Source organism: Dipodomys spectabilis, unplaced genomic scaffold, assembly GCF_019054845.1.
Source record: "Dipodomys spectabilis isolate Male_0828 unplaced genomic scaffold, ASM1905484v1 ptg000174l, whole genome shotgun sequence".
Lineage (NCBI taxonomy): Eukaryota > Metazoa > Chordata > Mammalia > Rodentia > Heteromyidae > Dipodomys > Dipodomys spectabilis.
In genome coordinates this window covers 9,955,916-10,028,004 of record NW_024870851.1, presented here as the reverse complement: position 1 = coordinate 10,028,004, position 72,089 = coordinate 9,955,916, and the positions used below count along the sequence as shown (strand labels likewise).

General features: G+C 36.7%; 1 protein-coding gene across 2 annotated transcripts; it reads right to left on the bottom strand.

The window, feature by feature from the left end:
• Positions 1-23,363: 23,363 nt before the first annotated feature.
• Slc38a11 (solute carrier family 38 member 11) lies at positions 23,364-69,288 on the bottom strand. 2 transcript variants are annotated; one of them, XM_042694188.1, is made up of 12 exons: positions 69,250-69,288; positions 68,633-68,747; positions 66,939-67,013; positions 60,117-60,251; positions 58,698-58,763; positions 57,574-57,680; positions 55,342-55,421; positions 40,257-40,327; positions 39,214-39,375; positions 35,939-36,051; positions 32,717-32,848; positions 23,364-23,661 (listed from the first exon to the last, which is right to left on the bottom strand). In XM_042694188.1, exons 1-12 carry the CDS (start codon positions 69,286-69,288, stop codon positions 23,368-23,370), a joined length of 1,389 nt encoding a protein of 462 aa, XP_042550122.1. In that variant the 3' UTR covers positions 23,364-23,367. The 2 variants fall into 2 exon arrangements, with proteins under 2 accessions (XP_042550122.1, XP_042550123.1); XM_042694189.1 differs by lacking the exons at positions 58,698-58,763; positions 68,633-68,747; positions 69,250-69,288 and having other exon boundaries at positions 66,939-66,999.
• Between the last annotated feature and the right edge of the window lie 2,801 nt (positions 69,289-72,089).

Genomic DNA, 72,089 nt, shown 5'->3' with positions numbered 1-72,089 from the left:
TCCTGCACAGTTCTAAGTGTCTGGCACTAAGAATGACAAGCAAGCAACTTTATCAATTGTCTTTTATATTCTTTATTCTATTCTGTGCAAAGCAACAGTGTCTTGATTCCAGCAGTGATTCCCCAGTCTGCTTTAGTATTGGATTTCCATTGTGACCAGCAACAGCTGAAACTGAGCCCAGTGTACTTGTTTAACCAATCTGAAATCTACAAGAGACACGTAAGGTAAATTATCACATCTCTCTGTTTCTAGAAAGGGTAAAGTCTGATCAACTATTTTCAGAAGAATAGCTCTGCTTTCTAACCAGAGGAGAAAAAAAATGAACAAATAACAAGGAGAGGGAATTTTCTTCAGAAATGCATTTGCATGCTTCCAACTATTTCTATGCTAAAATGCAATTGCAACAGCAAGCAATGTTCATGGGAGTTTGGATGGGGCTTCAAGCACAGCCAAATTGAGAGTGAGATTATGCATTTGGGCATTATAGATTCATCAATTTGCCTTGAGAAAATTCTTTTCATTAGATAAAATTCTTTTCATTAGATAAAATTCTTTTCATGGAATAAATACTTGCATAGGAGAGAAGAATTATGGTACACCTTATCTTCCATTAAGAAATGTTTCTATTCTCAGTACTTCCCCATCTCCAGGTCCTTTTATCTCCTGGATTGTTCTCTATCCACCCTGGGCATACCGAACTAAACTAAAATTTAACTCCTTACCATGGCCTCACCTTGTTCTGATGTTTATTCCCTGCATGCCAAATTCTGCTACTGACACTTCAGAAATGACCTCTGAACCAGTCTCATCTATTCAGTTGCTCCCGACATACTTTGAATATAAATCAGCCCATACTTCTCTTCTGGCTTTGATCTCCCTCTAGCTCCCAAGAATAGCTCACATGATGTGTTCTTGAGATACAGCACAGATCAGACTTAACCTTGAATCAAACACTAAATAGACAAGATATATTGGTTCACACTAGATCCCAGCTCTCAAGGACTGGAGGAAAAGGATGAGTTTGAGGATAACATGGGAGGCCTTGAGTTTGGACTTACAAGGGTTTGTGATATACAGCAAGAACATATATGTGTGTGTGTATGTATGTATATATATATATATATATATATATATATATATATATATACATATCACTAAAATAAAACAAAGCAAAATCTTTTTGATGGCTCCATACTATCTTCAAACTGGCTCCCCAAATCATTGACATGGCTCTCTTTCATCTGCCAAAACACATTGACTCATCCGATTCCAAGCTGTCACATGAATAAGAGCTCTGCAAAAACTATACAAAATTTCTCAAACATTGGATTTCCTGATATAGTTATTCTTAATTCTTTGTCTTTGAAATACTATTTTCCTCATGTAAATTTATTCTTGCAGTAATTAGCGAAATCTAACTTCTTCAATTCCTAATCAGCCAGTCAATATGTTACCCAACCTAACAAGAGCAAGAATTCAACTTGCTGCGCATTCCCGACATGCAAGTACCCCACTGATCCCTTGAGCATATCATCTTGAATCCTTACCCAAGGACCCATAGGAAGATACCATTATTGGGGCTGTGGGTTTAGCCCAGCGGAAGGGCGCCCGCCCGGCGCGGGCAAGGCCCTGGGTTCGGTCCTCAGCCCTGGAAAACAAAAACAAAAACAAAAAAAACAAGGAAGATACCATTATTCCCATTTTATGGGTGGCTTAACAGATACTTGGGGACACTAGTGACTCTTACCTTAGGATGTATAGATTAGAAGCATTATATGACATATTTCCTTGCCTGCCTGCCTGCCTGCCTGCCTTCCTTCCCTCCCTCTCTCTCTTTCTCTTTCTCTCTTTCTATCTCTTTTTTTTTTTCCTTGCATTGTAGGAAATAGCAGCGAGCATAAGTGTTGGGGATCAAATCTAGGGCCTGGCACATATTAATTCTAAGCTACTTTTTTTTGTTTTGTGTTTTGTGTTTTTTGTCGGTCATGGGGCTTGAAGTCTAGGCCTGGGCACTGTCCCTCAGCTCTTCAGCTCAAGGCAAGCACTCTACCATTTGAGCCACAGCACCACTTCTGGTTTTCTGGTGATAAGAGTCTCATGGACTTTCCTGCCCAAGCTGCTTTGAACTGTTATCCTTTGATCTCAGCCTCTTAAGTAGCTAGGATTGCAGGTGTGCGCCACCGGCACCCAGCTAGGCTATTTTTTAAAATTTTATTTTGCATTTTTTTTCTGTATTGTTGTTGCAAAGGTGATACACAGAAGGGTTAGAGTTACATAAGTCAGGTAATCAGTACATTTCTTTTTTGAACATTGTTACCCCCTCCCTCCCTTTCTCCAACTTTTTCCCTCCAGACTGCCCCACAAGTTGTATTATTCATTTTTAACAGTGTCTACTGAGCCATTTTGTCCCACCATTTCTGTATCCCTCTTTGCCCTCTCCAAAACAGATAAATTTGCATACAAGACAAAGGTACAGAGAACAAAAACAGTAACAAAGGAGAAAAAGAAAAACAAAACCCAAAATAACAAAAAATTTCTTGATACGATTTCTTGGAGTCTATTTCAATATGTTTCATTTTATATGATCATGTGCATATAGCTATTGAACCTTCACGATCCTTTCCTAAGAATATCATTCTTTGGTCTCACTATCTGAATGTCTAGAGTCTGGTATAATTTATCCTGTCCAAATCTATTTTTTGTTTTTGTTTTTGTTGTCTTTTAACATCCAGTGTGTTTATTTGTAGATTTATAGGCACATTCTAGGTACAACAAGTGAGGGAAACCATGCAACCTATGTTTTTTGTGTCTAGTGTACTTCACTTAAGATAATTTTTTTCCAAGTCTTTCATTTCCTTACAAATGGGGAAGTACCATTCTTTCTGATGGAAGCGCAGAACTCCATTGTGTATATCTATACACCACATTTTCTTGATTGATTTGTCTGTGAGGGGCATCTGGGTTGATTCCATCTTGGCTATGGTAAACAATGTTGGAGTGAACATGGTTGTGCTCTTGAACATTGTTTCATAATCTATCTGTAGCATCATTTTTTGTATGTTTTTTATTGTAAAAATGCTGTACAGAGGGGTTACAGTTACATGAGCAAGGTAATGGGTATATTTCCTATTGAGCATTGTTGCCTCCTCCTTTGTTTTCCTCTACCATCCCTTCCCTCCCACCTCCACAACTAGACCCCCCCCAACCCCCACAAAGTTGTAAAGTTTGTTTTCAACATAGTGTTTTGTATATCTCATTGTTACAATGGGTCAACCTATATCCTTATTTAAGCATTTTGTTTTTTTCCCCTTCCCCTCCCTGAATTAGAGAAGTGTATATACAAGATGCAGGGCCCGACATCAAATATAGTAAAAACAGGGTTTATACCTGGGGGAGGAACATACAAAGAAACAAAAAAATCACATGGTACATTATAAATATATTAGAAACAATAGCTTAATTTAAATTAATTTAATTTAAGCTAAATTAATAGCTTAATTTAAAATTTCGCTTAACATCATCTTATATGGTCATATGTACATAGCTTTTGACATTTTCCAGCTAGGCTATTTTTAAGGTCCTTAAAACTTCTTCTTACTTGGACATTTTAGTGTCAGTTGTAAATTCCTTAAGAACATAGGTTGTAGCTCTTTTGTTTCTATGCTAATAAAAAAATTTCAAATGGCTTTGCCCATCATTGTAGATAGTCCCTTCCACTCTACCCAGCCTGACTTTCCCCTCTGCTTGTCCCTGAGTTGCCACCAGAGTTGCTGCTCTACATGTGGCCATGGCTGTGAATCCATGCCACGTCTGAGAAATGGCATGCCATCCTCACAACCCTTTTATTCTTATGGAGACACTGACCTTTATCCAATTACTCATGATCAACTGAGACCAGATTTTAATATTAAAGAAAGCAGGGAAATAGTAGGGAATGTTGCAATGGAAGGAAAATACACAACATACTCACCACTACCATAGTCCCTGATTCTCTGAACTTCCAACTTTTCCTTTACTAGCAATGCCTGACCAGAGCTATTCACTCTTACCATCCAAAATTCCATCGCTTTCTTTTTTTTAAAAAATTGTGAAAATACTGTACAGTGGGGTTACATGGGCAAGGTAATGCATACATTTCTTATCAAGCATTGTTACCTCCTCCTTTGTTTCCCCTTCCCATCCCTTCCCATCTCCCCTCTTCCCCCCCCCCCCCTTTCTCCTCCTCCAGGCCAAAGTTGTAAAGACAGTGCCCCATTTGTTAGGAAATGGAAAGACTTTGAAAAAATTATATTAAGTGAAGTAAGCCAGGCCCAAGAAACATAGGTCCCATGGTTTCCCTTATTTGCAATAACTAGTATATGTATGAGACAAGCAGAAACGGTCAGATAAGTTGATGTTAGGTGAAATGAACCCCAAGATAAGTATTTGAATGCTTTTTCTTTCATGTGATTGTTTCTAACATATTTATAAGATGATTTCTTTGTTGCTTTGTATGTCCCTCCCCCACGGTATAACTGCTGCTTTCACTGTATTTGATGTTGGTATAATTTGTGGAGGGGAAGGGAAAAAAACAAATAATTGAAATATGGATACAGGTGGACCCATTGCAACAATGAGACGTACAATTTGTTATGTCGAAAATTCCATAGCTTTCTAAAGCAGAGTTTAAAATAAATCATCCATTTGTTTTCCCTTTCATCATGGGAAAGAGTCCCTCCTTGGGTTTTATTTCTCCATTTATTGTGATTAACATAAAAATATACATTTTTCTTAGAGAAGCCACAGGCCTTACTCACACATAGTGAATTTATATCCCTTATTAGCTCAAATTTGATTTGAATCATTCTGATAATTCATTCATTCTGATAATTCATAGACACTTTGCTAATTGATTGTGAGCATGATTTATCATCAGAATCTAGAGGATAGATTGTATTTCATGTTGATTTCCAGTAGTTATTGTTTTAAATAGTTCCATAACTTATTACTGCCAATTTTGTCACCAGTTCTCGCAACAAATTCAAATACATAAAATGTTTGGGCAGGGAACGTTTTTGTTCTTCCAAGAGCAATTTTGATAATGTAGCATCATTTGAAGGCCATATCAAATTATCAATACAAACAGACAAGTCATGAGGAACCAACAAATTGCATATGTATCTGTCCTCATGAGTATTTCAAATCCTTATGTAGCCCAAAGGCTAGCATTACCCACTCCTGTGGTGTTTTATGGAGAAGGAAAAAAGAGAAAGCAAGGTATCTGAACTGAAATTGGAAGGTGAGGGAGTACTAAGCACCAGGTTTTGCTAAATTAGGAAGCATGAGGAAGAAGGAAAAGAAGGAAAAAGAAGAAAACTAAGATGGAAAGGAGGAAAAAGAAAGATAAAAATAGAAAGCTCTATTCAGGAAAGAATGAGATTTGCTGTAAGCCATTTCATACTCAGTGAAGATACTGTACTCTGTTCTCATGGAAGAACATGAGCCAACTTCTTATGAGAAGTTCTTTTGGATGTAGCTGGACAGTACCAAAATTCAAAAATATTTTCAGACACATGAAAATAAGGAAACCAAGTTCTTTTATACATTGCCAATATTCCATGCCTTACATATTTTCTCACGTGTTTATCAATTGATTTATAATTTTAACTATTTGCTGCTTTATTATTAACTTCAAATAGGAATAACCTTTTTATAAAAAACAAAGTCTGGTTATTCAATATTTTATAGTAGAAATTATAAAACCTATCACTTTTAACCTTTTCTAAGGTGCATCTCGCCACGTGCCCTCCGCAGGAACTGAGGCTTTGCAACTGGAAGCTACGGAATTGTTTGTCATTGGAATTTAGCCAGTGAAGCTACCACCTTTCTTTTACCCATTGGCTGACTTTGCTTCACTCTTCTTTGGCTTCCAGTACAGAGGCAGGGTATCTGTAATCTTTGTTAATGTGAGAGTGGTTCTTTTCTTTGAGACCAAGGCTTCCATTTGATCCTTTCCTGGAATGTCCAGGTGATAGAACAGATAAAACACCGACTACCAAGAAAGCTAGAAGTGAAAAGAAACAGAGGAATTCATTGTAACTAATTGGTTAATTCACTAATATTCTAAGTATATTGTGTGGGTTAGTCTTGGATTCCTGCCCTCAAATAATCCTCTGCCTCAGCTTCTCTAGTAGCTGAGATTAAAGGAGTATGCTGCTGTGTCCAGATAGGTATATGTTTAAGATGATTTTCATAGGTGGTTTCCTAATGATTATTGGTTAGTATATAAACTGGGCTGTCTAAATGATAGATGTGACAAAATCTTTAAATTGTTTCCAAGTCAAGAAGTGTTTCTACATTTTGAGGTAAGTTATTTAATTACCTCATTCTTAAATATTAATTTTATAATTTTGAAATATTTTAAAGGCATCAAATACCATAAAAAGTATCATTGCTTTTATAAGATTTAAATAGTCATATAAGTGATACCCTGATGTTTTCATAAGCAATGTATAACCCATACTGTGTTTTAAGATGTGTCTTTAAAGATGAAATTTTAGTATTTCAGATATTCACTCTGCCTCTCGAAGGAAACATCTTTCCCTTTCCTTCTATCCTTGTTCCATGCAATAGAAAGTCCCCAGATTACAGAGCTTGCTTGTTCTTGTTTAGTAACTATTCTTGCCAGTTGATGAATAGACCCTCACAGCCCCTTACCATCTCTCTTGGGCTCTGCTGTCATAAAATTACTGTTAAGTTGGTATCTACATGATCTTTCAGGCCTTGAGTTTAACAAGCTGAAATCTAGTGAATCTCGATGTAATTACTACAGCCTCCTCCTAGTCCCTAACAATATTGCACAGCACAATATCAGAATATAGAATATGTACATTAATATACATTAACAGAAATATTTTACTAAAATAATAAGCTAATACATTTCAACAAAATTTAAGCCTCATTTAAAATTATTTGCAAAATAATGACCGTTAACAGCGCACCAAAGTTTTCTTGCCTCCAAATATTTATACAATGTTCTTTAACTGCTGAGCCCTGATCTTTACTACTATGTTTGACTTCCTATGCTTTGTAAATATTAACAACAACATAAATATCATCATGAATGTCATTCAGCATGAAGTCAGGATAACAGAAGTCACTCTTAAGCTTCCACAAATCAGGGATCATTAAATACAAGATAAATTACCTGTTTCACTCAGATAAAGATAAGCAGAGTAGGTAAGTAGGCAGCTCAGAGCTCTAATTCCTCTTGGATCAGAAAGACACCCAGTGAATGAGGAAACTAGAAACTGGAACCACATGGCAGCTGGCACTATGGTGGAGTAAAGCAGTGAGTGCTTGCTGGGAGAAGGCTGAGGGGTGGGGGCACTCCATGTCCCAGGAGACATGGGTGCTCTTAGAGTTTCCTTAAGACACAGGTGATGAGGCAAGGGATGCTCTTACTTCTCCCTCTAAGGCAAAATCTGTTTAAATAACAGAATCCTGTGTGTATCTTTTAAAGCCTCTCTGTGTTTTGACTCTGTGGGCAGACATCAGCCAGGAGCTAAACTGAATTTTGTTGAATTTGTTGAATGAATTGAGACATTCATGGTACTGTTAGAGTGGAGTCCGTCAGGACAGACTAATCTGAGGTAATGTTTACCAACGGGGTAAAGCACGGGTACATTGGTCTTTTTTCCTGGAAAATTTTGAAGATTATCATATGCATACTTCTATTTGTCATTCTGTAACATCAGAGGCTAGAAAGCAAATAGTAGTAGCTGACAAGTATTCAGATTCTGTGTGTAAGACTTTCTTCTAAGAGCTTTATACACTTATTGCTTAAAAAAAAAAAAAAAAATCTCAGAACCACCCCAGGTGCGACCACTAACCTATTTTAAGGAAGAGAAAGTTGAAGCTAAAAGCACATTGTTATATACAGATGAGTTAGTTGTATTTTGGGGTACTAAAAACAGTCTTAATAACTAGCCTTGCTATGTGATTATTGCCAGAAACAAGGTCTTCAGATAAATACTTTTTAAATGAAACAGTATTTTCTTGTAGATATATTCCACCTACCACTACCCCAAACCAGAGTCTTCTTTACCAGTACACTCTGGCCTCAGACCATCATTGCCAGTCTGTTTTATTTATAGTAGCCAGAGTAACTTCTTCAAAATTCCTGATAGTTTTCCACTGATAGTGAAGTACTATATTATCAGAAATATTGTACTGTGGGATTTTAGTGGATAGGAATAGGTTAGTGTGTTTGAAGTGCAATTGGCTTCCTGATTTAGCTAAGCAGTCATTCATTTATCTACCCATCTCATTTGGGGGGAACCTTATCTTTACCTCTCTTAGAGACCATGGGAAAGCTCCAAAGATGAGTCAGGAAAGCCATCCTGAAATTACCCTGCTCCTTGGGCTAGGAGAAAAGCATTGGTCCTCAGGCAACAGAGAGCTCCAGTGAGTCTAAGGCTCATTTGTTGACTCACCTCTCCTCTGAAAGGCTCCAGAGGGTTTTTGAGTCTGCTGGACCTCCTGGCAAAGTGACACTCATTACAAAATGTCCGTCGGTGGCACTATTTATTTTGGCCTTTCCCAAGTAAATTTGGTGGGTAGCCTGGTTAACAAAGGGTACTCCTCAGACTAGAGATGGAAAAGCAGCTGGAGTGAATCTCTAGTAGTAGAGAGGAAGCAGGGCAAAGGAAACTGGCCAAGTACACATATTAATTAAATGTAACAAATTACGTGTTTATATTTTTAAAAAAACCAGCTAAAGCTAAAAGAGCACTGCAACAGTCCTTAACTTGCTGAAAAAAGGTTGCAGCTATGCTCTGTGCAAGGATTTCAACCAAAGTGCTGCTCTCAACAAAGAAAATTATCTTAGGTATTTCACATGTGTGATAATATACAAGTGCAGAACAGGGTGAAAATCCTGATGCTGTTCTCATATTTCTGAGAAATGAAAAAGAAAAGATTCATTGTCTAAAAACAGAAGGATTATCTATCAACTGATCAACACACAATAAAATACCTTAGGAAAAAAACTTATATTCTCCTCAACTTAGGTATGCCCAATCAAAAATGACTACAATAGTTCAAGAAAAATGTTTTTTTTTTTAGAATTTTTTTTACTGTTTCATAAAATTGGCAAAGGGAGGCTTCACATATATATATCGGTAATATATATACATATATCTTTAAACTGATATTATATAGCTACACACACATATTATGCTAGTACTGAGGCTTGAACTCAGAGCCTGGGTACACCAGGCTACTGCTTTACCACTTGAGCCACAGCCCCACTTCCAGGTTTGTTTCATGGTTAGTTGGAGGTAAGAGCCTCTCAGACCTTTTCTGCTAGCGCTGCCTTTCAAACAGCAATCCTCAGATCTCAGATCTCAGCTTTCTTAGTAGCTAGGATTAAAGGTGTGAGCCAACAGAGCCTGACACTAGTTTTTACATTTTAATCTGAATTGTGTGCTATAAATTTTTTCAAGGCTACTGAATGTTAGTTGTAGTGATTCATAGCATTCATTGTTTTAGATTTTACAGAGAGAAAATAATTAGTGAATGCATTTCAACCTGCCCTCCCTTTTTTTGGTTCAAAGGTGACTGTTACTGAATATTCTTGCTTTGACTTCATGAAAGATATCATTCATTATGTATGCAATTAAGACGCTAATTCTCCCTTCAAGTACCTCATTGTAGGTGTATGCTTTTAATAATGTAGTGTTTCTCTTCATCAGTTGAAAACGCCTCAAAAATGAAAAAAAATCATTTTTGTCATTGCATTTTGCAGTACAAGGTATAATCTAGCACCTCATAAATACTTTTCCTCCTGAAGTTGTTGCTTTGAAAATTCAAAAAGCACAAGTTACAGAGGTCAAATTTTATAGATGATACAAAAGACCTTTCTTTCATGAACTTCCATGTTTATGTGGTTGCAAGGGTCTTCAAGCAATGACAGTGTACAATCTGAATCTAGAAGGGTCTGCCACAGACTGACAGTTAATCTTCTGTCCAGACCCCAAGACACAGAATATTTATAGCGTCTTGCTGTAGTCATCAATATCATATCTCATATTAAGGTATGTTTTTGTCCTATGAAGTTTTAGCTGATGTCTACTTTCTGTTGCTTAGTTTATGCTGATGCTTCATATGGTTTTGCTCTTAACAGACAAAGACCAGCTGTCCAACAAAAACTACTATGACAGTGATTAACAAATAAAAGTGAGAGAGAAAGAAAATGTTTGATGATATTTTTGCTACTTTAGGTGTCTTATAGTGTTTTTGAGCATTGATACAGAGATGTCACATAATTAATTTTTTAAAAAAACTATAAAGGAGACATTGTCAAAAAATGTTTTTCTACAGGTGATTAATACACAACTCTTTTTTTCTTAGTAGAAGTGCTCTACTTCTGAAATGAGCTCCCCCCAATTTATAGGTGTTTATTTCAATGAATTGAGACAAATTCAGATTTGAAGTATGAGGAATTTGAAATTGAAGTCAGATACTGAGCTTCCTGCAAAACATCTTTTATTTATTTATTTTTTTAGTCTTTCGTGGGGCTTGAACTCTGGGCCTGGGTGCTGTCCCTCAGCTCTTCAGCTCAAGGCTAGTGCTCTACCACTTGAGCCACAACTACACTTCCAGTTTTCTGGTGGTTAATTGGAGATAAGAGTCTTATAGACTTTCCTTGCCTGAGCTGGCTGTGAACCGTGATTCTCAGATCTCAGCCTCCTGAGGATTACAGGTGTGAGCCACTGGCACCCAGCTGTAAAACATCTTTTTGATCAAAAACTCTCATTTACAGTTGTGTCCAAATAGGAAAAACAAGAACAGATTGTGATGATAAATGTAAATCTCAAACATAAATCACTCATGAATTGATGTTTTTATTTAGGCCAACAAAATATTGAATGCTTATACCTTCTGTTTAATCTTGAGTAGCTTATATGAGCTGATATTCCTTTCTCCTTACTGGATTTTATGTTCTATATTGAATTTGGATTCAATATAAATTTCTAGTAAATCTTCTGCTGAGATAGGGATCCCTGGGGACTCATGAGACACCACAAGCATTCACTATACTTGGCCATCACAAATGTATGTGCGAGTTTCCATTTATGATTGGCCCAGTGTTGCTGGGTCAAAGGACCTAGAAGTGTTCCGTTTTGAGGGAGAGTTTCTCCATCTGAGGGTGTATTCAGAGATTCAGCATTTTCGAAGAAACTGTAATTACCAAGGGGCGGTGGGGAATCATCAAGTACACATTACTAGAAGTATTTCTAAAAGAAAGATAGTATAAATTCTGTCAGCTTCTTTTTTCTGCCCTCACTTGGCATTTTCTGCTTAGAGTTAGTGTTCTACCACCTGAGCCAGGTCTACAGTTCTGGCTTTTTGTTGGTTTACTTAGAGATGAAGGTCTTGAGGATTCGTCTGCTCAGTTTGGATGCAAATGGTGATCCTCAGGTCTCAGCCTCCTAACTAAGCATTATATACACGAGCCACTGGTACCCTGCTGATGTTTCATCAAGCTGGTAAGCACAAGGAAAATAAAAAGAAAAAAATACAAATATCAGAAATACAGAACATATGTACTATAAAGAAATGCTTAGCTCAGGTAAATCATGTTGTTGACCAAGTTCTTGAGGAAATCTGGTCAGAAAACTCTCAGCTCACATTTGGAGTTACTAGAACAGCCTCCAGTTGAGCTCAGTGAACTTGACCTGAACCGCAGGCTGAAAAGGGTTCTGGCAGTCTTAGGGTAAAGGAGAGGTGTAGAAATAAAATTCAGAGGAAGCTTGGAATGATGGTAGACCTAGCAAGAAAGGACAATGACCCTGGGTGAAGGCCAAAGGAGAGGCCAGCTGCCTCCAAGGGAAATAGAAGTAAAGCTGTCCAAGAACAGATTGTTTAAAGCTTTAAATCGGTGCCAAGATTATTGAGGAATGTAAGAATGTGCTGGTGCAAATTACTTCAGCACTATAAAATTTGTACTCTCTAATTTTTCTCACACTCTAATACAGAGTTAGAACCTTTTCAACTCTTTTAACTGGTGAATCTGCAACCCTCAACAAGTTGTGTATGGTACTGTATCTTGAGGATAGTGTGTTGTGAACAGCCTCAGTGTTGGGTGTTGCTGAGAAGAAAAATAAAGGGAAAAAAGCAAAAGACAATAATCCTCCCTGTGTGAGCTTGGTTGGAGCAACCTTGCTGCTCAAATTGTGAAGAAACATCCAAAATAAGAGTCATAGGGGGACCTTTCTATTAATTCCTTGATTTTGAGTATTCTACTTGAACATTGTATGCCTTAGTTACATCTGTATGCTGACTAACTTAGTTATACAAAAAAGAATTCATAACAATAATAATTGTAAGTCTTCAACAGGGATGCATGGTAACTTTGCTTTGCCCATATTCTAGAAGATTTTATTTTTAGCATTAGAGAAGGAAATAATAGACAGCTAAGAAAAGAGAACACTGGATGGTATTATTTTCACTTCTTTTTTTCTTTAATAAAACTTAATTTATCGGGAGACAGTTTTAGAGTCATAGTAAAATTAAAGGGAAAGTACAGAGATATCTTATACATCCCCTACTTCCACACATGAAGTCTTCTCCACATCTAAATCTCTACACAATGTTATAACAGACACATCTGTTATAACTGATGAGCCTACATAAATATCATGACCACCCATGGACCATCGTTTATCTTAGAGTTCCTTTTACTCATCATTGCAAAAACTTGGAAGCAAGGAAGGTGTCCTTCAATGGGTAAATGGATTCACAAACTATGGCACATCTACTTTTATTAGAAACGAAATTATGGTACCAAATATTATTCAATGTTAAAAAAGAATTGAGTATCAAGCCATGGAAATACATGGAAGACCCAACCTTACATTCACATTCTTCAGTGAAAGTAGCAAATCTGAAAATATGACATATCGTGTGATTGCAATATTATGACACTTCCAAGAGGTCCATTAAATTTACAGTTCAGTGATAGTTAAGACTATCACTATAATTTACTTATGAAAACATTTTGATTATGTTTAAATAATTATTGATAGAGTCAATTGAAACACATGCTAAGCTTAGTAAATATAATGTGATCTAAGGACCAAAATACAAATTTTTGAGATAGATTATCTGATGACATGAGTAAGCTGATTAAATTTTCATTTGCAATTACAGCATGGTCTGGCAACAAACAAATACTGAATTATAATATCCATCATTTAAAAATTCTTATCTTTGAGAATAATATCCATCAGAGAAATAATACTTCTTTAATCAAAATATAAAAAATTGACATTTGTTTTAAAACATGTAATTTCCAAACTGTTATATGAAACAAAAATGAAAACTTTTTGAAGAAAAAATTCATAGTTATTAAGTTGGAGAAAGTCTGTTTTTAAGTCAGAATTATTCAGCAGAGATATTGACATACCAACTGTATTTTAAGAATAACCTATAAAGCTATTAAAAATAAGGAAGTATACAAATTGTTTATGCCTTTGTCTTAACAAGTGAAACAAATTTCACATCTTAAGTTATTTCTGAAGCTACAGTCTTATAATTATAAAGATAATTCAAACAACTTTTTAAGTATATTTCTAATATACTTTGAAATGAAGACCCGAGCAAACAAAAACCAACAGATTTTCCATATTTAATACTGGATTTTTATATTTAAAATGTCAAGTTATTTAAATAGCAAAGGATTTGAATTAAGTTTAATATGAAGCATTTGTGATTACTTTCCCCAAAATAATAGTATTTTTTCTTGTGCTTAAGAAATAGTCAAGGGGTAATGTAATGAAAGGCCCTGTGTTCAACCTCAGGGCTTAAAAAATATTAAAAAGTAAATGTACAATGTAATAGCAATTGAAAATTATCATAAATACACTAAAATTAGATTTTCAAATGTAATTGATAAATTTTAGGGAAAATTCCTTATAGCAGGTTGTGAAATGGATATGTACATTTCAATACTCTGTAATTCTCAGATTTTTCTTTCAGAAACTGGAAACAGAAGTGCTTTAGTGTAAAATCTCACATTTTGAAATGAATGCATTCAGGAACCCAATAAGGGCAATTTGGGGACTTGAGATTTTTACACTTGATTATAAACCAAGACCTTGGGGCTGGGAAGGTGGCTCAGTGGTAGAGCACTTGCCTTGCAATATTATGACATTTTCAAGGCCATAGATGGAGAAGAATCAGTGTTTGCCAAGGAAATGGGGAGGGATTGCTGAATATGTGGAGGTCTGAGGATGCTACAGTGTCGGCACATTATTAGAATTGGAGGTAGGTCATTATGCTATTGCACTCATGTGTGGACCTGAAGGGGGCTGAAAATGTATGAAAGTAGGAAGGAAGTGGGGCTGGGAAGGTGGCTCAATGGTAGAGTGCTTGCCTTGAATGCATGAGGCCCTCGGTTCTATCCCTCAGCGTCACATAAGCAGAAAAAGCTGAAGTGGGGCTGAGGCTCAAGTGGTAGACTGCTAGTCTACAGATGAAAAGCTGAGGGACAGTGCCCAGGCCCTGAGTTCAGACCCCACGACAGACCTGAAAAAAAAAAAAGAAAGAAAGTAGGAAGGAAGGATGGGGAAAAGCAAAAGAAAATATAGATAGACTCTAGAGATTCTTTAGAGACCTTCCAGAACTTTAAAGAACTTTAAAATAAATTTAAAGTTCTTTAAATTTACTACTTATATAGCACATGAATGGATACTAGCACATTGGGAACAATTACAAACTTGTTTAAGTTACTTCATGTACAGAATTTTTACTAAATTCTAGTGTATTTCATGCCAATATTGGTCAGCTATAAGGTTGGAAAGTTCTTATTTATTTTGGAATGTTACTTGTGCTGTCAGATACATATAGCCCCATAGTTACAAGGGAAAATAGTGTCTACAGGAAAAGGGTCAGGGAGACCTTTTAAAGTAAGAGGTATTTGCAGTATTTTCATATTTTGCAGTATTTGATCTTACAATTTACTGGAATTTATGGGGGTAGGGAATGATAGAGAGTTCAGCACCTACAGTCTCTTAGACTGACACCTATTATTAATAGATATGATTATTAAGTGGAAGCTTTTAAGCCAAAATTATTATTCCTTATGAATCTCTGCAATTTTGTCTATGGTGTAGGGCCTACACATGCTAGACAAATGATCTATCACTAAGCCATATCTCCAGCCCAGATGTCTCTGTTTCTTCTTGTTGTTGTTGTTTGTTTGTTTTTTGTCTTGCCAGTCCTGGGGTTTGAACTCAGGGCCTGCGTACTGTTCCTGAGCTTCTTTTGCTCAAGGCTAATACTCTACCACTCGAGCCACAGTGCCACTTCCTACTTTTTCTGTATATGTGGTACTGAGGAATCAAACCCAGGGCTTCATGCATACTAGGCAAGCACTCTACTGCTAATCCACATTCTCAGCCCAATGTCTATGTTTTTAACATGATAAAAGATCAACAGCATGTCAGATATTTTAACACCACTCTGTATTTGAAACTAGACAAAATTAGTAGCTTTGAAAAAATTCCTCTAATCTGTAAAGCAGGTGATTAATCCTACTCACTACTGCTCTAATCTGATTCAGAAAGGCAAGAAAGCATGGAGACACAGCTGTTGTGTGCATAACACAGCCATGTTTGGAAAACTACAATGGCTGAAGAAAAGCCTGTGAGGCTTATAGAATTTAGTTTCAGCTCTGTGGGTTCACTATGTTGGGAAACCACAGAATCAACTATTCAATCTGTTTCACCCATCTGGATGGGAAAGTTCCTGTGTACAGCATGAATAAGTTACAGTTTAAAGGAAAGCAGTAGTTTGAAAAAAAGTTAATGAGACTCAAAATATAAAGGACAGAGAGCCTATATGTCAGGAAATGGAAAGAAAATCAGATGAATTTGATAGTTTCTATTTAAAGGTTTCTTAGGAAGAGAATAGCATTTGTGTCAGAAAAAAAAATGGCAAATGTACGGCAGAGAGAGAGAAAAAGAGAAAGAGAGAGAGAGAGATAGGAAGGGAGGAAGAGGGAGAAAGGAATAGAATAGATACAAGATATGTGTGCATGTGTAGGAATTCTAGACATCCAGAAGTATTGGAAGTGAAAAGGGAAGAAGGAATTATTTTTTCATTATTTCAGGAGCTGCAATATGAAGAATTGAGGTGTGGATGGTGAAGTCTGCACAGAGAAGCTCCTTGCAACTACTTTAAATCTTCAAAAAAAAGCAATAGTAACAAGAAATAACTTAGACACTGCATGGCATGAGTGATAAAGGACTATGTTTTACATCCAGAGTATTGTGGGGGTTTATAGATGCAAAGCAAAAGATCCCTGGTCATTGGCAGAATAGACAAGTGTGAAAAAGAAAGTGAGGAGGATTTGCAGAAGTCGTAATAGCTCCTCTCAACTGTGAAATATGTTTAAGATCAAGTTTAACCACATCACCTGAGGACAAGGAAGGGATCTTCTGCTGAGATTGAGCTCACACATATAAAATTATTTATTACACTGTTGGTGGGAGTGTAAACTTGTTCAATCACTCTGGAAAGCAGTATGGGGGTTCCTCAAAAGACTAAACATAGAGCTTCCCTATGACCCAGCAATCTCACTCCTGAGTATATACCCAAATGACCACAAACAAGGCCACGCCAAAGCTACCAGCACAACCATGTTCATTGTGGCTTTAACCATAGCTAAAATGTGGAACCAGCCCAGATGCCCTCAGTAGATGAATGGATCAAGAAAATATGGCGCGCACACACACCACACACACACACACACACACACACCAATGGAATTCTATTCTTCCTCAGAAAAAATGACATCACTCCATAAGGAAATGGAAAGACTTGGGAAACAATCATATTCAGTGAAGTAAGCCAAACCCAGAGAAACATAGACTCTATGGTTTCCCTCATTTATAGTAATAATTATAATAAGTATATGTCACTAGGATAGTCCTAGCAGAGGATCACAATAACTCAATAGCTATGTACATATGACCATATAAAATTATGCTAATCAAAATGAACTCCAAGATAAGGAAATGAGGTTTTTCTTTGTTGTTGTTTTTAATGTACTGTGTGAAGTTGTTTCTTTTTTCTTTTACTTTTCCCCCCTTTTGTTTATCCCCTGTTGTCACTGTATTTGATTTTGGTACCCTGTGTCATATATATGCTCTTTTGATTTGGGGAAGGGACAGGGAACAATAAAATTGTGAGACAGAGGACAAAGAGTTAGCCAATGCAACAGTGATACTCATAAACTATGTTGGAAATGAACATTACAACTTGAGGGGTAGTCAGGGTGGGGAGGGAAAGTGGGAGAAAAATGAGGGAGAGGGTAACAATGTTAGACAAGAAATGTACTCATTACCTTATGTATGTAACTGTAACCCCTCTATAAGATTAAATTAAAAAAGAGAAAAAATTATTTGTTCCTAGGAAATTTTCTATCTTAACCAAACATTACTTAATTGTTTATCTCTTCTTTCAAAACCCTACTTTGACAGGTTAGGCTGTCTTCTAGAGCTAGAACCTAGAACATCTCCCAATGAACATCTCCATAATTAACTAAACCCACCAGACAAAGACTAAGAGTTTTCTAGGCCCAATTTTTTATTTATATTTAAACTTATACTCCACTTGTCATTTCTTATAGCTTATTTTTAAATCTAATTGCATTTTAAATACCTTGAAATAAAAAAGTACATGGAACCCAAGGACAGATCATTCCATTTCTAGTCTTAGAGCAAAACAGGGTCATTAGAAGGTGTAGCTTAGAAAATTATTTTTAAGACTTAAGGAACATGCACCAATTATGTAAAAAATTAAGCCTGAAATTATCTAAAAATCTGCTTTCCTGGGAAAATACATTTTGTATCTTCTTAGAAGATACTTTAATGTTTTATTTTGCAGAACTTAAAGAATTAGAGCATTTTCAGGTGTTGGTGGTTCATGCCTATAATACTAGGGAGTGGGGGTGAGGATCTGAGAAACATGGTTTGAAACCAGCTCAGTCAGGAAAGTCCGTAAGACTCCTCTCTTAACCACCAAAAAGCCAGGAGAGCACCTAGACCCTGAGTTTATGAATGGAAGTACAACCAAAACAATAGAAAATTAGAGATGAGAGTTGACTCAAGTCTCACTGGATTCCTTTTTCAGGAACTGGTCTTTTTCTCTAGCAAAACAAAATTCATAAAATGATAAAATACTTAGCAGCTACTGTGCCTTGGGAATAAAAATTTCCAATATTTTAAAGATTAAATTGCAAAGGAGGTATCACTTGAGATATTTTTCTTTTTTTTTTTTTTTGAGATATTTTTCTTGAATTGTTATCTGCTGGTTCCTAAACAACACCTGTTTTCTTCATTGCTATGTCATATTACTGAACTGTCTGTCCCAACACCTTAAACACAGTTTTTAAAGGATACAGGTAGCTCATGCCTATAATCCTAGCTACTTAGGAGGCTGAGATCTGAGGATCATGGTTCAAGGCCAGCCCGGCAGGAAAGTCCATGAGACTCTTATCTCCAATAAACCACTCAGAAAACCGGAAGTGGAGCTGCAGCTCAGGTAGTAGAGCACTCGCCTTGAGCTGAGGAGCTGAGGGACAGCACCAAGGTCCAGAGTTCAAGCCCCACAACCAAAAACCAAAAAAAAAATAGATACAAATTTTTCTGATTGGATATAAATTTAAACACAGATTTAGATAAATGCAGGCTGTTGCTCATTCAAGCAAGATATATAAATATTCACTGACAAAAATAAAACTAAGAAAAACATGCCTTAGGTGTCAAGAGGCTTATGATAAAGAAAAATATAAGCCATATTCACTTAGAATATAAACAAGTAAAATGATAAGTCCTGATAAGTGTGTACTTGAGTTATTTTAAGAGTGTGCCCTATAAATTCTCCAATGGTTCCATAATAAAGCAACTGCCCTGCCACCTAAATAAAACTAATTTTATGTAAACCACCTTGTTGTATAAATTTCGTATTAATTTGCTACCTAACTCAGTGTCTACATTATAGCTCCAACAATCCAATAAACTATTTTTGTATGGGTACAACTAATCAGTTTATCCTTTATATCATAAATCTCATGTCAGATACTTAGGTGTTGACTATATTTCAAGTTACCATGCCATAGGCTATCAAGAATGAAAAGAACACAATTGAAGCATATTCTGTGTTCTCAAGGACTATTTAGTAGGGTTGCCTAAGCAAGGTTCCTTCATGTAACATAGCTACTAGACTCACACAGTTACAGAGAAGGAGCAAGCTCATAGTTAGGGTTGTCAAAGATGATACATAAAAAAAAAAAAAAAAAACTGAAGGTAGATGACATTTTGATGGAGAGTTTGGTAACTTCAGAAAAGGACATTCCAAAAATGCAGGGACAAAGCAGGAATGTCCACAGAGTAGTGTTAGTGTAAAGAAATATTCTAGTTATGGTGGAAGAAATGCTGCTATCTTTCCATCACAGCAAGTATGACAAATCATTGTGTTGAGACCATGTTATGAAAGATTTGACTTACAGGCTTGAGCGTTTCTACTTTATCCAACCAGCACAAGGTCTCATGGAAAGGTTTTGAGCAGGAAAGGAATATTAGGAATATTACCAAAACATTGGTTTAATACTATGAGTTTTAGATTGATACACAAATTATTTTGGAGGAAAAAGATAGCCTAAAGGTAGAATACTTCGGTTATGCATTTGCTCAGGTGGGAATTAGTAAGAACCCAAATTAAGTAAGATTCAAGGACAGAGTAAACCCAGTGAAGTACAGAGTAAACCCAGTGTTTGCCAGTTTGTTTTTGTTTTAATGGACCAATTACATTTCCATATAAATGAATATAATGGGAATACCAACGCTAATCTTCATTGTCAAGGAGCAAACATGAACGGAATGATAGTGTCCTACAGAAGACAGAAGCATGAATTCTTTATCTGTACAATACTAGCAAGAACATTGTACATGTCCCACTTTTTAACCTGTTTTCCATTGAGAATTGAGTCCTTGGAATAGTGGGTGTACTTTTGAGTAACTATTGTGTTTCTGGCTTCTCATAAGGATGTAAAGCTGAGGCCAACTTCCCTCAGTGTTGGCAGGCTTGGAAGCAGACTTGAGCTGAACCACCACAGCTGTGTTGACTTTAGGCTGTAATCTCTGTTTTCCCCTTTGTTCTTAATTCTCCTGACCCTCCCTTCCTGCGTCTTGCTTTTATTTTGTCCAAGCTTCTACGCAGATGTCCCCTTCTCCTACTTTCTTATGACTAACCTCCAGCTTTACTAAAGTGGCCTTGAATCAACTGTGTCAGCATCTCTTGGGAACCTTTAAAAAATGCAAATTCTCAGACTCCACGCTGGAGCACTGAACCAGAGTGAAGCTTGGCAGCATGTGTTTGTTTCAATTCCTCCAGATGACTGTGACACACATATTAGTTTGAAAACCACTGTCAAGATGATAATAACTGCATTCTTTTTCTTTCTCACCTCATCTATGTGTTTTCTTGCTCATAGTATCTCTGGTCCACTCATAGTTATTTTGTTATACCAGGTAAATTCTTCATTCACTTTTTTAGAGTGCATGTACATTCTGAAAGGAGCATATCCATTTGTTGTGGCTATTACCACCCATGAAGTAGTTATAGGTACCCTATCTCATGGCCACTCACTGGTCTATGCGGGAGTGCACAGCACTTGGACTACATGTCCATACCTGTTCCAATCAGTGGCCACTCCTCCCTTTCTGACCAGATGAAGCTGCTTTCTTACCTGAGGCTGCAGCAGATAAACCAGAAGGAAGCCTGTTCCTAAGAAATGTGTCCCTAACTAGGTAAATATGTACATTACGACTTCAGCAGATAGTTGGGATTTACTTAGTTGGATAACCTGGATTCAGGAAAGACAGGAGGCAACAAAAGCATCACTTGACATTACTGGAAATAATCCAGAGACAAGGCCATTTACTCTCTCAGAATTTTGGATATCATTCTAGGGAGGACTGAAATCAAAGGTTGTAGGTGAAGTGGACAAGGATCTCATTCCTAAATTACATAGATGGCATCCAATAGAAGCCAATGCAGCCTAAATGATTGCATTATGGTATGAAGACACTGTTGCTTTCTATCACCATCCATTTTAAATGACAAAATACTTTGGAAGTTTCAGTGCACTGACAGCCTCAAACACAAGCTGCATACCTGACAGTTATCTTGTTAGGGACAGGGAAGTGATGGGTTTCTATGGAAATTTACTGAACTAGGGCAGAAAACAGAAGGAAATGATGCTTTACTTTGTCATGGTGCTTTGTTTTCTTTCAAAGTAGATATAAGTTCCTAGGATTCATTCAAACATAGTAATTCTTGTACTTACTGAGGCTAAGGAATTCATGTTGTGCCATTGATTGATGATAAACAAGTAGTCTTAGGTCTTATTACTTTGTTCAGTTATTACTAGGAGCTCTACTTGAAAACTCAAGGTTAGCATGTTTGAAGCAATGACCAAAGTACAAGATAATAGATGGTTAAGTGCTAAATTATGTGATCCTTGACATATTTCTCTCTGTGCACTCTGAGTAATCTCATCTCTCATGACCTTAATAACTGGATAGGAAATCTTTCTCAGTCTTGGGTAATGTAGGGCTAAAATATTTCACCTATTTCTTACAGTCCCTTTGTATGGACTTAAACTCCTTTTATAATTCTTTCACCTACATGTGTAAAAATGGCTTATACTTATGGCTCTTAAATAACTATAAAAACAAATTTACAAGTTAAGTATAGGCAAGTTGGGTAGCCAACATATTTTAAATTAGTTCAGTGGCATAGATATTTTATTGAAACAAATGTTACTACCTATATCCTAGGCCTTCTAAGATAGAGGTTCCCTGATATTCTTTATGTCTTTATTACTAAACTGTGTGGTGAGTTAACTCTCACTTCTCGATCCAAATTACAGCAACACTATTATATATATATATATACTATATATATATATATCCTACAGCGTTTTTATTTTGTGTGTGTGTTTGCTTATGAAATGTGCCAATTTTGTATGTACCAACTCTTCTTGTGACATGTTCTTATACCTTAGAAACAATAAATAGACAACTATAGTCAACCTGATTGAAATACCAATGAAAAGATGAGAAATAGAGTCTTGAGCAAAAGTTGTGTGTATAATGAAACCCAATTGCTCTACATACTTTTAGAGATTGTCGTAGATATAAAGATATGAAATCCTCATTTCATAAAAGTAGAAATTCTCAATAAAAATCAAGGGCATCTGTGGCCGATACAGCTGTTTTCCAAGATACCCCAACAAGAAAGCATGGGTATTTAAGTCATCAGGAGACAACCAGCCTCCAGCTCTCACTTCCTTTTGGCTCTGTTCAGCTGCCAAGAGCTGCTAGCCCAAGGGTTCATCCCTCCCAGGTGCCCACATCAAACATCTGTTGGAGGCAGCAGTAGTAAACCCACTATTTCCTCTGAACAGGAACACCTCTGATGGGCTCCATACTCCGTGTAGAAGGGCCAGAGTATTGTCAACTTGTAGTTTTCCATCTATTCCCAATCCTGTTTTCCTCCTTCTTTCCCATTGGTTATTTTTCCTAATAAATACCCTGTGTGAAAAACTCTACCCCCATCTGCTGCCAAAGAACTCAGTCAATAAAAGCATCCATCATCTCTTTAAGGATTGCTACCCCTATTCCAGAGCAGCAAAAATGCCTCTTGTGTAGCCCTAATTTTGACTGTGAACTTAAGAGTCTCAAATTTCAACTTGTGATTGTACATTCCTGCCAGAACTGCAAATTCAACAAGTGAAAATCTGATGCATAACTAGACTTTGGGGCTCATGCTTCTTAACACAGGGAGGACTGTGCTCATTTTCCAGGGTTTTACTTTTCTCTAAACAAATGAAGTTACCCTTTTTACTGTTGAGATTGTTAATAGTTTTGATTTTCCTCTTCCAATTCTAAAGATCTTTAAAAACATTTGTTTCCTCCTGAAGGATACATACACAAAGTACCAACTCATAAACACATACTTCTTTTGGAGAACAATATATTGGCTCACATATGAAATAAAAGGAAGGCTTTAATGAAGGGGTAGGAGCAAATGAAAGGCTTCACTTTTGCTTCTTCAATTAGCATTAATGTAGTAAAGTTATTAGAATAAAATATTTGTTCTGGGTTAAGGTAAAATGTACCTCTCTTCTTTGTCTTCTACTACAGTGAAGACTAAGGAGAAGCAAGTCTTTCTAAATGGCAGTGAAATTTTAATAACACAGAGACTAGAATGTATGAAAATAAGGAGTTACATGCATTTTCTTTTGAAGATAGCTTATTGAAAGATACTGCTGTTTAAAATGGAGAGCTGTGTTGTCAGTTGAATGTGAGAATCAGAGGTGTTTGTAAAGGAGAAATTGTCAGGAGAGCAGTAGAACATTTCCTGCCCATGGGTACAGTCCTGAGGATTTGTGATAGCCATGACGAATCCAAAAACCATCACCACAGCTCCGACAGGAAGCATGACACAGGACATAATCTTATCTGAGTGTGTCCTTGGCTCCTCAGACAGTTTCAGATAGCATGCTGAGGGAATGATAAAAATCAGAGGAGCTGCACAGAGAACACCCTGTGGGTGGAAGACAAGAACCAAGAAAATGTTACTGGTGGAAGCTGCCTTGGGATAGTTTTAGAAAACAAGTCTTTCATTGCATACATTGAAACAATTTTCATTGCAAAAACGTTCAATTGTATGTTTCATCATACAGTTGAATCAAACAAAATTTGATATAACATTTTTAAAAAATATTTTACATAAACAAAATATAGAGAGAAAAATGGCAAATGAAGGGCTTCATATTTTGAAACTAGACTTTCCAGGCAGTGTTTAAAAGACTAGACAAGAACCGCTGGACTCACAAAGAAAATAATAATTCCAAGTAAATTTAGAAGTCAAGTTTTCCTTTTCCAATGGAATACTTACAAATGAAAAAAGTAAAGAATATCAGTACATCAGACATTAGAATAGAGGATCAGAAAATGATTTAGAATGCTGTAGATGGCAAGACTAATTTTGGCAAACTTGAAATCTCACACTTTTTTAGTTGTGTCATCTTTCTTATATTCTCCATTCAAAATCATTGTGTACTTTGCTTTTTAAACTTTAATGGTCTACTTTCCCTATGTGTATAAATGGAGAATTTTAGAAAACTGTATAGGCATTTGCCTTTTCTCTTTTCCCGGGCTTCTATGACAGTAGAGTCTGGGTATGTGAGAAAAGAAAACTAACCCAAATTAGAATATATATATCCCTTCCTTTCTTCCTTCCTTCCTTCCTTTCCTTCCTTCCTTCCTTCCTTCCTTCCTTCCTTCCTTCCTTCCTTCCTTCCTTCCTTCCTTCCTTCCTTCCTTCCTTCTTTCCTTCCTTCTCTCCTTCCTTCCTTCTTTCTTTCCTTCCTTCCCTCCTTCTGTTTTTGCAAAGTCTCACAGACTTGGCTGCCTAGGCTGGTCTTCCAGTCATGATCTTCAGATCTCAGCCTCTTAAGTAGCTAGGATTACAGGTTTGAGCCACTAATTCCTGGCTCCTCTATTCTCTTTCAAGTTAAACTAGATACATTAATTGCCCTGGAAAACTGAGAGCAGTACTAATGGTTATAACTTGTACACTCTTACCCCGTTAGTCATGTGTCAATCCATCTTAAAGGAGAATATGAAGATTAAAAATAGTAATAGCTTGAGGGAATGAGTAGGGGTGGAATAGACTGGGGGATAATGATGAAAGGGGTGGCATTGATCAAGATAAATTGATACGTTAATTTGAAAGACCACGTAAATGTAATTTTTTAATTACAAAATAACAGAACTGTTTGTTATAGAAGCATCAAGTTATTGACTTCAAAGGAAGAGTCTTTCTACTTAAGTAGGGAAAATTCTCACTAGAAATTCTGCAAATGATACATGTTAAGATTAAATGCATTTTGTTTAATATATTTTTTCTAACCATGTCTAGTATTATATATTAAATAAAATATAACATTGATAAAAGTATATTAAGATTCATGACGTTATTTTCTCATCTCATAAAAGTCTTAAGATCAAATTTTATTATGTTATATTGAGTGTATAACATGTTGTTGTTACAATACTTAAATAAATGTATCTTATCATCTCACCCCCATTACTTTGTGTGTGTGTATGTGTGTGTGTGGTGTGTGCACGTGCACACGCTCGCACACACGTGTGTGTTCAAGTCTTGGCCCTTAAACTCAGGGCCTTGGAGCTCCTGAGCTTTTTTTGCTCAGGATTAGTACTGTGCTATTTAAAGCACAACTCCACTTGTGGCTTGTGGCTTTCCAACGATTAAATGGAGATAAGAATCTCTTAGATTTTCCTGTCTAAGTAGCTTCATATCACAGTCTTAAGATTCACCCTCCTGAATAGCAAGGATTACAGGTATGTGTGAGCCACTGGTGCCCAGCCATAGTTACTTTTATATATGGCAAAACAACAGTTAAAATCTACTCACTTAACAGCAATGTAAAATATAATCTACAGTTTTTTTCTTTTTTTAAGTTAGCTGATTTTTTATTATATGACGAAGTGATATACAGAGAAGTTACCGTTCATAAGTCAGGTAATGAGTACATTGAATTCATTTCTTTGGGGACAGTGTCACCCCTTCCCTCTCTCTCTCAGTTAAATAAATTTTAATATACAGTTTTTTCTTTTTACTTTTTTATCTGTGCTGGTACTAGAGCTTGAACTCAGGGCTTTAGCACTATCCCTCAATTTTTTCACTCAAGGCTAGCACCTCGATTCTACTAAGTAGCTAGGATTACAGACATGAGCCACTGACACCAGGCTTTTAAGACAGTTTTATTAACTGCCATACTCAGGATTATTTTTTATCTTCAAGTACTGTACAAACTTTTTCACACAATTTTCATAGATTCTTCCCAGGGTTATCAATCAAAGCAAACTAAATTTAAAACTAGATGATATAAAATAGTACATTGCACATTAAATAACTTTAAAACAACTATTTTTCCTAATGCCTCAATTTGATAAAAATTACTGCTGTATATTTCATACTATGTACCATTTTCAAGCCAGAATGATTTCAATAATATACTTTAAAATATTTTACAAAATCAAAACAAAAATATAGAAAAATGACAATTAATGGCTTAATATTTTGACATCAGACTGTTCAGGGAGGACCACAAATTATGGGGAAAAATAGCAGTCTTCACATTGTCAGGAAAGTATTTCCACAGTAAGAGACACAAGAACTGGAAAATACGAGTATGTGCCAAACTGTGTTCTAATTTAAAGTACACAGGCAAGATACTCTGCATTCATTTATATTTGAGCACAATTGAATATCTGTAAAGATATACTGTAAGCAAAAGGTTAGTTGTCAAAGGGCTACAATTAAATGCATTAAAGGTTCTATTGACTCTAACACAACACTTAGAATTTATAGTGTTTTTTTCAACTTATGAGAAATACCATAAAACTAATCTGTGGGTATCCCTGAAGAATTCTTCAAATGACAAGAGTATTTAAACCCATGTCCAGGAGGTTTATGATGTCTTTTCTTCGTAGGTGGAGTATATGAGGCTAGTGCACCTGGAATGGCCGTGTGGGATGATGCCAGCAGGAGAGAAGCTACACTGGTCACTGAAGGACACTGTTCCCAGTCAGCATCAGACATCCTTTGGACTCTTCCTAGCCTAGCTTGCGGGGCAAAGTAGAACAATGGTGTTTTATGTTATAATTTTTAAGAGTTGAGAAAGTAATGATTAGAAGAAAAACTAAATAGTTGGTGTTTGTACTAGAAGAAACCGACTTGATTATCTTGTTTAGATACTACTTACTCCTGGAGTACTTGTAAGCTCAGTTTCACTAGAAGTTGTTGCTTGATATTATGGTCATTGAGAAATAATGGTGCACAAGGCCTATTCTCTAGGAAGCATTTGGCTCCCTTGAGCTATTTTATGTAGAATTGTTTGAGGATGGACCACTAGCTTTGGAATGATGGTGTGTGTGTGTGTGTGTGTGTGTGTGTGTGTGTGTGTGTGTACTGGAGCTTGAACTCAGGGCCTGGGTGCTGTCCTTAAGCTTTTTCATTCAAGGCTAGTACTCTACCATTTGAGCCAAAGCTCCAATTCTGCTTTTTTATTTTGGTGTTTTTTGGAGATCAGAGTCTCGTGGACTTTCCTGCCAGGTTGGCTTTGAACCTCGATCCTCAGATCTCAGCCTCCAGAATATGTAGGATTGCAGGGGTGAGCCACCGGTGCCCAGCTGGAATGATTTTTAAAAGTGCTTGAAATGTCATAAAACCACAACTGTTATTTAAGGAGGCAGTACAATATTTCCCTATGTACAAAGACACAACAGTGCTATCCATTGCTTATGCTAGCACATTTTGAAGTTTACAACAATAGGGTGGTCTTTTTTTTTTTTTTCTTAACCAATAGTACAGATTGAAAAAGTGTCTGGATTCTGCCTGTATGGAAACTCCTTATATGATACAAAGGCTGTACAAACTACAGGAATAAGAAAATGCCGATCGAAATTTTTTGTAAAGTTCAACTTTGTAATCCCTTCGGATTCATGATATTTATTCCTATACGTAAATTAAAAAAAAAATCAAGTTCCCTAGTTCAGGCAGTCTTTGGCAAGTAGAATGTCTCGCTAATGGTGATGATTCTACTTCCTTGTCTGGGCTCTCTCTGGGCATGGGCTGGCCATCTCCCTTCCATGAAAGTAGCACACAGCTCTTTGTTGGACTGCTTACTATGGTCACTAGCAGCAGCTGTCTCATTTTTTTTCTCTTCGCACTGCTGCAAGTGGAAACCCATAGGGCCCAATTACTGCAGATGCTTCTTTTCTCTAACAGCTGTACCATGCCAAGTCTCAGGCCTGGAATATCCAAAATGGGTCTTACATTTAATTGGTTTGCTTCTCAAATGAATCATGTAAACCTGTGAGAGCCTTTACATTGGGAAAATGTGTCAATGTTGTCTGCTGCTATGAAAATAATTTTAGAACAGTCCAGAGGTTTTAAATTTGTTGAATAAACAATATAATCCAAATAGTATAATGTGTATTTTCAGCTTTACTATATAAGAGAATGAATGATCTAATTTTACATCTGACTCTAATACATGTCCTATCTGTGAAGGTCATTGTTCTATGTTATGATAATTCAGAAGTCACACAAAAAGATGTTTTTTTATCTTTTTTTTAAATTGTTGTTGTGTGTTTTTGGTTCTAGAGATTGAGTCCATGACATTACATATACTGGACAAGTGTTCTACCATTGGCGTACATCTGTAATCCTTAGATTTTTGAGACAGAGGCTGGCTATGTAGACCAGGCTGGCCTTGAACTCATGATTCTCCAGTCTCTACCTCCTGAGGGCTAGGATTATAGGCACACCCTACAGTGCACAGCACATGATCTATAATTTTTAAACTGGATGAAAAAGAGAATTATTCTACATAATTTAGTAACTCAGACTTGAGATAAAAGATCTAAAGATCTATGTTTAAATCTTGGTTTCCTCTAGGATGAGCCCAGATTTTCTACTTTTTACCAGTTTCTCTATAAAGTTAATTGATTAAAAACCCAACTATGTTACTGTTTAATAGTAAAAGATTTTATTGATGGAAAAGTCAAATTATTATAATGATCTATAAAAAATAGGGAATCCTACAAATTACCTTAAATTAGTTTCATAGTTGTCATGAGTTTCAAGGTCATAACAGATAATCTAACAGTCTTCTTTGTTTTATGTATATGTCTATACAAGTGTGCCTTAAAAAATTTAAGAATGTAGAACCATATTTTAAATTTTAGAATTGTATCCACTGCCAGTGCAGATATTTGGCATTGAAACGGATATTTACATAATATTAATCTTTGATTACTTTCTAATAATGATTTTCTCTTCATTACAAAAAGATTTTCACTTGAGTGTAAGAGGGAATATTTAGTGTTATTTTATGCAGAAAGTTTTGTTGTGTATGTGCCATGAAATTAGCAATTAACTCTGTAGAAAGCATTATTTAAAATTATGATAATGTCTCATTCCTAAAATATGAGCAATATGTATATGTTTGGTTAACTAAAAGGGAATACAAGTTTTTCATGGCTTTAAAGATGTGGTGAGTGTTCAGGCAATTGATTAATCTATTTTCTTTCAATAATAGTGTGTATGGTCAAGCATGCCTATAATCCCAGCACTGGAGTGTTGAGGCAGATGGATGGTTAGCCTGAGCCACATAGTGAGGCCTTGTCTCAAACAAAACAACTGATTCTGCAACTTTAGAAAACAAGCTAAGAACAAAATGAATTTGTGAACTGAAAATATGCATTTCATGGGGGCTGGGAAGGTGGCTCAGTGGTAGAGCGCTTGCCTTCCATGCCTGAGGCCCTGGGTTCAATTCCTCAGCACTACATAAGCAAAAAGAAAAAAGCTGGAAGTGGCGCTGTGGCTCAAGTGGTAGAGTACTAGCCTTGAGCTGAAGAGCTGAGGGACAGTGCCCGGGCCCAGAGTTCAGGCCCCACGACCGGACCCCCCCCCCCAAAAAAAATATGCATTTCACAAACATGGTAAAATAGAACGCAGGGTCACTACATTGCTTATCTCTTCAGCATTGCAGAGAGATTATTACTACTGTCAACATCAATCCATTTTTGCCACTACTGCAGTTAAGACTTGCCTTATGTCCAGGAACACTTATAGAGTTAAGGATAAACTGTGGTCTAAGGATAGTAACCCATGTAGTAATTTGAGCACAATGTTCTTAGCACTGTCAAGTGTCATAAAAGATGGAGAAGGTGGCTAACATCTCGTCTCCCAAGAGCTTACAACCTGTAGCTAAGGTAAATTTCTAGACAGTTGAATAATACATATTCTGACATATAAACCAAATTATTGCAGTAAAAGATGTACTGGACCCACTTACACACATCAAAGCTGCAACATAAAATGATTCTGCATAACCTACTGGCTTTTATTAGATGAAAAATAGAGAAGTAGGCTAATGTTGCCTTTTATATTTCCAACTTCTATATTATCCCTCTCCCTTTCTTCCTCTCATCCTTCTTTCTTCCTTCCTCCCTTTTTTCTTTCTCCTTCCTCCTTTTTTTCTTTCTCCTACCTTTCTTCCTTCCTTCCTACCTTTCTTCCTTCCTTCCTACCTTTCTTTCTTTCTTTCTGTTTTGTCTTTTATAGACAGGATTTTGCTATATTGATCAGGATGACCTTGAACTTCTGAGCTCAAGATAAGCCTTACACTTCAGCTTCCCAAGTAGTCAGGTACATTTGCTAGGTAAGACAATTTTTTTTGTCAGTTGTGGGGCCTGAACTCTGGGCCTGGGCTCAGTCCCTCAGCTCTTCAGCTCAAGGCTAGTGTTCTACTGCTTGAGCCACAGGGCCACTTCCAGCCTTTTCTGTTTATGTGGTGCTGAGGAATCGAATCCAGGGCCTCACATATGAAAGGCATATGTGTTCCTAAATTGCATTTCCTACTGCCTTTGCATGTAAGTTCAAATCAAGATGGCATCTAAAAGGCACCAGGACTTATGAGCATTTTCCCTGGTTCTTCGTGGAGGAAGTGAAAAGTCTGCTCTCCCTGTGCCTACATGACCAATTGATTTGAAATGGGCAATTCTGGTCAGAAATTCTGTAAGATTGTGAAAGGGGAAGAATAATTATCCTACACATGTAGATCTACTTCCATTCCTGCCTCAACAAAAGTCTCACCTTTGTCCTAGTTCCAAAAAATAAAACCGAGGAGTCATTCTTATTTATTCATTTATTTGTACGGTTGGAGCTCGGTTTTGTACTTGCTGGACTAGAGTGACACTGCTGAGCCACACCATCAGCCCTGTGTTTCTAGGGTAGAGTCTCACTTCTTACCCAGGTGTGTGTCTGAGCTGTGATCTGCCCACTGAAGGCTTCCATTATTGCTGGAATCACAGACACACACTTTATCTAACTTCCCTTCAGAAGAGTCAGTCTTGTCAACATTTTCTGCCTGAGCTGGTCTGACATGGTCATCCTCCCAGTTTCAGTCTCTCATATACCTTGGGATGAACTTCTCTGCTTCAGCTGTTCTCAAACCATGATCCTGCCAACTAAGACCCTCAAGTAGTAAGAATTACAGGTGTGAGCCACCAAGTTCCTAGCCGAGGAGTCATTCTCAATGTATCCTTTTATCCCACTCTCCTCTGAACTGAATTTGTCATCAAATTGTTTCCCCCACCAAAAAAATGTGTTTGGAAAGCTATCTGTTTCTTTCTATGATCTCCATCATGAAGTTTTATGTTGGTGATAAAGGCAAGATAATCAGGAATCCTTTCTGATACCCTCTCATCATTATATTTCCAGTCAGTCAACAAATATATTGGTCAATGAATAAATGATTAGAAGCTGTACTGGATTGTGAAGTCTTTGTAAGTTTGACAGATATAAAAGGAGAATAATCATTATAGGAAAAGACTGAAAAGAAAGAGTAGGTAAGATAAAGGATAAGAGAAAGAGTTGATACAGTATATATACAGACCAAAGGTAAAGTTGACTAGTGAGAAGTAAATGGGAAATAAGTTTCTATAAAGGTAAGGGGTCAGATTATAGAACATTAGAATTTGTTTTGGTATTAAAGTAGAGATTTTAAACCAAGAGGTTTTTTTTTTCTTTTGTGCTATTTTTCTTTTCTTTTTGTTTTATTTTTTGTTTCCATTTTTGAAATGGAGGGATAAAGGTGAACAAATGAAGGAATGGTACTCACTGGACACTATGTTGAATATGAACTATACAACTTGTAGGTCGGGATGGGAGGGGATAACTGGGAGACAGTGAGAGAATGGGTGACATTGTCCAAAAAGAAATGTCCTCATTGCCTGACTTGTGCAACTATAACCAATCTATACATCACCTTTACAATAACAATAACAATTTTTAAGTGGAGTTTTTTAAATAGGATACTTGTAAACAGAAAGTAGAAATTAAATGTGGGATAGTTGAACAAAAAAATAAGAATCAATTCATATTTGGAATGATGAAGCCCCAGTGTTGGGTGATGACAATAGAGACTGCAAAAGAGAGACTGAGAGAGAAAAAATTTAACAAAATTGGGCTATGTTGACTTTTTGTGCAATGTGGATATAATTTCACTCTTCCTGCCCTTTCAATGAAGCTCACTCGATAATTCAAAAAAATCCAGGTCCATTTATTGAATAGCCATTTTTAGAAATGTTTGTACATTTTAGTAATAAGAGGTGCAACCATGACACGGTTGACATTTTGGATCAGATATGTCTTTGCTGGGACGGCTTTTGCAGGCACTGTGGACCACTGGAGGTTTTCTTAGCCTTTTCTCATTGGATGCCAATAGCACTGCCTATCACGTTATGCAAACAAATGTATCTAGAGGCATTGCCAAATGCCCCTTGGGAAAAGAAGAGCAACACTTCCATCCACTAGATGAGTTTCAACTAGATAGCCCTATAATGTACAGATTATCACCCTTCTCGATATTTACTTTTACATTACAAGCACTGTTTTTACTCTACTTTAGAAAGTGACATTTTTCTTAAATGAAAACATTTTTTACATTAAAGAGAAGTACATCTTTAGAATAAAAGGAGTAAATCTTTAAGTTACTTACACTGAGTTCTAAAACAATTCCGAGGCAGTCTGTCAGCAAGGACACCAGCATGGCAACAGTAATAATTGCCACTGTTATAATGATGTGACACATCGAGGAAAGAGTCCCACCAAAAAAAACAGTGGCGAATACCTGCCAAAAGACAGATCTGTTTGAGAAGTGCTCTTGAGGCAGGCAGTATTTACTGACAGAGTATTTCGTAAGAGTCCTTAGGAATGTACAATCAAATCTCAAGCCACTATGAACTCTGTAGCTTTCTGAAGTGTTCATACATAGATCAGATAGCAATACAAATATTTCCAGTCAGTGCTTTAGTCAGCAGATTGTACTACAGACCCAGACCGGAGACTGGCATGCCAATGTTTGAATACATATATGCCTTTCAAGTATAAGAAAACCATTCATCTTGGCTCAACATCTGTACTTTAAAAGAAAGTACAGATATTGTTTAGGTAATTTGAAGGGCCTCTAGGAAGGTGGTTAGAACATTTCCTTTGAACTATCCTAAAAGTATAACATTCTTCTTTAGGAGGAATTAAATTCTAAATATTAAATCCTATTTGTTGCAACCTAACTCTAGTTTATCTTGCCTTTCCTCAACAAAACTAGAGAACACTTTTTTCTATTTTTTCTTATTAGAATTGTTTCCATTTTTCTATTCTCCACCAATAGGATCAGGAAATCAATCAGCAATCACCTATTTAATGTATGCCACACTGTGATATAATTTGCAAAAAAGGAAATGTCTGGAGATGATTCCTAGACATTAGACAATTAGAATCAACATCCCAATTGGAGATCTACAGACAATATAATGAAACAAAGGTCAATTTCTGGCAAGACTGAAAAATTTAGGACTGTAAGGAGATTCCATTACCTAGAATTTTCTCGCTTAGTGTAATTTTCTTCAGAACATTCCTAAGATGTGACACAGCTCCCTTAGCCTAAGGTGGGGATTGAAACAAGGATGACTTTTAGAGAATTCCAATCTAAGATAACTGAGCGAAAGAAGTAGAATAGGAATGATATCACTGAGGACCAGAAGAGACTGACTCAACAGAGGTAGAGAGACTCTGCATGTTGGGAACAAAGATTGGAAATGTAGTAAAGAGTCAGACGCTGCATTATAAAGAAGTCAAAGGTATTTCCTACATAGGCAACATTCCTCATAGATCTGATGCTACAACAGCTCTGCTAAGGATTTAAGGGTAATACCAATAATTTTAACTGGTCTTAATTTATCTTCTCAAACAGAATCTTATTTAAAATCTATTATCATGGATATGTCTATGATAAGGTTGTAAGAGTGATAAAAGAATCATTTAGTCATGCAGGCTACTAGGGATAGTTTTTAGGGGTACATAGCATTTCTGTCCTCTTTATAAGTGTCTGGCTAGAGTATACATGAATAGATATGGCTTTGGTTATGTTAACTGTTTCTTTCCCTTTTCCCTCTCACTTTCTCTTTCCAACTCCTCTATGTATGAGGAGAAAGAAGAGTAAAATGAATTGATGAGGTATATACAGAATTTCTCTGAATAGTATTTGCTACCATGAAAAATATCCTGCTTTGATTCTGTTTTTTTGTCATGGCAGCTAGAAAGGAAGTTCAAGTCTCAGTGGTAAAGACAGATGTGAGGCATGTGAAGTGACTCAGATTGTCCCCATGCAGTTTACCAGAAACCATATGAGAACATGCCATCCGTTCTTGTTGATCTAGAGATCAGATCTTAGCTGAAAGTGCTAGGCAGATTCAGAATGAATACCATTTCCTCAATCAAACAATAGTTAGCAAATTTTGAAAGTCTCTTAAATTTTAAAAGTTTGTATAAGGAAATCCTTACTTGACTTCTCTCAAGCCAAGGTGGCAAGCTATCTTGAGTAACAATCGCATAACGTATTAACACAGATGGAAGGGACACAAGCAATGCTGAATGTATTCCTTGTCCCAGGATGTTCCTCATTCCAGAACTGGCTTTTAGAAGGCACTGGGCTGCTTTGACATGCCTGAGGATTACTTAGTGAGTTCAGGGCTCTGTAGACATTTCACCTTATACCTTAGGCCCAGTCACATGGTTCACTAGGTTAACAGTCTGTAGGAGAAGATCCTATGATTAAGTCCTCTAGGGTAACTCCTGAAGGAACTACCATTAACACAAGATCACCTGGCACTGCTGACAAGAACAGTGGGTATTCAGACGACACCATAAGAGAGATGCCTGACAAAGCCAGGTTATCCAATTTTACACCAAGTGAGTTAATTCTTTCTGATAATCCTTCTCTGCATATCAAATACAAATCACAAATCAACTCTGTAACATCATTTACACCCTACATATAAACTATATATGATATATAAGATACATAATATCATAGGTAAGATATAGATATATAACATATATCAGAGATATATGTACTATGTCACATGTTTACATCACTACACTATTTTTGAATGTCATATAAAGATGTACACATAAAATTATTATTAAAAATATCTGTACAAATACAGGTTTAAGTTGTGGTTTCATTCCTCAAGAAATATAAGAGCTATATATATATTTTTTTTTTTTTGGGGTCCGGTCGTGGGGCCTGAACTCTGGGCCTGGGCGCTGTCCCTCAGCTCTTCAGCTCAAGGCTAGCGCTCTACCACTTGAGCCACAGTGCCACTTCCGGGTTTTTTCTTTTTGCTTATGTGGTGCTGAGGAATCGAACCCAGGGCCTCAGGCATGCAAGGCAAGCACTCTGCCACTGAGCCACCTTCCCAGCCCAAGAGCTATATATTTTGTTTATTTAAAAATTTCAAAACCAATTAGAAGCTCACCCATGATGTGTTTAATGCATATTGACTTACAAAACATCTAATGAAGGAGATAAATTTGAAGACCTTTTAAAAAATGGTACTTAATTTCTTCAAGAAAGAAATGCTAGAGAAAACTAAACAACTTCAGCTTGGCTGAACTCAATCCTAGCCCTCATTTTTGAATGCAGTTGTATAAATGTTTGTGCTTATAGTAATATAGGCCAAAGTACCAAGCCTGCCTTTTAGTTCAAACTTTTGAAAGACTTACCTTACCTTGTTAACACTGGAATATAAATTAATCTTTAAATTTAATGGTTTTTAGATGACAAGGAAGATTTTATATTATTGGAAGAGGGCTATTGATAACTCTTTTTAAATTAAATATAGTAGAGCAAAATACATCACAAAGGAACTGTGCTTACTTCTCTGGTCACGAAGCATTCCAGTGGGTAGGTCAAAATGACTGTGACACCATAACAAAACCTCCCAAAGGTCACCAGGTCATCAGTTCTGCAATAGTTCTCAAATAAGTCTCCTAGAGAACAATATAAAATATACTTATTTATTACAGATGGGATAATTGAAATAGCTAATATATGAGATCTTATTTATAACCTAAGTGCAGCTCTATCAATTTCATTTTGCTTACTTAGAAGACCAGATTATCAGGTATAAATTTGTTTGTACATTTAAACCCTATAGTTCTTTACTGACATTATAACCAGTAGATGTTCCATGAGAAGATAATTTCAGTACTAACATTTTTTTAAATTTTCCTTTTACTTTCCTTATTTGTTTTCGGTAGGTTTGCCTTAAATTTGTACCAACTTCTGATAAATACTTTATTCATTGTCTGAACATCAGAATCAACTCCTTTAATTATTATTGCATTGGCTTTGTAAATTTGCTTCTGGTCTTTGTTTCTGGTAAGTGACTGTGTTATAAAAGAAAAAAAAGTCTGCAGAAGTAAACACATTTCCCTTTGAAATGCTATTCTTAGATCAAGGAGACTACAGAAGGGAAGAGTAGACCAGGCTATCAGGGGAGTTGCATTTCCTCTCCATCATACTACTGAAGCTAGGGACCTCAGAGCCACACCAAAGAATTCCAAACATACATTGTTTTTCATGTCACCTGATGTGCCTGAGTAGACTGTTTCAAAACTGTGAAAATAATATGGTTGACCCCAAGAAAGAACAGTAAATGCGAGAAGTCCCAAACTAAATAATGAACCATATATATTTTGAACCACTTCTTATTGAGAGTCTGTATGTTTTCAGATAACTATGAAGAAATCCAGGGAACTAATGAGGGCACAGAGGTCAGGTCAGAAATAATACTTAGCAATGTGGAGAGACAGTGTTTGGGCCTGTTATTTCCTGGATTGAACATGCGTAAATTTGAAAGCTGTATTCCCCTTGTTTCAATTATACTGAATAGAAAATTAGATTAAAGTCACATCTTGTACTACTTGGTTTCAAAAGAAGAAAACAAAACAATACTTCTCTAATTTTTTTTCATGAAAAGCTAACTATTCCAATGACTTACTATATATTCCTAAGACTTGCTTTAAGTCACTATTTGTCCCTTCCTTTTTCAACATTACTTTCTAATGTCCATTTCTGGCAAAAGAAGATTAAGTGGTGGCAGGAAACTGCTTCAAGATTGATTGAAATGGTCTCACTACTCTGAATTAAAAAATATTCCCAAGTTCCCATTAACTAACTTCCACTAAAACATAGGCCCTTTGTCATTTTAAAAATCACTGGAAACATCAAGAAGAATCCAGAATTCCCACTGCCTCACAAACTGGAATTTATCTACCGAAAAAGGAGAGAAAACAATGATGTAATAGGTACACATAAGACCACTTTGCCTAAGGAGAAATGACCTACACAATACAGGCTTATTCCCATTGAACCCAAGTATATTCTTTATGGGAGAAAAACAAGGACAGCAACAAGATCAAATACTCAACAGCTGTTACATGAAAATTCTTTCTTTCTTTCCTTTCTTTTGTTTAAGATAGGGTCTCACTATATAGGCCAGGCTGGTCTTGACCTTTCAGTCTCCCGCCACAACCTTCCCAGTGCGGCAGTTACAGCCATGGACTACCACACCAAAGAGAGTTGGTGTGAAAGACTTAATTATGACTAAGTGATTAAAAATAAAACAGAAAGGTATGATTAATTTTTTTAAAGGCATATATTTTAAAGAAGCAGCACTTCAAAAAGCCAAAGATCTATTCAGACTAAGGCAATTAGACCATTCATCTTGGCAATATGAAGCACAATTGGGAATGTCTAGAAACACAGTTCTTATCAAGAATTTCAAGGTCAGTTTTGACTACACTGTAATATACTTTTGACTGTATTAGTATTGTGCTCATCATTATTTTATTTTTGAGATGCTACTTAGGCTTGAACTCAGGACAGGGGAATTGTCCCTTAGCTATTACTCTACTACCTGAGTCCCACATGCAGTTTTTTGGATGCTTAACTGGTGATAAGAAGCCTCACAGACTTTCCTGCCTAGGTTGTCTTCAAACTGTGATTCTCAGATATTAGCCTCCTGAGTAGCTAGGATTCTAGGCATTGTTCACTTGTGCCTAGTTCATCATTATTTTAAAGTCATCTTTCTTCATTTCCTAAGAAGTATTTGCCTATATTCACAGAGAGCTGGAACTTTTTTTGTCCAGTCAAGTCCAGTCATTTTTTCCCAGAGCACTTCAGTGTTATGGAAAAAACGGAGACACAGAATTTAGTCGGTTTTGGCTAACCAATGTGGTGAGGAAGGCAGAAAGAGAATGGAAACAAAATTGAACTTGGGTGTTAAAACATTTGTTTTCTAGTTTGTTACCAGCCAGCTTGGACAAGTTACTTGTCTATTTGTGTCTCCAGTAGGAGGTAAAACTAGTTATTCCACTTACTTTCTAAAGGTTGTTGGAAGGTCAAGTGAGACACTAGACCTGTAAAAGCTGTTCAATATATTAGTCACTGCGTTTAGACTGCTGTCAGACTACAAGAGCAATATACTACATGAATGATTGAATGAGAGAAATGGTCAGAGGAAGGAAAAGAAAGGACCACTCAGTGATGGAGCTTGGAGGATACAAGGAAAGAAATGTAACATTTGAGGCAGGGAAGAAAGAACTGGTTTTAATGGAAAAACTTTGTTGTTGTTTTGCTGAAGGCAAAATGGCACAGTTAAATAGAACCTACAGCAAAGGCTAGAGATGAAAAGACTTGGGCAGGAATTACAGAAAAATTTTCATCAGAAAAACAGACAACTTGCCTGAGCTAATTATCTGGGTGGGGTGAGGGATTAAAGAGGTCCAGAGAGAGAAAAGAAAGAAAGAAAAAAATATTCACAGAGAAAAAGAATAACACGGAGAACATAATAGTGTTCTTTCTTTTAAAGAAATAAAATAGAGCCAAGAAAAGATGCTCGATGATGTTGCGTAACTCAGAAAACACAGGAGAGGTGGAATCAGGAAGGTTTTTAGCTCTGTCATGTGGGGAAGCCACTAGTACCTTTGAAAGTGTATGTTCAGGGAGTTAGAGGGAGACTGTATGCTTGGAAGTAAAAGCCTGGGTGAAGAAAGTATGGATTATAGTTTAGGAAGAGAAAAATCCAACAGCAGGTCATGGAGAGATAGAAAGAAGAATGGAGAATGTACAGAAGAATGATTCTTTACCTTGAGTGAAGCCAGTAAAAGTCCAGTATCCACATGTGGCAAAGAGGACACTGATAAATACAGAGATGAAGATGGACATATGGATGATGCGGGACCACTTAGCTACTGTGGGTTCTTCCAAAGAGCCATACACTAAGAAGCAGTTATGGTGGCAAATAAATGCTGCAACACACAAAAATAATTTCCTTTAGAGATTCTTGCTTCCTAAGAATTTCAGCCAATTGAAGTTCAATTGTATGAATTTACTAAGCTTGTTGAACATTACATTTTCTAATAGGTCTATGAATAAGAAACTTCATTGACACCAGGCTTCGGTGCTATCTTTATGTCACTTTTGATGTAAGTCATACCAATGCAAATTTATCTCCTGTTTTCCTCTACTAATTATCAGTGGATGACTTCTTTTCCTTCCTGAGACATAGCGTAGCTTTGGATTTTGAGCCAGTTCTTAATACTTTGTGAACAAGTTTTTAAAGAAGTCTATACCACTTGACTTCCAGGTTAAGAAACAAGATTTAAATGGCCACCATTGGTTCATGCCTGTAATCCTAACTACTCAAGAGGATGAGATCAGGATTTTGGTTCAAAGACAGCCGGTGCAGGAAAGTTCTCAAGACTCTTATCTCCAATTAATTACCAAAAAATAAAAAGCCAGAAGTTCAGCTGCTTTGACTCAAAATAGTAGAAACTAGCCTTGAGCACAAAAAAGCTCAGAGATAGCATCCAGGCCTTTAATTCAAGTCTCAGTACTGTCCCTCCCCTCTACCCATCCCCAAAAAAAGACAACAAGAAAGAAAAAAAATAATAATAACTAATAAATTTTCTGCAAGAGAAACAGATTTCCCCCAAACTGAAGCAAATTTTAGTGATGAGCAAGCAAAGTTTTGAGCCTAATTCTATATTGGCCCAAACTAGTCCATATCTTGCTAGTAGGAAGTCTAGGCCTTAGGACATCTGCTACATAGATATAAACATGAAACAACTCTTTCCTATGGAACAGAGAAGACCACATTGAGAAAGGGCTCCTGAAGTAATATACTCACCAAAAGACATCACCCCAACAGCCTGAATAGCATTAGGCTTTGCAAATACCCAGGCATCTTCTGTTTTGGGTCTAGAAGAGAGCCAATGAATTTGAGAAAGAAACCAACATAACTGGTATACCAGAGAACAAGAAATGATGTTATACATAAACAGTGAGTATGTTTAGGCCAGAAATGATAATCATTTGCCATTAATATTAACCATACATGAATTTCTTGGGAATGCCAGTGCTATCTCAACCCCAGATCTGTATGCTATGTAGCAAATATTTGGACAGATTCTAACTTCATAGATTATCTAATTTTGTGAATGTATTTACTTGCTCAATCAGTTGTACAACAAATATTTATTATGATTTCATCACTTCTGATACTTATTAAGGAAGATATATAGTTAATCTTGCCTACTAACTGCCCTTTAGTCCCTGTTCAGATTTTCAGGCTCAGTCTACCCAGGAGATATTTAGTAGGCACTGCAGTTATTAAGATAGATAGACACGCACTAGATCTAATTGAGGGTGTCTTGACTTGGTGTTGGCAACTCTGCTTTGTCATATAGTTTTTTGTTTTTTTTTTTGTCGGTCATGGGGCTTGAACTCTGGGCCTGAAAGCTGTCCCTCAGCTTTTCAGTTCAAGGCTAGGTTCTACCACTTAAGCCACTGCACAATTTCCGGTTTTTTGAGTGGTTTATTGGAGATAAGAGTCTCAAGGAGTTTCGTGCCTGGGCTGGCTTTGAACTGCGACCGTTCACATCTCAGCCTCCTGAGTAGCTAGGATTACAGGCGTGAGCTACCAGCGCCCGGCTCTAATTTAAATTTTATGATATTTTAGTTTAATTATAATTTAGTTTATTATAATTTAAGACATGAGAATATCAATTTCTGGATGATGACTCTGGATGGTAGATATTGTCTACCATCCTCAGATAAATGATGAAATTGAGAGGTTTGTTTTCTTGGTGTGTTTCAGCTCATATGTTTTATCTATGCTCAAATAATCTGATAGTGACCTCAAATATCCACCTGTTGACAAAGTTCTGAAAAGGAGTTTGGGAAATATATACTATATATATATGCATTTAATCGTTTTATTCATTCATTTAATCATTCCTTTTTTTGTGGCAGGGTTTGACTATGTGATTCAGGCTATCCTTGAATTTATAATCCCCCTACCTCAGCTTCCCAAGTGTTGAGTTTAAAGGTATGAGCTACCTCACCTGGATTGCTATGCACTCTTAGTGACTTGAAGCAGCATAAATCCTACAGGAATTAAAATGTTCAGTAGTATCTGTTTAGCACTTTCCTTTTGCCTCCCTGTAATGATGAACAATACAGACTCCAAGCTCAAATAGAAAGCATGTGCTTGTCTAGTCTTGCCTTTTTTTTTTTTTTTTTTGTCGGTCATGGGGCTTCAACTCTGGGCCTGAGCTCTGTCCTTCAGTTCTTCAGCTCAAGGCTAGCTTTCTACCACCTGAGCCACAGTGTCACTTCCGGTTTTCTGGTGGTTTATTAGAGCTAAGAGTTTCACAACCTTTCCTGCCCTGGCTGGCTTTGAACCATGATCCTCAGATCTCTGCCTCCTGAGTAGCTAGGATTACAGGCGCGAGCCACCAGCGCCTGGCTCAAGTCTTGCCTTTATTTTTAGCTGCGAGACCTTAGGCAAGTTACTAGATCCTTCTGTGCTTCAATTTCTACATCTAAAAATGGGAATAGCTGTGGTACTTAGATCACTAAGTTATTTTTCAGGTTAAATGGTATACAATGTGTAAATCTTCCAGAAGAAGAACGACAACATTCAATAAACAGCTATTAGTTGTTACCAAGGTTATTTTCTATTTTTTAAAAATTATTTGCTGTGAATTACTAAAATATGGCAAGGTTCTAAAAGTAAGGACAACTAGAAAGAAAGGTCAGAGAGAGAGACCCAAAGGAATGCAGGGGAGAAAGAAGATAAGTTCTATGGTGGGGAGAACCGGGCATACTAGAAGCACAAATAAAAGACCTTTTTATTTTATTTTTGGGTCTTGAGGCTTGAACTCAGGGCCTGAGCTTTTGTGCTCAAGGCTGCTGCCCTGCCACTATGAGTCACAGCTCCACTTCCTGTTTTTCTTAGAGATAAGAATCTCACACACTTTCCTGTTAGGACTGACTCCAGCCATGACTCTCAGATCTCAGCCTCCTGAGTAGCTAGGATTACAGGCATGAGCCACTAGCACCCAGTTTAACAAGAGGAATTGTAAAATTAAAACCCAGCTCTTCTAAGTTTGTTATTCATTCTCTAAGGAAAGAAGATGCACGGGCAAAAAATTCATTTTGTTTTGAAAGACTTCATTGGGTCTGTACTTTCTATAGTTTTTCTTTCCATGCATGAAATGGGCATTTCTAGTCAGAAAGGAACTATGTAGCTATTGTAGCCTGGGAGGGAGGGAGGCCTCATACTGATAGGACCTGCTTCAATTCCAGTTCTTTGAGTGGGAGCTGCTGCCACCTGCTGCCTTCACTGGCTCACTGCAATCAATATCAAAAAGCATTTTTTATCTGTCAAAGTCCCGCCTTAAGGTGAACACATTTTATCATCTTTACAATATAGTTTAGAACATGCAGTACTAACTGAAAAAAGATTATATAGCTCTAATATGTTTTAAGTAATACACTTTCTAAATGGCAATGATTTTTCAAATCTAGAGGAGGAAGAGATTTTGAATATGGTTTTCCAATTATATTTCTAGAGTAGCTTGAGATGGGGTTCCAGAAATAAATAGTTCCAAAGAGTTTGAGCTAGAGAGAAAGAGATAGAAGAGGAAGATGAGAGATAGAGATAGAGATAAATTGTTCTTCTGTTTTTAATGAGATTGCAAACATTTTATATCTAACCTGGATAGAGGAACTATAGATGTAAATATATGAATACAATCAAATCAAGCAATTTATAGGATGAGAAACATCATTACAAAGGATTTTCCACTAAATGGAAGGGTAGTTTAGAAACCTCCATTTATTGCAGTTTACCACAATTAATGGATTTGCAGAGAAAAAGGCTTTTTGAAAATGTACAGAACCCCCCCCCCCCCATGATTTGGTATTTAATGTGACAAACATACTATGCAATATTTTAATATAATAGAATAAATATAATAGGGTAAACATTTACCCTAAAAAGCCTATAACAGGTAATATTCCAAAAGTGAAAAGTTAGAAACTTTACAATAGAAACAAGAAATATTCAATATAATATACCTGTTTCCAGAAAACATCGAAATTCCAAGCTAGGGAGAGGTCATTTGTACAGATGTAATTACATACATAGAAGGTTTAGGGGACTCTAGTGATATGCCATTGGAATTGATAGAGTGTTTAATGAAGTACGGGTCCAAATTCAATACAATAAGATCAATATATAAAACTAACAGTAATAGCCAGGCACCATTGGCTCATGACTGTAATCCTAGCTATTCAGGAGACTGAGATCTGAGAATCGAGGTTCAAAACTAGCCCAGGCAGGAAAATCCATGAGTCTCATATCTCCAACTAAGCAAGAAAGATGTGGCTCAAGTGGTAGAGTGCTAGCCTTGAGCAGAAGCAGCTCAGGGACAGTGCTCAGGCCCTGAATTCATTTGCCAGGACCAGTGTGCCCATATGTGTGTACACACCCACACCCACACCCATGCACAATGTCAGAACAATGAAAACACTATTTTTAAAGCTGTGGATAATCTTAACATCATGTTATACTTTTATTGAAAGATACAAATGAGTGTAGCACTATGCCCTATTCACATATAGTAATGAGAAGACACAATAACATGTAGGTATCAATTATCTCTGAATTAATATTTGAATTCAAAACTAATTCATGATATTGAAAGAGAGAAGAAATTTTAAAACTCAAGAGAGCCAGATGCTAGTAATCCTAGTTACTCAGGCGACTGAAATATGAGGATTGTGGTTCGAAGCCATCAGGGCAGGAAAGCCTATGAGACATTTATTTCCAATTAACTACCAAAAAAGCCTCAAGTGAAGCTGTGGCTCAAATAGTAGAGTACCAGCCCTGAACAAAAAGCTCAGGGAGAGTGTCTAGTCCCAGAGCTCAAGCCCTAGAACTGGCACACATCCACACACACACAAATACACACACACACACACACACACACTTCAGAAAAGTAAAACCTTAAGGTAAACAATATCAATGGATGGCAAATATAAAACATTAGTATAATAAAATAATTGATATACAAATTTAAAATACAAGGATAAATTAAAATCTAGATGTGATTTGTATTATAAATAATCAATAATCATTATTATCCAGTGTATATGAAAAATTTTGCAAGCCTAGAAGAAAAGTGATGATTCAATCGGGAATGGACATGAGTCAATTGATAGAAAGGGAAGTGAGAACAGCTAAGAAGTGTACAACAGGAAATTGAGCATGGTGGAACATGCCTCTAATCCCAGCTATTTGGGAAGTGGAGGCAAGAAGATTGTAAGATTGAGATAACCTAGGAAAAGTTAATAAAACTCTATCTCAAAACAAAATACAAATGAAATGGCTGGGGGCATGGCTCCTGTGGTAGAGTATTTGACCAGCATGCTGGAGTATAACCCATAGTACTGCAAAAATAAAACAAAAAAATGTAACAAGTTGCTCACCTTCTTTACCAATTAGGAAATTAAAATGAATCTAGAGAAAGAGTAGTTCACACAGAACTCAACCACACTAATATTGATAAATTGCCAAGAAAAGACAACTTGACACCATTACCAAGGAAACTAGCCATTGTAAAACAACTCTGGAGGAGACTTTGGCATTTTCTAGTAAATAAAGATGTTAACACCTGTAAGACTGCTAGGCTGAGAAAGTGTATAAGTACGTAAGGAGAACATATAAGGATGTTAGTACTGAGATGTTCACACTAGCTAAACTTGGAAAACAGCCACAGTGTCCAGCAATAGAATTGATACATAATCAACAAGTAAAATGTGAGATTCATGAGCTTGTACACTATACAGAAATTAAGTGCCAAAATAGAAATGTATAGAATAAGGTAACATCAAGCTATAAAAAGAAATGTAAAATTTTGCCACAGTAATCTTCAGCATATATTTTGCCAAATTACTCATTAGAACTGCATTTTGTTGTCGATATGTAAATGCATGTAAAGGTATAAACGTAGGGACCTGGCTGACTAACGTAAGGATGCCATTTAGCTCTAAGGGAAAGAAAAGTGAGTCAATTTTTAAATATGACAGGCTATTTATGTTCAAGATTGGAGGCAAACATAAAACATTATTTCAAAAAGATCTAGTCTTTATTCCTGCTTGCTGAACTCTATCTACTGCATAAAACTTCTCTGGATCTTTATCTAGCATTTGTTTCTAATCTTGAATTTTCTATTATATAGTTGAATCTATATTCTTCTGATTTGCAAGTGACTTAGGTAGTTTATTCAAATTCAACCAATCTTTGTTGATCACTGGGTAACAATCACTGATGTAAATATTAGGAATGCTACAGAGAAAAATCAAAACAAAACAAAGGAAAGCCGTGATCTGCTTTATGGAAAACTCTATGTGATAAAGCGGAGCATCCCTGGGTAAGAGCACTTTCTGTGTGACAGCTGCGCTCTGCTCTGTGCTGCCCAGTGTGGCTGCACAGGCCACAGCTGCGTCCTCAGCATTTGCAATTACAGCTAATGTAACCGAGGAATTAACTTTCTATTTTACGTAATTTCATCTTCTTTAAATTGGACAGATATGAAAGGAGTTATATAGGTCATTTTTTGTTGCAGGAAACCTGATTGTCATCTAATGGACTAAAAGAGTTACAGAAATTACCTAAAGAAGCTTACCTTTTCCTTTAGTATATAGTTTATTCCCTAAGCTCCAATTTGCTACTTATCATTGGAACTTTTTGAGGGACAAGTAGAAGAATTTCACATGATAATAAAAATTGAGTATATGTTGTTGGCTTTTAAAGAACCAAGGATATTTGACAATTTACCAAACAAAGAAATGACAAACTGGGAGAAACAAATTGAATGTATCTTTATAGAAGAGCTGTTGGAGAAATGGCATAATACCTAGGAATTATATTTAAATATTGTAAATTATGAATAAAATCAACCCATCCTTAAATGATTAAATTAAGGTATAAATGTTTTTCTTTTATTTGAAAAATGTCTTCCACCTATGGATTAGAAAAGAATAGTAACTAAAATGAAAAATCTGGAAGAGAAATTCAAATAGATTTGGACAGACAGAAAAATCAATAGACTTAAAGATGTAACATTGAGCATTTTCAAGTCTGAAGAACATAAGAAAAAAATGTCTGGAAAAAAATGACAGCAGAGCCAGAGGGACCTCTAGGACCATCAGAGGAACAACACATATACTCTATGAATGAGTGAGTGAGTGAGTGAATGGCTAGAAAGAATGGGATAAATATAGAGAGGGAAGAGAACAGGAGAGGGGAGGGGAGAGGAGGAGAAGGATGGGGAGAGGGGAAAGATGCTTAGGTTACATAATTGCTTCTTCTTAGTCATTTGAACTCTGTATTAAGATGTGAAGATATTGAGCATGATACATGTTAACCATTTTCTTGAAGTGAACATGGTCTAAGTAAAATGCAAATAGTTATTTTTTCAAGTTTTATAAAATTATCTTAAAAGTTGATACTGAGGAAAATTGTTATGTGTTAAACACATGTTTTGTGCATGGCCTTTAGAATATATTGGCTTTATTTAATTTTAATTTTTTCTTATTTTTAAGTCAGTGCTAAATGTCTTGTACATCTAACGTACTTGATATATAACATATTTGTATAATATATGATAGAGAATCCTGTTATTATAAACATCATGTATATGAAATAATATATATCACACATATATGATATATCATATATTGTATAGCACATACCATATACTATAAAAGATAATATATTATAGTATATGGTATGGCATATAATATATATCATATATATGTGATATGTAACAGATTGTTTTTTCTGGTCTTGGAGCTTGAACTCAGCACCTGGATGCTGTCCCTGAGCCTTTTGTGCTCAAGGTTAGTGCTCTACCACTTGAGCCACAACTCTACTTCCAGCTTTTTCTGAGTAGTTTATTGGAGATAAGAGTCTCAGGAGCTTTCCTTCCCAGGCTGGCTTCAAACTGTGATCCTTAGATCTAAGAGTCCTGAGTATTTAGGATTACAGGCATAAGCCACCAGTTTGGGTAGAATTTCTTGTCTATATATTATATCTTGTGGCTGGGGTTGGAGATTGAAATCAGATCCTCCAACATGCTAAGTATGAATGAGTTTTACCACTGAGTTAACCCAGAACCTCAAACAATTTTCAGATATATATTTTTATGACTAGGAGAAGGGAACTGGGTGTGAAGAGGTTTGGGGGAGTAGAATTCATTTTGCAAAATTGTCTTCATTTGGATTCCTGGATTCAGGTATTTTATCCTCTTTGGAAATGTAAACTTCTTATCCTTACAACAGCTGTGGAACAATAGACAAAAAATACAGTAGGAAGCAAGTTCTATCAAATTAACCTCCCTTTTTTGCATTGATGACAACAAGCTTCTGGGTAATGGCTGCCTAACCTGAGAAAACTAGCTAGACATCTGACCAGTCAACCTCATGGCTCTCTTGTGGTACATGACTAAAGTTTGCAGCTAAACAGAAGCACCTTGTAAATTAGACAATCCTGGAAGGTTGTGAGAATTTCATACATTCACCTTTAATCTTTCACATCTTCAAGCTATACACAAATCTCAAGGTTTCCTGTCACATTACAAGCTATAAATTACAGGCAGATCTGACCACTTCCCTCAGCTCTGCATCAGCTGATAGCTCTGCCGCTTCCTCTCTCAAGGCTAACTATATTTGATTTGGTTCCACAGACAACACAAAAAGCTGTATAGCAAATCATTCTTCTTAGGAATCATTCTAAGCATGAAAACTTTTGCTTTTTAATGGCAAAATGTAAAAGCTGATTTTAAAATTACATAACATTTAATGTGAGGGTGTTTTTTTGCTTTTGCCAAAATACAATGTTAGACATTAAAATATGAATTGCATAACATTTTTGGCACCATAAATATTACATGAATTTTTTGTCATTTGGGACACTAGTTCCTTCTAACTCATCATCTTTTGCTTAATTTTGTTTTATTTTATTTATTTAGGTATGTATGTATGTATGTATGTATGTCATGGGGCTTGAACCCTGGGCCTAAGCACTGTCCCTCAGCTCTTCAGCTCGCACCACTTCCAGTTTTCTGGTGGTTTATTGGAGATAAGAGTTTCATGGCCTTTCCTGCCCAGGCAGCTTTGAACCAAGATCCTCAGATCTCAGCCTCTTGAGTAGTTAGGATTACAGGCATGAGCCACCAGTGCCCAGCTTGTTTTATTTTTATTTCTATTGTCTCTAATTCCTCTGTCACATCTCTAAAAGTTGTTCCCTGTGCTTATTATTGGTAGTTTGGAGTGATCATGTAGGCTGTGGGTGGGAAAAGGGGAAGATCTTCTTCCTTCCTTCCTTCCTTCCTTCCTTCCTTCCTTCCTTCCTTCCTTCCTTCCTTCCTTCCTTCCTTCCTTCCTTCCTTCCTTCCTTCCTTCCTCCTTCCTTCCTTCCTCTTTCTTATTTCTTCCCTCCCTCTCTTTCTCCTCCCTCCTTACTTCTCTTCCTCCTCTTCCTCTTCCTCTCCCTTGTCCTCTTCCTTCTTCTCCTTCTCTCTTTCCAAACCCAGGACGTAGAACTGTCACTAATGCAGCACACATTCAGTAAATGTTATTGGCTGAAGAAACTTCTATTTTCTCTCTTTAATGGTGAGTTCTGGACCATGTACCAATCTAGGTATCTAAAGTGAAGACCTTGATGTGACCCCCAACCCTTGGGGCTGAGGCAATATCACTAGTCCTCTTAATTAGACAATAAGGCTTACTGATGTTACCAGCCTGAAATTACTTGATTTTCACCTCTACTTCATTTCCACCAGCCTTTCTTTTACACTGTTGCAACTGTCTTTTGCCAGATACTTTCTGTGGACAACCTCCTTCCAGTTTTCTCCAGTCCCATCTGTCCTCACATTTCCTGCTAAAGAAGACCAATTAAAATACACACTTGATTCAGCCTCTCTTGTGAGTAAGAACTAGCAATAGCCATCAACTAAGAAGCAGCTTCAAAAAAGCCTCTCCTCATTCTGTAGGCTCATTTCCCATACTACTCTGGATAAACTTCAGCTCAGAATCACCACAACTTCTCAAACACAGGATCGCTGTAGCTGGTGGTGATGGGGAAGTTGGGTGGGGGACAGGGGAGGCGCTGTGGTTCAAATGATCACATTTCCTCTGAAGTTCATGCTGGAAATGATCCCTAGTGCAGCCGTATCATGATGTGCATCCTTCCAGAGGTGACTAGACCATGAGCAACCTTCACAGATGGGATGAGTAACTGTATAAAGCACTGGGAGGTATAACTTCAATTGCTATTCTTCTTTTCATTCCTGCAACCATGTGAAGACACATAGGTTTTGTTCCCACTACAGGAATCAGAGCTCAAGACACAACGTTACAAGGAGAGAGAAACAGGGCTCCCCAGACACCCCGATGCTGGTATTTTTTTTTATCTTGATTGCATCCTAATCCTTTCTTTAACCTCCTCTAGTTCTTAATATGTAACATTAAATTAGTGAATATTGGAGGAAAAATGTACAAGAGTAAGGAAACAACTATGAATGATATCTTTGGGGAAGATACCTTTTGTATGTATAAACATATGTTAAAATGTAGACATATTTACATTATGTTTAGTGATGTTTTTTGTTTCTTTGTTTATTTTGGTATCAGTACTGGGGCTTGAATTCAAAGGCTCAAACATACCCTTGGCTTTTATGCTCAAGGTTGATACTCTACCAATTAAGCCACACCTCCACTTCCAGCTTTTTTTTTTTTTTTTTAAACTGGAGGTAAGAGTCTCATGAACTTTCCTGCCTAGGGTGGCTTTGAACTGCGATCCTCAGAACTCAACCTCCTAAGTAGCTAGGATTATAGGCTTACGTCACTGGTGCATTGTTTTGGAATTCTGTTTAAAACATCATATTACTGATTAAAATCCTGTAAATAAAGTGCCTTCAGTAGGTTAAAAGAAAAGGTTTTGAGACTTGATTGCATGTTATTGTTTCCATTCTGATTGTGAAATGTTGAATATTAATGAAGCCCTGAATAAGGGATTTTGTAGCAATAATGCCTCTTATTCTAGCTACAAAATAGCAGCTGCACTGCGTTATTGCACTTTTATCCTTGCACGCTTCCGGGAAAGCAATTAAATTGCCTTGCCACCTCAGTTTTAGAAAGCGAAAGGTTAGAAAACACAATAAAACTGAACATAATTTCCAAAAAGAATTGAAAGTCATTGGACTGTGAGATATTTGAAATCATATCAAAAAAGCAGAATTTATGGGCCCATGAGTTATGGAAAAGGAAATTGAATTGTGTTTTATTTTCAAAACACAACCACTAAAAAGATGTTTCCATAGCAACAAGGTCAATACCAGTAGCCATTACAGACCTCCTCCCCCCCTTTTTTTTTTCTGATAGTGGGTTTAAAGAGCTTTTTCAAATACCAGTTTAAAAGCCATATGAAAAAATACTATAGATTTTCTGAACATTCATTTGAACCAAAAATGAAGAAAATCACACATGGTGTATTGAATTTCTCATGTTTTATGGATTACGAGCATTCGTGACTGTTGTATTTTCAGAAAGAAGCCTGCTTGACTAGCTGCTATGCCAACCCTGGAACATAGGATTTAATTAGCTCGATTGTAAATAGGGACAGACAGAAGTTGTTTGCAGTAGTGTTCAAACAGAAATAAAAGGTGGCACAGTATTTAAAATATAGTCCTTTAACATCTAAATATTGAAAGAGTTAAGTAAATATTCTGTTATTAAAAAAACTTCAAATGTTCGGATAAAATATTATATAACCAGGAGAGGAAGACAGAGGCCATATTTTCTTTACAACCGAAACAAATGGCTCTTTTGCTACAAAATCAAAGCATTCAACTCCACCTGGAAGTGAATTCTCCTCCTTTCTCCTGAGTCAAGTTGTACTGTCCATTGATCACCATCTGTACAACTTTATCCTCAACTAAACCGAATCCCTTTAGAGCAGAGATACTTTTACTTCCCTTGGTAGCATTTCACATGACCTTTTGTGTACAGAATTGTTAAAAAAAATCACAAAATAGTAAAGTAACAGAATCTCTGATTTAATGTTAGAAATGATGTTAGTCTTCATATTCATGATTTTAATGTTTTTATACTAAGAAGGAATAAGTTCTTATTCACAGAATCACCAACTATTTAAAAAAATAGGTTATTTGCCTGGACAGTGTATCAATTTTTGCCCAAACTTGCCCATTCCCTGACAACAAGTTTGTGTGTGTGTGTGTGTGTGTGTGTGTGTGTGTGTTGGTACTGGTACTGGGTTTGAATTCAGGGGCTGTGAACTGCCTTTGAGAATTTTTCCTCAAACTGTGCCCTACCACTTGAGCCACAGCTCCACTTCTGGCATTTTGGTGCTTAATTGGAAATAAGTCTCACTGATTTTTCCTGTCTGGGCTGTTCTGAATCTCAGAGCTCAGCCTCCTGAATAGGATTGCAAGCACAAGCAACCACTGCTTGACCAACAATAACTTTCAAAGCTATTCAACAGGTTCTAATGTGAAGCTAGAATTGGAAATCATTGCTTTTCTGCCAGTCTTCTCCTGAGCACAACTGTTGATTAATTTATTTCCTAACTTTTCTAATTTACTTCCTTCTTGTTTTCTTATTCAATATTATTTCATGGTTCCTATACATATCAAATCTATAACACAATAATCAGTTACTGAGAGTCATTGTTATAGTAAAGTTGCAATTAAAATAGTTCAATATTTTATAATAAAAAGTTTAGCTTAAAGCTAAAATGGGCTCTGTGAGGCTGGGGTGGAAGATTCAGAATTTGAGGCCAGCTTGAGTTTCCAAAAAGAGACACTTTATTATATTATTCATATGCATTTTTGTTGTTATAAATTTAGCTTTTGAAAGTTAGAGCTGAATATGGTACCGACACAATAGACATTAAATTAGTATCTATAAAATACATCATTTTGTTCTTTCTTATCTTTCTTGGCTTATGTAATATCTTTATCCCTTATCTAGACAGCAAAATTCCAATAAATCTTTCAAGATACCAAATTTTCTTCTTTGAGCACGCCCCCATCTCCACCTGCACACACCACTAAGAAATTCTTTTTGGCTTTGCCACTGCCCCCTCTTTCATGACACAGTGCATACTGACATTGTTTTTTTCTTTTGTTTTTAAACAATTTAGGGACAACTTGCAATGGGTGATGATTTAGGGTACAGCATAGCCAAGAACTGTGGAAGCAATGGGCACTCAGTAATGTTTACCAAATAAATGAATAAAATGGCATGATGTAATAAGTGAATCAAGTGTATTTCAGAACAGCTAAGGCTATAGGTTGATCTGTGTCCTCTCTGGAGTCATATGGTAAAGCCATAGCTCCAGTGTGCGGGCATTTGGAAGAGAGGACTTTGACTGGTAACTAGACTTATGGGAGGTCATGAAGTGGGTCTCCTGATGAGATTAGTGCCTTTATTAGCAGAGACAACAGGGATCTTCTTGTCCTTCTTTGCCACCTGACGACACCACAGGAAGGGGAAGAGGGACAAGGCTCAAACCCAACCACACTGGCCCTCTGATCATGGGCTTCCACCCCATAGAGCTATTAGAAAGGAAGTGTTTAAGCCACTCAGGCGGTGGTACTGTGTAATGACAACCTGATCTACCTATGTACCTGTAAGTTAGGATTAAGTGAGGTTAAGGGAAGATTCTTATAACAATGGCAGAACATATATGCTTCCTCTCTTTATTAAAATCCCCTAAAAACAGGTGTTCATTTTTAAAAGAAAAAAGACCATATTAAATGTAGTTAGACAAGATGTAGGGTACAGGAATCAAATACAGTGAAAACGGATTATATCATGGGGGAAGAACATACAAAAGAGACAAAATAAATCACAGAGTACATTATAAGTACTTTAAATACAAAAAAAAAATCCTCTTGTGTCCCTGTCTTGGGGTTCATTTTGCTTAGCTACATCTTATATGGTCATATGTGCATAGCTTTTGAGCTTTTCTACTTGTCTGGTAAGACTCTCCTAGACATATACTAGTTATTGCAAATAATGGAAACCATGAGACCTATGTTTCTTTGGGCCTGGCTTACTTCACTTTTCTAATTTGGGGAGGGTAAGGGAAATAACAAAATGCTGAAACAAGGATACAAGTTGACCCATCGTAACAATGAGATGTACAAGACACTATGTTGAAAACAACTTTACAACTTAGTCAGGGGGAAGGGAAGAGTTGAGGAGGTGGGGTGGGAAAGAATGGTAGGGGAAAAACAAAGGAGGGGGTAACAATGCTGGAGAGGAAATACACTCATCACTTACTCATGTAACTGTAACCCCTCTGTACAGTATCTTTACAATAAATATATATTAAAAATGTAGTTAGAATAGATATTTCATGTTTTCCTCCAAATTAACTTGAAGTAAAACAATATATATCTTCCTGATTAGCTATAAGATGTGATAAACACATGCAGTTAGAAAGAAAGTAATATAGTAGAACAACTATTAATTGATGGGTGATGTAGGCTACATTGTCAATTAGAGCTATTTGCCAGATTTTTTTCTTTTTCCCTCAGGTACCACTCATTGAAGACAGTGCTCCTCTCATTGCTTAAACCATGGCTTAAGTTAATTTCACTTTCTCTTATTTAATATAGAAAATATATTTAAGTGACCATAGACTAATAGACTAATACATTAGTCATTTCTTCCACAAACATTTATTATGCATTTTGTGGCACCAACTCTGTGGTTTGCTTATAAGCATCAACCCTGCGCTTTGTATAAGCAAACCTTCACTTCCAATTTTCAATGATGAATAATAATGTTTGAAAAATTGGAGAACCAATACCAAATTGGCAACATTTTACTTGATTAAATAACATTAATAACAAATATCAGTCAGGCTGGGAAGGTGGCTCAGAGGTAGAATGCTTGTCTTGCATGCATGAGGCCCTAGGTTCGATTCCTTAGCACCACATAAGCAGAAAAAGCCAGAAGTGGTGCCCTGGCTCAAGTGGCAGAGCACTAATCTTTAGCCGAAGAGCTGAGGGACAGTGCCCAGGCCCAGAGTTCAGGCTCCATGACCAACAAAAAATTTTTAAAAAAATAAGAAAAAAAAGCAGTTAACTTTGACAATTAGTTAAATGAAAGAGCACTTTAACAAAAAATAATTAAATAATACAATCAGAAGAGAATAAAAGAGAACTTTTATAGTGACTTGGAGAAAACATAAAGAATTGGAGAAAAATACACATTTCTGGAGAGGGTTATATAGCCCAGGCTGGCCTTGATGGATTGTCCTATCTCAGCTTCCTAAGTGCTGGGTTACAGGTGTTCAAACCTGGCGTTCTAATGTCTTTGTTCTTCTCATTTCTGTTTAAACTGCTGAAATTTTTAAAAGACTAAATCAAAATTCATAATCTCTTCCTGGGGCTTGGAAGGTAGCCCAGTGGTAGAATGCTCGCCTTGCATGCATGAGGTACTGGGTTCAATTCCTCAGCACCACATAAGCAGAGAAAGTCAGAAGTGGCGCTGTGGTTCAAGTGGTAGTGTGCTAGCCTTGAGCTGAAGATCTGAGAGACAGTGCCCAGGCCTTGAGTTCAGGCTCCATGATTGACAAAAATAAAAAAAGTAAAAAAATTTAAAAAATCCCTTCCTTATTCCAGTTCTTAGGATGGCTATCAAAATGTCAAGTAAACTTGCTTTAATCTTTTTAGTGTTCAAACAAAAACTGCACATTTACTTATTTGTAATTATACTCTCATGTACTGAAGGCCTAGGGTGTATCTGATTACATTTCTGCATTTCTGTCATCTAAGTATCTATGCAAAACCTAGAAATTAAAGAGAGACAAGTATAACAAAACTTACATGTGTGGACCCAATGAAATTACCCTTGTTATTACAATTCCGAGAATCAGAGTTGTCAAAACTGTGGAAATAAAGGATATCTGCAAAAGAAAATGAAAACAACATTGGTGAAGAATACAGATTACTTTATTCAAAATATTTTTTTACTTGGGTAAACATGTGCATAGAGTGCTTTTATCCTTTAGTGGTTTATAGGCTCATAGATTCCTATTGATAACCTAAGGACTATAATTTCTTATCAGGTAACAGTCTTTGTCCCCTAATGCCACAAGATAAGCAGTGTTCAAATATGATTTGTGATCTTCTAACATGGCTTCAGACCTGTTCAGTGGCTTTGTGAATAAAGAGTAAAAGTGAAATTACGCTTCCTTTTATCTCCTAGCTTTAATTTAATGTGTAGACTTGTGCCATTTTTCTTCCTATAATTGTTTCCTCTCTGCCTGTGCTTTGCCCATATTTTCTCTTGCAGTACAATGGACATATCACCTTCTGGCACTTCCGCTTTTCACTCTGTTCCCTAGCTCCATTGGCTTTAAACGCTGTCACTGTTTCAACCAGTTAAAATATAAATGGCTCTAAGTGCACATTAGCTTTCTGCATTCATTACCCGGGTTTCAAGTTTTAATTTTAAATCTAGATTCTTCCTAAGATAACTAAAAAAACATATTTTTATGTGATTATCATTCTTTGTTCTGTAATTTGTTAATGTTCAATTAGAAAGAAATTCCTAGTATGAGTCTATTGATCTCTTGAGAAACAGATTCAATATAGACAAGATTACATAGCTGGAAAGTGACAGAGAGGGGATTCAAATCTAAGCACTTTCTACAGATCAAGTCTTCTTATGACTGTGCTTGGCTCAATGGGAGTTTTAAATACTTAGATATTTAACTATGATACTTTCAAGGGACATTTAGAGGAAAACGTTCTCATATTAATAATACTGGTAGTCTTCTTTTCATGAATACTTCCTTTCTGCTCCCAGAAGATAATTTGTGCTTACACTGAATAGGTGAAAGGAAAAAGTTAAATTAGTCAGATATCTGGTACATTATAAAATCCTCTTTTGATACAAATCTGACATAGCTTTTGGTTACTGCTGGAGGGAAAATTCATGGTGGTCAGGATACTCTTAAATATCATTTCTATTCTCGACTCTACTTAGGAGGAAGGGCTAATGACTAGATACAAATATCACTGATAGTTAATGTTTTAAATATTACAGCAAAATAAAGTTAGATCAACTGTTAGAAACTTCACACTCAAAGGCAAAACTATCATATGAAAAATTATCTCCAAAACTTCATCAGGCCATGTATGGTAGTACATTCCTATAATCCCAGCACTTGGAAGGCAGAAGAAAAAGAATCATGAGTTTGAGACCAGCCTCGACTTGCTAGCAAGTTCTAGGCCAGTTTGGGCTATATTTTTAGACTTTGTCTTAAAAATAAAAAAATAAATGAAAAACCATTTAGACACAACAACAAAAATTTCTTTTGTAAAATCTTGAGAGTAAGGGAATAAAATGCAGCCTGATAAATGATATTTTGGATAGATGACTTTCTTAGATGATTTGCTTGGTTTCATTAGAAAAAGTTTAGTGTTTCTCTTTTACAATACATATAAAATATGGTCTAAATCATTAAGGATTAATTAATCAATACATCAACACTAACATTTGCTGAATAGAAGTTAGGAATAATAGACATAATATACAAATAAAAAGACTTAAAGCCATTGACGTGATCCATCCTGACTTCTCAGTTTAACTTATTATGTTAATTTTTAAATCATCAATGGATACAGAGAAATTTAAGTTATATGGATTAATGGATACCATATAATATTTGAGACATGTATTCATTGTATAAAGTTTAAATCAGGCTTAACATATGTCTCTCTTCAATCATTTAGCATTTTTTGATTGCGTAGTTTAAATTTAAATTGTTTAAACTATCCACAAAATAATAGAACACTTCCCATTAGACATGCTTTAAGCATAGTTCTTTGCATGTTCTAAGTTGTCAAATGCACTGTTGGACCTCAGCCAGGGTGTCTCCCTTAGAGGAGACAGTCACTCTAGCAAAACTGTAAGTAAATTAAAAACAAAACAAAACAGTAATAAATACTATAATTAAGAACTTTGCCAAACTGACTGCAGGCCAGAAAAAGTAATGAAGGTAAGTAACAAAGCTCATTTCTATGTCTATTTTTTAAAAATATAAAAATTACCTTTCCAAGCTTTGCTATGTTTCGGTACAAGGACAAAGGCAGAGTAAAGGTAACGGTGGAAAGCACAACTATGAAGTGTCGGCCAATAAACACATTTTCAGGATCAACTACAATGAAGTAAATATTATTTAGTATTTGCAGGCACAAGGAAACATCAGAAAACTAGAAGCATGGCTCAGATGTTGGAGGGCCTGTCCAGCATCCACAAAACCCTTGGTTCAAGCCCCAGTGCTGCTAACTACAGCACAACATAATACAACAAATCAAAGTAACACATTAGTATTAAACTAACTTATCAAGCATTCATTATGACAACATAAACTTTTCATGAACAACAAAAATTTTGTTAATAAACTCCAGAACAAGAAGAAAAACTAGAAATAGAAATAATTTAAAGAGAAACATACATTTCAAATGATGATATACAATTTTATACTTATTTTAATATTTTAATTGTCTCATAATTGGATTCTCCCTGCTTTCCAAACAGACTCATGATTTTAAAAAATATAATCATCATATGTGAAAATTGAACAGGGAGTGGAATTGTCTGAGAATGTTCTTAGTAGATTTTTAAAAGGCAAGCAAGCAAACGAGCAAGTGAGCAAGAGAGAGAAAAAGAAAGAATGAAAAGTAAGCAGCAACAAATGTTAACCAGGATATAGTGGAGAGGAAAGGCACATATAGACACTGTTGGTGATCATGTAAATTCATTCAGCCATTTGGAAATCAGTATGGAGGATTCCCCTGCCAAAAAATTCCAAAATTAGAACTATCATATGATTCTGCTATGTCACTCTTGGATTATACAGTTAAAGAATATAATTAGAGAGTACATTTCTTGTGTACTCACTATTTTACATATGTAACTGTAACCTCTCTGTACATCACCTCGACAATAAAATTAAATAAAAATAATATAATTAAACACAAGATAGATACCAGAATACCTATATTTCTTGTGGCGCTTTTCACAATATGCAATTAGTTTAGGAGCCTATCAACTAAAGAATATATATATATATATATATGTGTATATATATATATACACATATATATGTTTATATATGAATATATTCAACACACATATATCTTAAACCCTGCAGAGTCTTATTTTTACTTACCTCCTGGGATTCTTTGAAAAACTTTGCTCAAAGTATCTCCAGCAATTATGTTGTAACTTATCATAGCTAAAAATATCATTAAAATGAAAGTCATCAATAAATCATCAAGTGCTTTATCTCAGATACTTTAAATGTCATCAATTATTACTTTCCACATATTGGTATAATCTCACACTTTTACAAATGTGGTATGGTTATCAGTTTGTACAACTTTAACAAATTTAATGTACCATATCAATTTGCTTTATAAGAAAATTTTACTTTATACATTGATTGTCCCAGAGTACCCTTAAACGATGAACTGTGGAAGACATTTAAAATGCAATTTATTTCATGGCTAAAGTTGAATGTCCACACATGTATTGTGAAGAATACAATAGTAAATTTCAAAGGTACCAAAGTATCTCCTCAATTGAAAATGCAACATTTTAGGGGAAATACATTCTCAACTTGGCAACATACAGATGTAACTGTTGGGATGAATTTCTATGATATTGATATAAAAATAAACTTAATTTGATCATTAGCTTATACTAAAATTTTATCTATTTACAAAGTGTCAGGTAATACTTCATGATTGTGGCACAAACATTAGGATGTTGATCTTGTACATGGCTTTCACAAATCTTTAGTTAAAAAATCATGCATTGGGGCTGGGAAGGTGGCTCAGTGGTAGAGCGCTTGCCTTGCATGCACGAGGCCCTGGGTTCGATTCCTCAGCACCACATAAGCAAAAAGAAAACAGGCGGAAATGGTGCTGTGGCTCAAGTGGTAGAGTGCTAGCCTTGAGCTGAAGAGCTGAGGGACAGGCCCAGGCCCAGAGTTCAGGCTCCACGACTGGTCCACCCCCTCCCTCCAAAAAAAATCATGCATTGAGTCTTAAGAGAAAGTTATTACTTCTTTCATTCACTTTCAATCCCAGATCACTTTATTTTTATGAAATAAGGAGCACTCAAACATTAATCAAATGAAAACCATCCTCACTTTATTTCAGAAAATAGTCCCAAAGGACCTGAAAATTAGGAAGAAAATGGTAAACAATAAAAACATTTAATTTGGAAAGTATTTCAACTGTTATTTTTTTTTAATGATTCCTAAGGTGTTGTTATACTATTTTCATTTAGAAACGAGTTAATGCCTATCATGCTAGCAACTCAGAAGGTTGAGATCTGAGATTTACTGTTCAAAGCCAGCTCAAAATCCATGAGACTCTTATCTCCAATTAATCAACAGAAAGCTAGAGCTAAAGACGTGGCTCAGGTGGCAGATTGCCAGCCTGATTGAAAGAGCGAGGTGAGCACACCAGGCCCTCAGTTCAAGCCCCAGCTCTGGCACAATAAGAACAACATCATCAACAATAATAAAATTATTGCATGATAAAAGACATAATTCAAATATGCAACTTCATAATTATCTTACCTATAAAAGGATACAAAAATTGTAGGACAGAGAGGAGAAGATATCCTGGAAAGCCAAAGGTTTTATTAACCAAAGACTGGTAGGTGTCTGTCCCAGAGAGAGCCCCTCCTTTTATCAACAAAACAAGGGAAAAGTCTGTGGGGGGAAAAATGTCAGAATACACATAGTTTTATTAAATTACCACCCAGAAAGAGGAAAAATTTTAAAAAAAGTTTATTTCACGTTGCAGTATTCTCAAGACAAGGCTTACATATTTCATAAAGGTGTTTTGTGAAGTGCAGTATTTTCAGTTGTGTATTTTTCAATCAAGATACAAATATATGTAACATATCTAGGCAATGGTTTGGACAGAAGAGGATTACAGATGAGATTCAACGTGCCAGGGCTCTATTTTTCGTTCCTCACCCTATAAAGTAACCACCGTTACCAGCTCTCCAAGCACATCACATTGGTAGTCAGGCACTGTATAGGTATTAAAGTATGAAGACTATGATTGAAATTCCATTAGTATTTCAGAAACTAATAGATTTAGGACAGTCTGAGTTTGTGTGTATGAGTGTGTGTTTTAAGTAAATAAAGTTAGTAACAATTTTTTTTGGTCGGTCGTGGGGCTTGAACTCTGGGCCTGGGCGCTGTCCCTCAGCTCTTCAGCTCAAGGCCAGCGCTCTACCACTTGAGCCACAGCACCACTTCCAGTAGTTAGTAACAATTTTAAAGCTACTATGGTTAAGAGAACTTTACAGCATGGTCATTGTAGTTCCAATTATAGAATTAAAGTCAAGGATAAAAACATATAGAGGTTAAATAAAGTTAATTCCTCTCTTTTATTCAGTGCAGTGTCTTTATTGGATGACATTGCAGTTGTATTGAGCTTTACAATTGTATATACAAGGTGTTGTATTTGTTCTCTTTTCTCTTTCTTTCCATACTCCATCACACTGATTTCCTTCCTTCCTTCCTTCCTTCCTTCCGGCTTTATTGCTTCCTTCCTTCCCTCCTTGCTTTTTTGTGCCAGTACTAGGGCTTGAACTCAGGGCCTTTGTGCTGAGGCTCAAAGGGGAGCCACATCTCTCCTTTATGGCTTTTTTTTGTGTGTGTGATTTTTTTAAATGTAAGAATCTTATGGACTTTTCTGCCTGGGCTGGCTTTGAACCATGATCCTCGGATCTCAGCCTCCTTATTAGCCAGGATTATAGATGGGAACAACTGGTATCTGACTGATTTCTTTGTATCCTGTAAGTTGGAAATGTATCAAGATACAAAGAAGAAAATACAACATCTGCAGTATAGTTTCTATTTCCATTCTCTCTCTTGAATCAGTGAAACTTTTTTATCCAGTGCACTAACAATGTCCAAGTTGTCTATCCAGTTGCTACTTCCTAAACCTTAATCTTCAATGATTTTTGCTGCCTGTCTCCCCCCTCCTCCCTCCCCCTCCACACATCACTCTCTCCTAGCAACTCTTTCATTCTAGCACTTTTTCTCTTAGTTCCTGCTTAGTTTCATCTACTGTCTCCCTTAGTATTTATTATATCACTTTTTTCTGGGTCTTCTTCAACCATTTCAGTGTTTTTACTGGCCTGTTTGTTTCACCAATTACTTTTATTTGGCTTTTTTCTCACTTTATAATACACTATTCTGATTACATTAAGCCTGTGGTTTTAATTTTCATACAGATGTGATAACACCTAAATTTGTGTCTGAAGCACATGCACCTCATAACTCTAAACTTCTGTGTCTACCTGTTACCTTAGAGATGATCTAGGTAAGCCAATTTTAAGTGTCCAAATTCTTGTTTTGGTATTTGTATTGGAATTTGCTTTCTTTTTTCTTTTTTTTTTTGGGGGGGGGGGCGGGGGTCCGGTCGTGGGGCCTGAACTCTGGGCCTGGTGCTGTCCCTCAGCTCTTCAGCTCAAGGCTAACGCTCTACCACTTGAGCCACAGCGCCACTTCCAGCTTTTTTCTTTCTGCTTATGTGGTGCTGAGGAATTGAACCAGGGCCTCAGGCATGCAAGGCAAGCGCTCTACCACTGAGCCACCCTCCCAGCCCTGGAATTTGCTTTCTTATTCACTTTTTCCCCAATTGGTGAATATCAGCAGAAACCTAGAACTTCCCTGGGCTTACTGATATTCCTTACCTTCTGTATTCTTTGGTCTCCAAGATCATTAACTATTAGTATCAAAGAGTAACTCCTAATTTCTAATCTTTAACATGATTTATTCAAAGCCTTGGCTTTTATAATTTCTTGCTGGAATTGCTGCAACCACTTTCTTTCAGTGCCTTTTCTTCATTAACCCACAGATACTTCTGGTTTCCCCTCCCTACAAAAACATTCTGACTTTTATCCCTCTTTCAAGTGACTCTTCTGCTATAAATTCTCTAGGGAGATCTAGTGTTTTCTATGTACATAAAATGCTTTTCATAAGAAATTACATTTATTATCTCTGTAAGACTTTCTGCAGTAAGTAAGCCAGCCTTACAGTATTTGGGAGGATTATGGTGTTGAAATGCCTATCTTATGCCTGGTGTCACCTAGAGGCTAATGAATGAGAAGTTGTGCTATTCCCATTTATCTTTGATGGAGTTCACTTAGTGGTTGGCAAAGCATTGTATCTGGACTCAGGTACCAATAACAGCTCTAAGACTCTATAAAATACGTTCACAACTTTTCTGTGTGCCAGGTCTTTTTCCAAAACTCATTTGATCTTTACAATCACACTAAGAAGTGGTTAGTATCTCATTGAATGAATAAAAAGGTAAGGCACAGGAATTTAGTTCAATAGATGAACTCCACTTTGCTAGAGATGAAAAAAATCAGGATGTAGGCTGGGGTTTGAGGTACTCCAACAGTCTATACATTTATCCCCAACTCTGGGTCAGTAACTGCAGATTTGTTGTAAGCCATTTAAATTGAAGTCTCAGTTCCCTCCTCTCTAAAGTAAAACATCTGCCTCATTGAATCAGGATTAATATTGTGGCTGCAAGTTGCTCAGCATTGAGACAGTCCTGCAGAGATGGTAATGATTATCATTATAAGGCAGCCTTTGCATCTACCTCTGCAAGTCCTTCGAACTCCTCTCTTTCCTTGCTGAATAACTCCTCACACTCTAGCCACAATAAATCACTAGCACATTTCCCTATGCCTTTCTACATTTCCATCTGCTTACAGTACCCATCCATTTACTGTCTAACTTAAATTTTTTCATAAACAAAAGAAACATGCTCCTTGTCATAATATCCCTTGGAGGCTGACTTAAATGTCAGTGTCTGGATCATCATGTACAGGTCTTTATTAAAGTATTTTTCATGATATAATTATGCATGCGTTTTGGTCTCTCTGATACACTATGTAAGGAGCTTCATGGATAATTTTTTATTATTATTATACTGGTGGCAGGATCATTCATCGAGACAGTAATGACCTGTATGTATTTGATGAATAAATTAATGTCAGTATAGTAGAGTTAGCTAACTGTCTAACTTAATTTAATGTGGTAAGTGGCATAATAAAGAGATTTTAAACTATTCTACATGCAGAAAGGATACAGCAATTAATTCCTACTTCCTTTGCTTAACACTAAGAAATGCTCCCCCAGAGGTGTGTCTGGTTGGATAATCAGTATCTCACCAGGTGGAGAAGAAAAAGAATATCAGATAGGAATAACAACATCAGGAAGGCAGTATGAAAGAATATTCCATACATGTGGAATGGAACAGTCTATAATGGCTAACAGAGAAGGTGACTGGCTAGAAAAAAATTAGATATGACACTGAAAACTAAGATTGCCAAAAAAGCGAGGAAAGATTTAGATGTTGTTTTGTCATTACAGCAACTTAGAATGTTTGGAATGGGAGAGAAACAGAACTGAGGTTGAAGTCTTAAGAGAATTCTGTAACAATATGGAAGACTCATCAGAGGGAGGGCAGAGGCAAGGAGGAAAGCCAGGGAGGACTTGACTCACTGTGAAGACTGAGAGGCCATTAGTAACATCAGAAATGCCATGAAGGGTTAGGTAAAGACTTGGATGTTTGAGGTGAGAATGCTGAGTTTTAAAAAAAAATCAAAATTTATTGTTTACAATTCTCAATTTTAAGACTCAAGTAAATAACAAATGTAAGTGTTAAATCTGCTTGTAAAATATAGTCTATAAATACATTCTCTTCAAAGATTTGTTTTCTTTTTTCTCCCTCTTTCCCTCCCTTCTTCCCTTCCTCTCCCCACACCCTCTTATGTATGTATGTATGTATATATGTATTTTGCTGGTCCTAGGGCTTGAACTCTGGGCCATGTCTCTGAGCTTCTTTTGCTCAAGGCAAGCACTATACCACTTGAGCCACACCACCACTTCTGGTTCTTTGAGTAGTTTTATTGGAGATAAGAGTCTCATGGACTTTCCTGCCCGAGCTGGCTTTGATCCGTGATCTTACAGATCTCATCAGTTGAGAAAGGTGTTTACATCATGAATTACTTATGTATAGTATGATTTAAGTTTAGTAACTGAACGTTCTTCTCAAATTCTGAATCTGAGGTGATACATTTTGCTTAACTTTTCTGTTTACTTGTTTATAATGTGTAACTGTTTTCAATGCACTTATGCTATGAAATTATACCTGAGCAGTAATTGTCAACACTGACTGACTAGGAAACAGGAAATTTAAAAAGGACAAAGGTAGATACTTGAGTAGGCTTTTTAAAAATGTAATAAATGCTATTTTATGTGATTAAGTACAATGCGATTTTTTCAACCTTGTAACTGCTAATAAACACAAAGCTATGGGTCCCAGGCTACCAAGTAATAGGTCTTAAACTATAAATAGCTAGAAGCAGCTTAGGTCTTGGGGGAGGGGTAAAAAGAAGAAGGGAGGAGAGTAGTCCAATGACTCTACAGCTTTGGATTGGTATCTATTGAATACTTTATTGCTTCTTCCTTAGCCAGAGGAATGATGTTATTAAGTGTTGGATTAGAAAGTCTGAGACTTTTTTTAAAGACTTTTTTTTAAGGCCAGATTACCAGAAACAGAGCTGGGACCAATCCCTTGACATAGAGTGCTCTCAGTAGTACTGAGATGGAAGGAGAGGCCAGAAAACTAGCTAAGGGTTCCATCTTGGTGGAGACTAGTGGCACTTTAGCACCATGGTGTTGGCACTCTGGAGCTCTAACTGCACTACATATTGGGCCCTTTTGAATGAAAGGAGCCTGGCTTCTGGATTTCTATCATTCAGTCATCAATTGAAGACTATAGGGAAGCAGGTATGGTATCACAGGAAGATGAATCTATTGAGTTCCAGAGACCACTCCAGAGAGAGAGGCAGCTGAGGGGCTCTGCCACAAGTTGGTTCCAGGGGATCTAGTTGCTCACTGTGGTTACCACAGCAGAAAAACCCTGTCAGTGTCTCTTTTATGATCACTGTCTCTATTTTAGTGATCCTAAGCCGCCATGTTTGCCATAAGATGGTAGGAAGAGAATATTAGGAGTAGTAAAGTCTACATTTAGATGGAGAGTGACCATGATATATACAGAAGGGGAACAGAAGGAAAGAGGTTTAAAAGAAACATAGGCTGTGGGCTGGGAAGGTGGCTCAGTGGTAGAGCGCTTGCCTTGCATGCATGAGGCCCTGGGTTCGATCCCTCAGCACCACATAAGCAAAAAGAAAAAAGCCGGAAGTAGCGCTGTGGCTCAAGTGGTAGAGTGCTAGCCTTGAGCTGAAGAGCTGAGGGACAGCGCTCAGGCCCAGAGTTCAGGCCCCATGACCGGACCCCTCCCCCGCAAAAAAAGAAACATAGGCTGCATGTTTTTCCCCATTTGTAGCAACTAGAATGCACCTATAAATCTACATGTAAACAGACTGGATGATTAATATATATATGTATGTATATATATAAATCATAAACACACACATACACAGGGACATGATATATTATATAAGACTCTAGACATTGTCTGAGGCCAAAGGAGGATATGTATAGGAGCCGTAGACAAAGGCTCAATAGCTATGTGCATATGGTCATATAAAACAAGATTTTATGAAATGAACTCCAAGAAAAGAAAACAAGAGATGTTTTTTAGTTGCCATTGTTGCTTCTTTTTGCTTTCTTTTCTTTTTGTCTTGTTAGTTCATTTGTATTTGGGAGGGTAAGGGGGGCACAGAAAATGTAGAACAACATTGGTACTCACAAGTAAAATGAACTGTACATCTTGTTGGGTGGGAGGGAGAAACTGGAGAGAGTGAGGGAAGGGGAGGCATGGTTCAAACAGAATTGTGCTGTTACCTGATTCATATAACTGTAACCCCTCTGTATATTAACTCTACAATAACAAGAAAAAGAAAATAAAAGAAAGGCAACCTAAACAACAACAAAAAGTGTTTCTGCTGCCCTGAAGGCATACAGGGTGGGGGTAGGGTAGGGAATAAGGGCAAGTCAATCAGAAGTTTGCAGGTGTGCCCTGCTAATTGAGCACTGGCTTCCAGTTCCACCTGTGCAAACAGGGCTGTCAAAGGGTGTTCCAATGCACCTGCCAACAAGACCTTGCTGTGCACTGTCGGTGGTGTCCTTGCTTATTCTTCACCAGCTTGAATGTGACTTTCCCATCTACCACTTTCCATATAAATAAAAAAAAGCACGTGGAAAGGATTTAGGGTCTTCTACTCTTTCTAATCTGTTTAAAGGATTAATATGAAAAGTAAATCGCCTAAGACTTAATGTTTAAATTCTTTAGTATCCTTTGATGCACTTCTTGATTAGCTAGGAAATCCAATTGTAGGGAAAAGTCATTTGCAGTCTGAAATGCAGGAATACTCAATTATGTGATTTTTTTACCTGTAAAATATGAAACCCAGAACAAAAGCAATATGCCCAATGGAAATCCAGCTTCCTTCATTGAATATGGGAGCCCTGGTTGGGGGAAAAGTTCCATATTAGTAAGACACAGAGATAGAGACATTTTCCCCAATTCTGATGCATAATAGTTAAGTTTACATATGCTCATGACAGATTTCTAAGCAGTACATAGGACACTCCAAAAATTAAATGCTAGCATATTAATATTTATTCCAAGCTATGGTGTCATTCAGTTAGAAACATGTCAAGAAAGCAGATGATGGGATGAGAATAAAGCAAGGAATGAAAATCAAATGTCAATTTATACAAATGTTGAGGGTGACATAAGTCCTAGAATGCAGAGAGAGTAGTGACATCAAACTTTTCTTATGTACTAGCTTAGAAAACAGCATTTGATAAGAAAAAGTAGCATTATGGAATATTATGAAAGACTGACCCTGGAATCAAATCATGAAGGAAATGTCAGAAAAGGGTCAATGCAGAACTATTTTTGATAAAGCTAAAGGATGGATATACAACTATTTAATATAATTTTGGAAATCTGAATAATTTTAGATTACTGTCAAAACATTCAATATAAAAATAATTTAAAATATCTCCACTCAAAAAAACATTTTTTTCTTTTTTTGTTGCTCATGGGTCTTGAACTCTGGGCCTGGGCACTGTCCTAGCTAAGCTCTTCAGCTCTAGGTGAGCTTTCTACCGCTTGAGCCACAGTGCCACTTCAGGTGTTCTGGTGGTTAATTGGAGATAAAAGTCTCACAGGCAAGCCTGCTGGGTTGGCTTTGAACTGAGATCCTCAATTTCAGCCACCTGAATAGCTAGGATTATAACCACCAGTACCTGGCAAATCTTGTTTTCTGAAAAGACTTCTCTTTAAACTTTGTTTTAAACTACTAAGCATAATGTAGTGATTTTTCATATTACTGGAATATTCATATCAGGAATCAATCCTAGGAATCCACCATGCAGAGTTTCCCATACCTCTACAGTGTATAGAGGAAATATTTTGTAGCTTTTCCCCCCCAGTACTAAGGTTAAAACACAGGGCCTTGTGTGCTTATTAGACAAGAGCTCTACCATTTAATACAGGTTCCAGCCCAAGTAGAATTTTAAAGAGATTTTTCCGCTACTGTTTGTATTTCACATCAGGTACTTCCAATTTGTGTACCAATTTTTAAAAGTCTATATATGTACAATCCAAAGTCCATCAACATGTGGAAAAGTAAGAAAAATAGTGCCAGGCTGAGAAGCACAAATTTTCAGGCCATTAGAATGACAAGCTTTGTAGTATAAAGTTACATTCCTAGTATTGTAGCTTGCCGGATTTTATTTTTCCTTGTCTTTTCTAAATTGGAATGCTTTCAAATAACAAAAGGAATAATAATCACCATCTGCAGGTCAGAGGAAGAACGTGGTCAGCTGTTTGTGTGTATTGGTGAAGTGGGAAGGGTATGACCCCAACCCTATCTTCACAACGGAAAAAAAGAAACTAGAAAGACTCTTATGGAAGAAAATGGAAAAGGCTTTTGTGGAAGAAAATCATCATGTTTCTCATTCAATTTTTTCCCTTTTAAAAAATAAGCCACAACACCAAAGTAGCAGCATACTAAGAGTTTTAAATATGACCACTTTGTTTAAAACAGAAAACAAAACCAAAACAGAACACTCACCTATTATACCAGATCCTATTATAGAGTTGACAATATTAAAAACAGCAGCAGACTGACAAGATTTCCCTTTGTGCTCCTGCTCAGAAACCAGGGTTTCCCGGTCATCCAGATCCCCCTATTTCATGGATAAATGGGTGAGTTTACTATTTACTAGCACACACAAAAAAATGGACAATGTCAGACAAATATGCAATGCAAGATTTTAACAAAATATTGATGCTAATACGTCAGATCGATGGTGAGAATAAAATGATGATGAATAAGAGCTATCAAAGGCACAGTTTTATAAGCAACTCCACCCTCCAGGGTCCTCTTCACAGCTGTCCCAAATCCTTACTTAGAAGGACAGGACAGCAACTCTAAAGGGCAGGAGGGATTAGAGAGTCAACATTGAGATTCTGTGACATTAAAGAGGTAGTATTGAAAAATCCTTGCCAAGGCGGGGGAGGGAGGGGATTTTACAAATCAGTTAAGTCAGATAAAGACATTTTTACTTTTCTGTCTGGAAAACTTTCTGCAGTGCGAAGCCAAGCCCCCAGATGAAGGTAGCTGACCTTCGGTCGCAAGGATGGAGCCAGCAGAACTGGCTCAGAGCCTGTCCCGGTGTCCAGCGTTACCTGTGTTGGGGTGAGGCGCTGCTGCCCCTGGTAACCCATAGCTGGGCCGAGGTCTGGAGCACGTGGAAAGTTCTGGGTTTGGGAACCCCGGCCCTGGCCCTGACAGCTTCCTTGTGCTCCTTGCACAAACACCACTTCTAGGTTTCAGGCACCGAGGTGGAGCTGCAGGGAGCCAGTGGACGCTGTCTGCGGGAGGCTGGGCCCTTCAGCTGCCCTCAGGTCCTCCAGCGGTGGTCACGCCCCCATCACTTTCTCACCAGTCTGCCCTGCCAGACGCAGAATACCCATGCAGGAGTGCTGCAGGGTGTTTGTAACCCTCTCTCCCCCACGACTCCTTTAGTGCCGCCCTGATCCTCACCGCGAGGATGGAGAACTACTCTTTCCAAGGCTGCAAAGTACAATTGATTCACCCACCCTGCCTTGACCAGATTGTAGAGAGTTAAGACGGATCCATTTTACATCATTCAAGAATTAGTTAGATTCTGCTGCAGTCTGATGACCGGGCAGAACACAGGGCACTTCTTTCTTCTCTGCCCCTGCTTCTACCCCACTCCTGCTTTCTTGAGCATCTTTCCTATCAGCACTTTCTCCCCCTACGTTCCTTCTAGAACAGAAATGACAGGTGAAAATGTGGCACTTGTTACGTTCCTAAGAAAATAGCTACAGCAGCAAAACCAAGAACAAGAAAATAGCTGCAATGTTCCTAGGAGTTTAGCAAATGTGATAATTCTGCATGCTTTGGTCAAATATCTCCCGGTAACTTCAGAAAAAGAGTGAAGAAAAGAAGATAGATTGTTACTGAATTCAGAAAATTAACCTGTAAAACTTAGAAAAGGGGATGTAAAGATGAAAAAGGAAGACAAAAGTGTGAGCTAGAAAGAATCTGAAATGACCGTCTAGTCTTTTCTATTATATCACAGATGATGAAAGCAAAACCTAAGAGTTCTCATTCATTGAAAAATACAGAATAATCAGATAATAGTACTAATATATAAATAATCATGGACAGTAAGAATGACAATAATATATGCTTTTCAATAAAGAGGTTCTTTTCTTTAGGCATTCATTTAAGATTATGAAAATTTATATTGAAATATAGAAAAACTGAAGAGAGTTCTAAAACTAAATTCTACATGCTGTCTACCATCCAGGTACCACATGTTAATATTTTCTCAGATGTCTTCAAATTGTGAAATTTGAAGCCCATTGCCATAACATATTTCTTTCATACCATCTCTAATGTCACCTAGTTTGTGAAATTAGTATGTGTATTTTCTATGCTGATTAATAATTTCATTCATTTCTGTTTATAAATTATTTATAATACACAAACAATAATCTTGCTTTGGAGATTTACAAGGATGTGAGTCAGTGCTCATGGCTAATGTCTATAATCCTAGCTAATCAGGAGGCTGAGGATAAAGGTTTGAGGCCAGCCCAGGAAGGGAATTCCATAAGACTAATATCTCCAATTAACCAACCAAAAGTCAGAAGTAGTTCTGTGGTTCAAGTGGTAGAACACAAGTCTTGAGCAAAAAATGTTCAGGGATAGTGCCCAGACCCTGAGGTTCAGACTCAGTATTGATAAACATATAAACACACATACACATACCACACACACACACACACACACACACACAAGATTTCACACACACAAGGTTTCACACCCACAAGATTTCTAAGGATTAAGCTGTATTGTACATGTTATCTTCCACTGGTATTTTTGAATGTTTACTCCACCTGCTTGCAAAATAAAACAATGAGAAGTACAAGTTGTTATGTCGAAAATGAACTTTACAACTTTGGTGGGGGGCGGGGAGGGTTGGGTGGGATGGGGGGGAAGATGGGAAGGGATGGGAAGGGGAAACAAAGGAGGAGTTTACAATGTTTGATAAGAAATGTACTCATTATCTTGCCCATGTAATTGTAACCCCTCTGTACAGTATTTTCACAATAAAAAATAAATAAAAAATAAATAAAAATAAAATATCAAAAAATATATCAAAATGTTTGTAGATACAGGCAAATAAAGTTGATTCATTATATTTACATCACAGATCAGTTAGCCATCTCTTGGAGTGAAATATATTTAAGGTTGTTTCTTATTTTGCAGCTTCTGGGGCACATAGCTAACAAGTTCTCAAGAAGTGGAACTGTTAGGTAGCATAGCAGGAATATCTTTAATTTTAGTAAACATTTCCAAATTTCCCAACAAATTGATACTCACAATTATACTCTCACCATCAGTGGTGATATTTTTATTTCCTGCATTCAAGTCGAGTTTCTGCAGGAAATGGTTTCTTTATTTTTTCTTAATTTTATTGTAAAGATGCTGTGCAGAGGGGTTACAGTTATATGAGTAAGGTAATGAGTACATTTTTTTTTGTCCAACATTGTTAACCACGCCTTTGTTTTTTCTCCCAGTATCCCTTCCCTCACCCACTCCTTCCCCTCCCCAGAAGTTGTAAAGTTCATTTTCAATATAGTGTCTTGTGAGTATCATTGTTGCAATGGGTTATCCTTTGTCCTTGAAGACATGGTTTAATTTGCAAGACTTGTTCCTGAATGTTTTTAAATGGTATATGTTGGTTGTACAAATCTTGAGTATCCTAATTAATAATGGAGGACTTTTTCATATAATAGTTTGCATTATCATCTTTGAGAATTTGATTTTACATCTTTTGCACATTTAATTTGGTCTGTTGGTCTTTTAAAAATTAATTTTTGGGAGACATTTATATATTTAGGAATCAATTACGTCAGTCATATATTTTATACACAATGTCTCCCACTTTTTTTAAAACTGTGTTTATCTTTTATCATGTGATGTTTATGATTTT

Excerpts from the sequence above, each read along its gene's own strand:
- Slc38a11 (XM_042694188.1), bottom strand. The coding sequence starts at position 69,288 with ATGGGTTACCAGGGGCAGCAGCGCCTCACCCCAACACAG. Across the intron at positions 68,748-69,249 it reads AGCGCCTCACCCCAACACAG|GGGGATCTGGATGACCGGGA; the intron begins GTAACGCTGGAC and ends TCCATGAAATAG. Across the intron at positions 60,252-66,938 it reads CTGGGTTTCATATTTTACAG|ACTTTTCCCTTGTTTTGTTG; the intron begins GTAAAAAAATCA and ends TTCCCCCCACAG.